The following is a 51,882-nucleotide window of genomic DNA, read 5'->3' as shown; positions in this document are numbered from 1 at the left end:
AGAGTTTAACATGCTTATTTTCTTTCTACATGTACATCTAAAGGAACATGTATACCCCCATTTCGCTCAAACAACTTCATCTTGGGGGAAAATGTCACGGATCAATTTTTCTTCCAACGTTTTAAAGTCAATTGGTTGTTATGTTTTGAAAACTAGTAAAAAGTCTTTTTCTTTAGGAGATACCCATTTAACAAAACTAGTATTTCTATTAAAAGTGTATGAACAGTACATGTTATAACTACTGAATGCACGAACAACGATTATTTTGAAGCGTACAGTACCAATAGTACTTCTAAACTCGTTGAGAATTACATAATGATATTCTACTGATGCAATATTATTAACTCATGGTCTATATTATAATTCTGTAATTTTCCGGTAACAGAATAAATTAATGTTTTAATTAACAGTATACTGAACTATCACTGATGACTTCAATTGAGTAGGGACCTACCTTAAGTACTAAAAATACTCTAGGAAACTATGTAGACAATTTTTGGCTGTTAAAAGCCTCAAACTATAATGATACCTTTTTTAAAATTCAGAATTGCATTCGGTGTTGCATTTTTTCAAAGCACATAAGCCTTTGATATCTATAGGCTGATATCATCTCGAACACAAGGAATTTAGCTATTATATATACTGTTTTTGTATCCTTTTGTTTTAGTTCTAAAACAACTGTAATAAAAATATGTGATGCTTTATTTGACAAATGATGCTTTCAGTCGGATTTTGTGACATTTTTGTTTAAACTGATAGATACAAATCAGTTTTATATACATCTAATGCTTTTTTGTTTTGTTAGGGCGTCACAAAACAAAGATTTTAGCCCATGGTTTTACAGCATCGTTCTCCATTGAACAGTATATAAAAGACGGGAATTTCAAAATTAATACCAAACAGGTTTACAAATAAACAAAGCAGGTATGATAACCTTACGTTCTTTTTATTTCGTAAACACATTCGTAAAGCAATATGAGCTGTATTTTTTAGAGTTTTATTTTGCTTCCAAAACCTGCTAGTATGCTATAAAGTCTGCATGTAACTTAAACTTTTATGATATATAAGATTTGAAAAAAAAATCTTTAGTTTTTGTTAGTAGAAAGATTTCTCTTCTAAGGAATATATAGCAGATCAGTTTTTGTACAGGACGACAATAATTAATTTTTGCTTCCATTTAATAGGCTTCTTAACGGTTTTTACCACACAATAAGGCTAACAGAAATTCAAAAACCATGATCCATCATAGTTTTTGTCATTTTAGTAGAAAATAAAATTTTCGTTAAAAACATTTTCAGCATGAAAATTGCAGCTCATATGCTCTAAAATAGGTTTATGATAATTTGCATGAAATGGAACTTGAAATGACATTGGATGGATAAAACTGATTTTAAAACATATCAAGAACAGAATTAATTTACAGTAAAAATATATACAAGTCTTAAACTTTATTAGTAAATGTTATAAGAAATATATGGTTTTTTCTAGTCATACTAGATCTAAAAATTTAAAATAATACTCTTTTTTTACTTAATCAAACCCCCATTAAGGTGTTATGTGACACCTCCATGCTGTGACGTACTATTTATAAAAAATAATAATAAATAAATTGTAATATTTATAAATAGTTTCTTTCCTATCATTGTAACCTAAGAGCATAGCTGGTTCACTTCGAATTTGTAAATCATAATTTCAATTACCGATGGAGATTTTTAAATTTTTACCTTTCCAAAACTTTTTGAAACGAATTGTTTTGTGAAATATTGTAAAATTTAAAAATACTAACTGGTGAAAGTATTTCAATTATAATGTACTTTAATCCACCCAATCAACAGATGTCACATACCATCTTAAAAACTCGTTCTATGAAAAATATTTTATGCTTTAAATTTATTTAACTTAATTTTTAAAAAACAAAAATCAAAAACAAAGTATGTCCAAAAACTAAACAAAAAAAAAATCAAAACAAAAAAGAGACAAAACAAAATAAAATAAAAAAAAATACAACAAAAACAACAACACAAAAACACATAAGAAATATATAGCTTTTAAAGTTTGAGTTTATTGCTGATGTAAAGAAGCTGGATCATACCCTATCATCGCTATATATCTAAGAAATAATACTAGTATCAAAATTCAGTTTATAATAATGGTTTTATTTTCAATTTTGGGCTTTTCCCCTGTGGTTTCAAAATTGCCCCAAACATTGGAGTATCCAGAGCAATTTTGAAAGAAGATTCATACCCCCCCCCCCCCCGCCCCCAATTGTTATTCGTTTCTTAGCTTCATGAATTGGTAAGCTGGTGATGCGTATTTTACTTTCATAAAGTCATATTGCTTAGAAAAAATATACATGAAAAACAATTTTCTGTTAAATATTTTTTTTTTAAATATAGTCAATGATTGTGACATGAACTTCGTCACTCACTGTCTTTATACATGTTAAGCATGGACAAACTTGATTTTCAATGTTAAAAAAGGATAATTTTGTGCAACTGCTTCTACGAGACCGATGCTTTTTCCACTGAATTTATTTTTGTTTCTCAATATTTCATTACTCAGGTTTATAAAGATGCGTCCTTTAATGAAAATGTATTGGATTTTATTGAAATTTTAAATTTACATTAAGATACCAGATTTTTTTTTAATATATGCACCAATTTTGATAAGGCATATATTTTTATTTGATATATACTTTAAAAGCAGTCTAAATTGAAGTATTAAGTGTGTTTCAACTATGTAATATAATAGTTAAAAAGTTTTTATATAATTAAGTAGTTTTACAACTTCTGTGACCTTTTTGTACTAAACATGTTTCAAATTCAAATATAGACATTTTTCTGCCTAGTTAAGTATACTATAAACTTTTTCTTTCACATATATCACAATCATGTTAAAATGTAGTGTTACACAAAAATTTATTCAAATCCAAGTCAAAGCATGTGCAAAGCCCTGCCTGAACTATGCTTGAACGGCCTCTTAAAGTTTGTTTCATGTACATTTTTTCATTGATGCTGTTTCATTTTTGCATGAAGATGAATATAGTTTTCATAAACAAAAGTGCTTCATTATATACTTTTTCCATTCAAGTTCTCGAAAAGACGAAACACTTAAGAAAGTATTTCTAAGTGGACCAATTTTGCATAGTGCATATTTCCTGAATGGTATTAGACAACGTGAAAGATTTAATCATATTGTCATGATAAATATTACGTTTAACTCTATAGTTATGTGCTTTTGTAATAATTTCCTGTTTTGTATAAATGCTAATGTTTTTTTCTTATCATTTAGGTTTATAAAATTGATTGTTGTATATTGTTGTAGTTCAATTAATATTTTATTTTATATCTTTCTAATTTGTTATAAAAGACATATATCAGTAATTTGTCGATTTTTTCAAAATACGAAAATATATGAATATTATCTGTCAACTTTTTATTCAATTCGTTTTAAAAAAGCAGTCATATAAACAACATAGTTGGATAATAGTTTGAATTCCAAAGATGCAATGATTTTTCAACAATGTCTGTGGCGTCATAGAAGCCATTTAATCGAATGACCATTCTTGCAGCATAGGACGTGGAACGACAATTCTTGATTCAAAATGCGAATCAGTATAGTATACAAGAAAATGATTTCAGTCATACACATTTTACTGAAGATGTTTTAACTATTTGAATATATGAGGCTGTAGTGAAATGTACAGGTACAGTATGTGTATCAATAAGAAGAAAAACACTTTTCTAATGTGAAAAGTGTATATGTTTAACCTATTCAAGTAGCATAAACTCTAGCTGTTATATGAAAATTTAGATATGTTAACTTTGTCTCTGTATAGGGCATCCAGAATTCCGCACATTTTTTCCCAAACAAAACTACAGACTAGAGGGTCAGTTTGGAAATGTAAATGTACCTTTCTAGTTTTTTACAGAGCAACAATGATCCCTGACCATGCATTTCCTCTGTTTTAGTTTTCATTTTTATTCACGACTCCACTTACATTTGTTTATAAATTGATTGCACAATAACAAACATGTATGTTTTCATGGTTTTTACTACGTGACCTACGTGACTGGTGAACAGTTAAAAAAGGGTTACTTATATATATCGCATTTTAGTTGGGATCATGGATATGAAGGGAAACAAACTTCAAAAACTTACAATTTTACAACATGAATCTGATTTCCAGTGTCTGTTTGTGTATAAAATCGAAAACTTAAAACCGAATGCAAAACTTCGATCAATCGATACAATTAGAGAAGGAAAACGACGACCATATATATTCAAAAAACATCAAAGTAAACTGAGGATTTTATTTGTTCACGCCAGACAGACAATGCAGTATTTGGTGAACATATTCAGAGAACATATTCAGATATTCCACTCATCACAAAAAAATCAACTTATCGATGCCTTTAAAAACTAAATGTCTGTTTTCATATGAATAAGACAAACTTGATATATATGTAAAATAAATTTTAATTAGCGATTTATAAATCAAAACCAAATGTATATACATGAATTCCTCAAGGGATCATAATATAACATAATAAGTGCTAAAGGTGTACCATAGTTGCATTTGTAATTTAAAGGCTATGAAAAATAAAATGAAATGGGTTAAATTTGATGTGTTTTGGATCTCATTTCATTTTTTTATCTTTTAAAATTAAACTCAAAATCTTCGCATCACTGTACATCCAAGAATAGTCAGAAACATCAGCAGTATACTTCCCCTGGACAGCTCACAACCTGTAACAAATACAGAAAGAAACTTTATAATGTCAGAAGAAAAAAATTGTTTATGTGTTGATGCTCAGTTCACTATACATATTCAATAATTCGCAAATACTGACGGAATTTGTTGTAGATTTACTCACAGCTTTGCATGTATTTAAAAAAAAAAAGAATATTCCCTTCCCTTTCATATTGTTTATAATATGTTTTCAATATTCATTAATAATCGTCGATGTCCGATAATAATTTATATGTACAGTTAACATATATTGCATCAGATGTGTAGAATTATTGGAAAAAAGCTTTTATTTTAGATATACATAAAATGTTTATATCCGTTCTGGAATTGAATGACACGAATTCGTATTTCCTTCCTGGTTTGACACTTGTTTACAAAATGTAGAAACGATAGTAATTGGACAACAAATATTTTTAGATAGAGATTAATGCAAGGCTGTACAATGCACATTTGACAATATTTCCCCGTTTATCCTTAAAAAAAAACCTGCACTAATTAGTACTTAATAATAAAATGAGTGGACAAATTAAAAAATCGGGATTTAACTTGTCCATTTTTCAATGGTTTCTGTGATTAATTCATTTGTTAATGTGCATGACTAAAATTCACACGTTTTTATTTTAATCTCTAATATGTACAATAGTGTGCCTTCTACTTTATTACTGTCTTCTAAATAATAGTTTTAGCAAAGTTCATTATACAATATGTTCATACCATGTTTTGAGGATGTTACAACTTAAAAATAAAGCATAACATGTAACAAGAGGTCAATTGGCATTAACGGTCACCTAAGTAGCATATAACCCATGCACAAACTTGTCGAGGAGTCTCATATATTCATTTAATTGGGTTTCATTCTGGCGTAAAACATAATTATGAAGTCAGTTTTTCATACAGATTTGTGAGAATAGAGAAGAAGATTTTAAAACATTTTATGCATTAACAGTATATTGCCATATTGCCACCCCCCATGTTCTGAACCCCTGACCCAGGGGTCATGAATTTCACAATTTAGGTAGAGGAGTTAGTGGACATCATAACCATGTATGCAGTTTTTGCCCACATGTTTGGGAGTAAAGAAAAAGATTTTTAAAGATTTAATACATTTTTACTATATGGCCATATTTGCCCCACCCTAGAGCCTGAACCTCCGACACAGGGGTCATGAATTTCACAATTTTGGTAGAGGGCTTCATGGACATCATAATCATGCATTTAGTTTTTAAAAAATATATATGGGAGTAGTGAAGAAGATTTTCTAAGACTTAATACATTTTTACTATATGGCCATATTGGCCCCACCCTAGAGCCAGAACCCCTGACCCAGGGGCCATGAATTTCACAAATGTGGTGGAGGGCTTCATGGAGATCATAACCATGCAACCAGATTTTTCCTCACATCTCTGGGAGTAGAGAAGAAGATTTTTGAAAATTTGGCCTTTTTTTGCATATTTGGCCCCACTTGTGGTAGAGCCACGATTTTCTTAATTTAGATTCTTCTTACCATAGAGATGCCTCACACCAAAAATGGTAACACTTTGCCTTGTAGTTTCTAAGAAAAAGTTAAAAGTGTAAAAATTTTAACGCACGACGAACGTCGCACGACGCACGACGACGAACTGAGTTTACGCAGGTGACCTAAAAATGTTTCACAATATCCCTATTTTACCCTCTAAAAGCCAGATAAATTGTTCTACAGTGTCTATCTAACTTTTGCTGCAAATATCCTATGAAAGCATCAGAAAATAATAGTTTTGCTTGAAATAACTGATAAACAGTCACATTTCTATTAACGCATTTTTAACTTAAAACCGTATGCTTAGAAATCAAAGTTAACATTTGAATTCGTAATAGCATGTTGCATACTGATTCGACTAATGATCAACGAATACGTTTTACTTATTATGCTGTCAGTAAAAAAAGAAAACAATCCACGTATTACTACATACATGTACAAACATGTATAAAAACCGAACATCAATAACGCACCATACGCCAAACAAGATTTGCGGATTATAAATCGACTTTACTACAATCATTTGGTAGATTTTGTAGATAAATGTAATACACCGTAGTATTGCGTTATCGATTAAGTTAAATATAATCACATAGATATGATATGTTTTACTTCAAAATCAAGTTTAATTAGTTTTTTTATGCATATCGCTCTCAAAAGGCATAATATATAGATAGTTCCCATTCCGTATGAGTTATTTTCTTTGGCCGCCATCTTGTGGGTAAAAGCAGTGAATTTTCCTTTCTTTGAGCAACCACAGTTAAACAAGAATGGCAGAAATGTAAAGGGGCAAATCAGAACAGCATAATACATATAAGGTAAAGGAAGCTCTTACAAGGCTATATATATGTGTCATAAAGAATTGTGCTACATGTATCTGCGTCAAATTGCCCAGTTTGGCAAGTTGAAATTGGTCGAATAGTGAAGGAATCAAGGCAGTTTGAACCACAACATGGAAGCCAACGGGAGGTAACTTCTGCTAAAATTGCAATCATGAAAGTTATCTTTTGAGATCCAATAAATGAGTTATCTGTTCAAGGGTCCACGCTGTAATCATGACTTACTTGTGAAGTTTTTAAGAAAGCCAATTCGGCAAAGCATGGAACGTTCTTCAGTGCAGAGTAAATATAATTTAGATAGATAAACTAGATGTGTGCGGCAAGGTATTTTATAGTGTGCACTGTACGATAGGGTATTATATTGTACGCTAAACAGTATGGTATTATATAAATAAAATCATTAAGTACACTGGCAGCAAGATTACACTTTCATATGCCGTTTTACCTGAGGATGAGGACGGAGTAGATACAGGTGTTGCTGCAATTACAATAATATTGCTGCTATAACTGTTAACTAGGATATTATATTCAGTGTAAGCCAATGCATTAAATTATTCATATTCAGTGTTGGCCAATACATTAAACCTAAACTTCTCCAAGAAATTGTTTTCATTTTTTGTTTGTCAGTTTTCTTTTCAAAAAATCTTTAATTCGGGTATGATATTTTCACGTGCCGCTAGAATATGTAAAGAAAAGGGAAAGTACTCTTTTATTAAATAAACTGCGCGGAATGTTCAGACCAAATCTCTATGTTGTCACTGGTGTTATCCCCTTACCTGGATTTGTTGAGCTTGGAACTGTTATTGTCGACAAATCAGGAGCTGCAAAACAAATAAATATAATAAAATGAGAGAGAGAGAGAGAGATGTAAAACAGGAAAATGGCACATTAAAGATGTCAGAATATCTCCTACCTTTAGTGGTATCAATATATCCTACAATATATGAATAAAACTATAAACACTCAACACCAATATTTATTATACAATCCATATTATTGGTTTCGAGTGAATTTTACTAATTTTAACGAACAATACAATGGGGATTTTTTATTAGTGATAAAACACACAGTATTTTTATTGGTTCTACGTTAACTTAATTCTATGTTATACATTTTTAACATACATTGTAAAAATATTTCACACTATAAATAGAGATAGTTTTCACCAATATATAACATATTGCAAGGAAATCGAAGTCCTAAGTCAAGACTCTTACCTGTAATATTAAGAAACACTGACTCCGAATTTTCGGTAACCGGAGTATTCATCAGATCTAACCCTGACATGGTGCACTGGTAAGTACCTTCATCATCAGGGTAAACGACCGAAGAACTCGGAATGTAAAGATGAAGGTGCGCCTTGCTGACGTCACTTAAGGATCCATTGGCTGTGACGCCATTACGGTTCTGCAAGGACGTGTCTTGCCATGAAATGCCTTCGTTTGGGGATGTGGTTATGGATACAACTGAAGCATCGGACTTTTTGAGGGAGATGGCGAACACCGTACCGAGCGTTGATCCGTTCGTCACCACACAAGAAATGCTGATATCTGTTGATCCATACTCCACTGTGGTGTTCGCAATCTCGATTTGAAAAACTTGTGCAGAGGCTAAAGATAAAAAAAACCAGAAAAATGGTTGAAGCAGTTCCCTGTAATTTAGTTCCAATAACATTTTTGACTTATTCTGACATTTTCAAATATCAACAACGTAAAAATAACCTAGACTGATATCTCTGTAAGGGGGCCATTGCTATTTGTAAGTCACCTCGCAAAGCAATTTAGAAATTTTAAACTGATTAATTATTTTGACTACCGTAATTTGAGAATGTGTAAATATACACTGTATTGTTTGTTTAATAAAATATCAAACTGTTCCAGTTTGCTATTGTCATTGCGCGCGATATTTTATAATGTACATGAAACTATGAAAAGAAAATGTGAAATCATTAGAACAGTTAAATATACACAGAACCACAGATTTAATTGTTCACCCAATAAAATGTATTGATCCTATGAAATTAACACACTAGTTTGGCTTGCTGTTGAGGTGACTGATTTTCAACTAACTTTCATGTGGTTAGAAACAGAGGTCTTATGACCCCTGGTTGTGAACCAAGACCTGGACCATTGCTGGATATCACAAACACTTCTGGTTCGGTTGAGTCCCCCCACCCCCCCCCCCCTCCAAGAACTTTCGGATTCTTGTTGGTTCTCGAAGGAACTATTGATACGCTTATAGGATTGACAAATTATGCTTAAATAACTTTTTATATGTTGTACTGATTGCCAAATATTTTAAACAATATCAAGGATGAAACGAACAATAGATTTTTTTTAAAGTACCTTTAAGGCTAATGTCGTAAACATAATTCAGACACCTACATTTCAGCGGCTCTGGTTTCTTTCTAATGGTCGTTTGACAATTTTACACTAATAATTTTTTTCATGAACTAATACTATACTAATTAATGTCAATTGGAAAAAAGTAGTTATTGATAAGAAGGACGTGCTGAAAATTCTTGTTTTTAGGTTTCGTCACGGGGAATTGATTTCAATCAGTACTGCTTTAGTTCATATGTGTTATTATTGAGAAGACATATAGGCTACAAAATCTTGAAGATCTAATATCATTTTATTTATAATTTTCAAATTATTCTGTTTATCAGGGTGAACGCTTAGAAGTTTTGTTACGTGTGCACTAGGCTTTAATTTTACAGAAGTTCGGAATATTCAATCAATGGCTTTCAATGCCATATGTATAGTTACATTTCAATTTATTAATGGGTGTTGTTGCATGTAGAATAAGAAGCTAATTAAGCAAAGTGCTTGCACTTTATGTACCTTTGCAATTTTCATAAGTTCGCCCCAATATAGAATAAACGATCCTGAGCAATAGGTCAACAGAATGGCAAGAATCACCAATACTCCAAATACAACATAATTAAAGATAAAACATAACAAAATGATAATGTAGGGGATGGTGAAACAGTCTTACCTAAATTAGCCAGAAGTAGTGCTCCTAGTGCATAAAACATCTTTGTTGGATGTGTCTTCTTCCCCCAGAAAAATATAAACACCTTATCAGAGTACCCGTTTACCACGTGACTAATGATGTCAGCCAGTTCGTTGTGGATAGGGTGTTCTGTTTGTGTTTACATATTTACTATGGTGATATTTACAACTTAATGACTGAAATATCACCGAACGCCATAAACCCATCATTTAGCTCTTCTTCTCGAAACAAAGCGGGATCAATGGTATATAAATGGTCTGAGTGCTGACAATTATTAAGAGGGTCAAAGTGGACAGCAAATAAGTGAAGGAGACACCGCTGCTCCAGTCAGAGATTCTCAACGGTATAAATTTTATACTTGTTTACTAATGGAGTGGTAATTAACTATCTATGTTTGAAAATTAAAATCTCAGAATCTATCTCTGTTGATTTTAGAAGATTAATTTAAAATAAAATAAGAATTATTACAGCCAATTTTCAGTGTCCATCAAACTCGTATTTAGAATTTATTTTTCGGCCTAAAAATTACATGATATTTCAATGAGTATTTGACTAGCACAGAAGCAATTTACTTGTACCTTTTTTTATCACATATTTGCTCTTCCTCAGTAATACTTCTCAAGTGACGTTACGTATGATATACATGTACAAATGTTTGCAAATCAAGCTTATATCTATTCTTTTTTCTAAATTCCTCATTGTACTAAAGAACCTTTAAAACTGTTTTTAAAAAAATGATTTACCATCTTTTAATACAATCATTGGTTTTGCCATTGCAAGTATGCCACAAAAAGCATTTTAGATGTTTGAATTGAATATTAAAATCTATATTTGATATCTACTTTTAATAAGGATTTAAACATGTATAAAATTTAAACGATCAACGAGATTTTACTTCAAGAAAAACCTTAGGGAAATATACTTTTAATACTGTGCATGATAAAAGTGCACATCTGTTTTAATTAGCCATAAGACTTTCAGAAGCTTATTTACATACGTTATTTTTACCAACTTCAGCATCGTATCTAATTGAGTAACGTCTTCATACTAGGCAAAATCATTTGTAATTCTTTTAAATATTTTCTTCTTCTTCTCTTTGCGGGGGTGGGGGGTTAACACAATTTCCCTGGGTTTTTTTTCAACATAAATACGTTGTAAATAATAGGGCATATTATTGCAATGATTTCATTGATGTAGTGATAAGGAAAACCAACACTCTGTTGAACATCGTTTGTAAAATATGATATGTTCATGTACAATCACAGCGAGAAAACTTTAACCAATAAAAAGTTTCTAAACTAACATATACGGATATCATAAACAATACAAGAATGCGAATTTTTCAGTTAGAAATAAAGAAGATGGGTGAACAAGGTGTGTAAACTGCCTATATGGAGATAGATAAGATACTATAAAATTAAAATATGAACAAATCTCATAATTTCTTTCGAAATTATTGAAAACAGTATATATTTACCATAACATCGATTTATAACCTTTAAATATGTGAAATATTTAGAATAGGTTGATTTAAACTGGCGTATGCGTGTCAACACGTCCAAATAGTGTCATTTTTAGAACTTCAATGCCTTTTCTTTTATAGAGTGGGTCTAGGCTCCATATTTTTGTCAGAGTCTACATAAGGTTTAAAGAAAATCTAACCGTCTAGTCCGTATATATTCGTGGTTGAAGTTGCATTGTGACTAAAATGGCTCAGTGGTTAGAACACCAGACAATAGGTAACATTGTAGAGCTAGAGTTTTTAGGTTGTGTGTTCGAGACCACAAAAACTTTAGAATTTTTTTTTCTTATCGTTTGTTAAAATATTCAAAACTGAATGTAGTTAGAAATGGTGTTTTTGTAAACTTGTAATATAATATAATCTAGTATATTTGGTTGGAAAAAAAAAATTGAAATTGTTTTTTTACGACAAAACCAAATGGGCATTTGCGCTCTCTTGTTCGCCTATATTCTTTTTAAAGGAACCTGCCTAGATCTGGATTGACTACCTGAAGGTTTGTACATCCATGAGATGTTACATTTACCTCGAGAATTTTGCAACTTATGATTAATACTAAATGTTTATAGTATAGCACAGTCAAAGGAAAATCGTGAAATGTTGTTCATCCGATAATGTCCATTAGAATCCATAAATTTGTATAAAATCAAAACGAACGTTATAACAGTACCAGTACCTTTACTTTATTTATAATATAAGACAGGTACATTGTATATATTATGCCATTTAAAGACTAAAGATTGAATAGGTAAATAAATATCCAGTAATGTTGTAAAAATATAACAAAAGGGAACGTGGTTCCATATATACAAGTGAGGTTAAAGCACATTAATAAAAACACAACAAATAATATATATAGTAGTACTCTTTTAAGAGTAAATGCCAACACCTACATGGGCATGTATAGCTTTGAGCATTTTTCAGACAACTCACATGCTGTATGCATGCAATGAAAACATTGTAAACAACAGCCCTACAATGTAATTAGAAAATTAATTGGTTTTACAGTTAACATTAGCCATTACACAAACACTGAACTCAACAAAGTCAGTTAAATTACCCCTGTCTTTAAAAAATGTCTTATAAATTGATCGAATATAACGAATAATGTTAATAGTGAATAAAAAATCGCTCGTACTGAGCCTAGTGTACTAGTTAAAAATGATAAGTGGGTAAGTCATGTGTTTATGCTGAGTATATGTCGTCAACAAAAAGTGCAAATGTAAAAAGTAAGTAATGTGTTAAAAAAAATAACAAATGAAAATTAAAATAAAAACAAAAAGATAACAGAGTTCTTAAGGATTAGGTATCAACAAACAAGTATAAAATGTGATCGATTAGCGTTACTCTTCTTATGTAACGTTCATTATCCTTATCAAGGTTTGTTTTGTTACTCTTTAAGATTATTTTGTTCCTTTTTCACCATCTGTTTTACTTTTTCATTGGTTGAGGTCGTCGAGGGTATTTCAAGGTCACGTGAGACAGCTTGGTTTGTTCCCGGCGACTCTCACGCAGACTCTGTGATGCGCTAATTCCTTTCCGGTTTTCGCCATTTTGAGAGGACTGAGACTCAAGGCCATTGGTCATGTGATGGCGCAGTAGTGAGCGGATGTCGGTGAAGCAGTGCTCTGTGAAGAAATAGTGCCAATCTTGACCGTCGCCATGGCGTTCTGAGAAAACAGCGTAGTGAACCAACCTCCCCATATGGCTGTCAATGAAAGAATGATTAAGTAATTGTACATGTACTATGAAACCAAAAGGATAACATAGAAGAAAGATCATATGTAATATTGTTTTAAATAATGGGGTTGAGATGTACTTTTTATCAAATAATATATATGGCTTGGAACTACATGATTATATATCTTGGAAAAATGTCCACATACGTTTTTGGCTGTCAAATAAAAATCAAGACTTAAAAAAAATAAGGAAACATTAAAATCTTGCATTCACGTGTTTTGAGCTGACTGAAAGATTGTGTTGCTAAGATCATAAGATCCTTGGTACTAGAGAACATCGTTTATTATTATAATATCCCTTTATGTATAAAAAAAAAACCTTAGCTTCATCTTATCAGTTTTTCACTCAATTTTAAATAACAATCTCTTGCAGCATTGAAATTATCATGAGTAATAGACCTCGATACCCTGGTACATGTATTTCACGATACATGTACGCAATCCATGCAACGAACTTCATGTGGGCACACATTACGTAAAGTCATGTAATTTCATAACCAATTCCATAGTAAAGGACAGAGACAGAAAACTATGAAATAGAGTGAGTGCAACAACAGTTCTAGTTATGTTGTTTTAGAGAATGCATACCTGACTGTAACAACGACACGATGTTTACTCCTCATGAACCAAATGACGTAGTGTCCATCTTCTCTACAGAAGCGGGCCATGGACTGTTCAATCTAGTAAACGAAGTAATATCAAATAAGTTTTCCGCTTCTACAGCATACAGGCTCTGTAGCCATAAAAAGAGACGACCTCTCTTTTGATCTTAAATCCCACTTTTTTCGAAAAGGAAAATATAGTAGAAAATACGACATGGACCAAAAGTGAGCTCTTCTAAGTTGCATAGCCCTTGGGCCTTGTGTTACAATAGTAAATACAAATGTCAATTTTTATTTTCGGTTTCTTACCGTCTGTTCCGATTCATCAGGGTCCCACCCAGGGAAATTTCTCATATTTTCACAGATCTCATGGTACACTAGTTCAATTTTCCGTCTTTTGGGACGACGTTTACTTGTGGATAATGATATGTCAAATTTTTTGTCAAGGTCAGCCAATAACATTTCAGGGGGTTCAGAGACTGACCTCTGCCGCTTGACTGAATTCATTGGAATATATGGCGGATCCTCGTACTTTGTCAAACCACCTTGCCACCACTGATTGGGAATGTTTGATTGGGGAAGAAGTGTGCAAGAAATTGCCCTTGGTTTGTTGCAAAACATGGTTTCTGATGCAGAGACCCTATAGAGCTGTTTTTTTATGGTTAGCTCTGTGTCACCATGGCTTGAACGTTGAAGTGGAGTATTGAAAAGATTTCTTTCTAGCGAATCAGAGTTTTGTTCAGAAGAAACATTCAGGGAAGACCTGTCAGTATCCTGCCATGGATTTCGAAGTCTGGGATCTACAATTTGATTACAAAGAGGCTCGCTGGTTGCTAATGGAGACGAATGGAAAGGACAGTTACACGAGGGGCAATGCACACCGGTTTTGACAGCAGACGACGTTTCCGATACATGTCTCTAAATTAAAAAAAAAATGAAGAAAATAAAATAATAAACGGAAAGAAATAATTGAAAAACTATAAAAACTTTTTCTTCTGATACTTATTTTTTTTAATTAACATAAGACTGTGAAAAAATAAATAAGTATATGTTGCAATTAAAATCTTTATATGAAGATTTTTTGGAACATTATCCGAAGAAGCGAGGTTTGGATTTACCTGGCTGACGGTCCTGATTTTACCACAATACACACAGTCCTCTGTGATGTACACAGTCTTGCGGATCGTGTTGGGACAGGCATTGGGAGTGTTCACTTCCGGTTCACTATCACTTACACAACAAGCTTCAAGGTTCTCGGGTAAGTCCTTTATTTGACCGAGTTGGTCATCGGACGAATTTTCTTCCCCTGTGCTGTTTTCCGAGCTAGATATCAATATGTTATAATTTGGGGAATTTTTTGGTGAAACACAAGGACGCGTTCGATTCTTTTTTCGCAGAGTGATTTGTTTACCCTGTTGAAATAATAAAGTAACATTGAAATAACATCATATCCTGTTATTTACATTATTTTGATGTCTCTCTTTAAAGCTGCGATGTATACATTTTAAGTAATAATAATTGCCAATAACATATACATATATCTGGGATAAAGGATTTATTTACATGTACATTTGTCTCACAACTGGATCATAATGTCTAAACATGCCTGGTGCTATACTAATTAACAAATACAAAAATATTTCATTGAGAAATGTAAAGATATTTTCGTAAAAAAATTATTTACTTTGAATTGCTTTGCTTTTGACAGAAGGGGTGTGTCCACAAGTTCATATTCACTATCGTCTGAGTCTCCACAGAGGAAATTCTGAATACTTTCCCTTATTGTTGCGTCACATTTAGTGCGGACCTTCAGTAGTCGTATGGGTAATAACCGATTTTCTTCATCAATGACTCGTAAATAGAGATCCATAAACATGGTTTCTATAAGATAAGATATCACTTGACTAAAAAAACTTCATGAGTATAAAGTTCTGCTAAATGAAATATTATCATGTATAGTAAGAGCTAGAACAAGCATCTGTCAATGTATGATCATGAACTACCGTATCATTATGTAACTTAAATGTTGTTTTGGGTTTACAGCTATAAGCTTGCAGTGAGGTTCTCAGAATTCTCTCCGATTTAAATCAATTTTGAAATAATATAGTATTTATAAGACCTTTAAAGGCCACATAAAAAGAGAAAATATGTACTCTAAATAATGAAATATTGATTCAATTGAAAACTTAAAGGCATTAAAGCATTGTAGTTATGGGTCGTATCCAAGTTTTTGGAGTGCTTTATGTTGTGTACCAAAGACTGATCATGAGTTTGTATGCTTGCCTTCCACACGCCTGTCCAGGAAGCTGACACAATCATGGCGCCCACAGGTCCACAGCGTGTCCCTCAGGATGAACAACGTGCTCCTGTCCTCATGTGACCGCCACTCCATCAACATCAGGAAGCCCGGCGGTTCTCGCTGGATGGTGGACCGAACCTCAAAATGGTCAATCTGTTGTCGGGAGAAGCCTAACAGCTCTGCAAGATGGACCCAGTCGCCAGTTCTTATCCCATTATTCAGGGGTTGTAACTTATTACCAAGCTCATAAAAGACCTGAAACCAGATAATTTTCATGGTTAAGTTGAAAAATATCATACAAGTTATTACTATTTCATGGTAAATGTATTGCAAATGTAAAGAGATCTAAGATATTATATTTAGGAGTTTGTCATTTACAATCCCATTTTTAATTCCACAATATTTCATGAATGCAATAATAATCATGTATAATAGAAGCATAATTTTACAATGGATGTTTAGCTCCAGCATTTGTTCCTTGTTTTCTTCATATTTCATAGAAAATGACACTTTAAAACATGATTTTTTATTGTGTTTACCAAACATTTAAGCCCCAATACACACTATTTAACAAAGCTGATGTTATGAAGAATCATTGAAGAAATTTATATCCCACATTTGATAAACCTTTCATTAAATGGATCTTGTCAATGACATTTATAGTATAAATGCATTTGATTTATACAATACTTGTGAATGAGGTAAACTGGAGAAGAAAAAAATGAATGTTATCTAAGATCTTGCATACTATACATGCATGAATAATAATTTATTGTTGGTACAACTTTTTAAACAAACTTTGACCCAGTTTTTTTTTAATTCCTTTGTTATGAACCAACACATTATATTGAAAATGCACATTGTCAAATATGATCATGAAATTCATCGAAAAGATTTTTAAACACCTAGGCATTTTTTCTTTGATTTCTTGGCAAGTGCATTATTTAAAATTCTGTAAAGCCTTTAAAAAACCCCTTTTCTTCATTACATTATTATGGCATTGCTTTGACTCTGTAAATCTACCCTAATTAAACTACCATATTTATCAAATTGCATTAATCAGACAAATGAAATTCACTCCAGAATGTCTATGATGCACAAACTGATATTCAAAAAATCAAACCACTAAATCTACATGTACTACTGTGGAATCATCATTGATTGTGGAGGACCATTATTTGTGGTTTTCGTTGGTAACCCTTGCCCACAAATTTACATCCCCATGAAGGTATATATACAATCATTTGTTTCATATTTCTTAAAAATATCCTGATTACACTACCAACGAAATTACGTCTCCAGGAAAATTTTGACTACCCACAAACATTGCCCCCCCCCCACAAAAAAAAAATGATTCTACAGTATACAAGTATATGACATGCTTTTCATATAAATACTACAACTGCAAATTGTTGCTGGTGGGGGTGGGGGGGAGGGGGGGGGCATGATTAACCAGGCCAATGCATTTTAAAACCTATATGTAGTCTGACCCCCAACCTGGTTCCTATTTAGTCAGGTGCTCTTCCAAATAGCACAAATGGTCAGACTATTAATTATTAATATAACTGAACATCACCCTGGACCCTACTCTCTGTTTATATTTCTTTGTAAAAAAAAAAAAAAGCAGTAAAAGAGAAAAAGAGTCAAATTCCTTTCACCCCTTTTTTCCATCAAATTGCCGCCCTTAATGTGAAATACCATCTGACACCCCTATTAAAATGTAAACTCCAATGCAAGTAGTTAAATGCAGTTCATCAATGCTTTGCTGTGTACTTACTTGGACAGGTAATTCCTTGGCAGGCTTTGCTAGAAGGCTCTGCAGTTCCTGACTGCTGATTCCTATAGGTTGTGGTAGGAAGTTCTGAGCTAAAGGCGTAGGGGACAGCGTAGGGGACACCATAACTGGAGGGTGCAGGGGGATGTTATGTCCTTCCATTCTCCCCTATGAAATAAATATAATTACACATGTTCATGTTCTGTTTTTTGGGTTTTTGTTTTAGCTTTTATTACCGGTAATTAAAACTTAGTTTTGTGCTTTTCAAGTTGTCTTGTTTTATTTTTAACTTAACGTAGGTCTACATAACAATATATTTGTTTATCTATGAACTGACAATAGTTCGTGCATTAATCGGGCATGGTCATAATTTTTGTCAAAAAATATTATTTCGATTTTAATGTTTACAATACTTTATTGAGTATTTTTAATAGGCAACCAAAATTTGAGTGTTATTCATTGAGTTATAAGCGAGTTACAAAGCTTTAAATCCTTTGCTCTGTAAACAAAGCTTTTGTTTAATTTTGAATGTAGAAGTGAAAATTCCAGTTTTAGACCAATTAAAATGAATGTGTTAAAATTTAGTAACAGTTTATTTATGCTTAAAATGAATAAATTGGTAGACAAACAGCTTAAAAAAGAGTTTTTACTGCTATATTGAACCTATGTAAACAAAAACAGGGCACGAGCCTTGTCTACATGACAAAGAATTGTGAGCCCTGTATCTTGCTTATAACTCGATGACCGACTCTCATATTTGATATTATCATTAGATATGCGTTCCAAAAACTTTAATGATAAAAACAGAAAAATAGAATTTGACCAAAATCGTGACCATGCCCCTTAACCATGTTAATGTACACTGATTCAGATTGCATGAACATGAATATCATAGCACGTAGAACAGGTCCAGCACAATCTCTTTATCAAGCTAAATACTTTATCTAGCTTACCTGGTTTTTTCATTGAATCTGTCAAAATATATTCACAAACTCATAAACATGTTCTTGTTCAATACACACGCCTTCATCTTACAGTACTTCTTGGTAATCGTCAATACAATCCACATAAACAGAATTCCCCAACTTTCACTTTGAAATAAATCGGTGCCTGTATTTTGAACCCGATTGAAATTTCCACATCACACGAGGCTTGTGGCAGGGACGTATATATACGTCCCTGCTTGTGGCAACATTGCCCACCTGAGCAGCTTTTTTTTCAGAATTTCAGTGGCGTAGCTAGGGTCACAATATTTGTTAAAAAAAAAAAAAAAAAAAAAAAAAAAAAGTGGGGGGGGGGGGGGCAGCAGTCCACCAAACTGGCTTAAATATAACACATTTTTTTTCACAGCGGCAGCAATTTTAATCTAATGAGTATGATATCACTGTATATATAAAGTTGAAATGCCTCTGTCAGCCTTTAAATTGTAAATTAGATACAGGATCACAACCAGCATTGACTTTTTTCGGGTATTTCTCCTTTCATTATTATTTTTCATTCATCACAAGAAAATCAAGTTTCTTGAAAAAAAAAGAAAGATCGACAGACCATGCAACTTGTAGGTAGGCCTAATTGATAACAAAACACACTCCAACATGCACAGAAACCAAACTTAAGAATCATTTAATTCTTTTTATTTTACTTTATTTTATTCATTTTTTTTTTTGCCGCAGCATTTGTAGTAATTTTCTGATGAGATAAGCTGAGATAATTTTAGGCTGAATTTCCAACATTAATACCATCAGTTATTTTGTGTATCTTTAAAATATAACAGTCTTGCCCACAGCATTGTCTTAAGCTACGATCCGTGGTCTGCATAGCTCTCTCCTCCAGATAGAATCTTACATATTGACCGTGGTTTGCGACGATGTTACCAGTCAATTTATTGTTTCTGCGACAAAGTTTACCAAAATGTAAACTTGTTTCTACGATAAAGTTTACCAAAATGTATACTTGTTTCTGCGATAAAGTTTATACCATATAGTAGTATAATAATAACACGTTTGGTATCTTATATTATTTCAAATCAAATTACGTGGAGTAAACCAACGCATTTATCTCAAAATTATCTGCAAAATCACATCAACAGACTTACCCACGAATTTAAAGAAAAACCCATAAGTATATGACAAACGTTTCCATGTATATACATGTAGTCGTTAACCTTTTACAAAATATAGAATACCGGCGGCAAACGTTTTACTGTACACTGTCCAGAGTTTTTGCTTCCACCACTTTTTGCTTGATATTTCAATAATAGTAAATACCTTTGTGCTCAAACTACGTTCATCCACTAATATGAAAAATGTCCAGATTATCTGTTTTGAAACGCCCCCTCTACCGCTTCAGGTTTCAATACACATCCCAAAATTGAAACTCTACGGAGATTTTGCATTGCATCAGCCATAAATAAGCCCGGATGATAACATTAAAAAATTGCGCGAGGTATCCCAAGTACTTCCGAATGGAGAAAAGAACATTTCCCATTATAGATCTCCGTAAGAAAATTGTTTTCGTTCCTGTGAAATTTTGAGAGTGAAAAGGGATAATTGTTCAATGAAGATATCTTGGATATATTCCTTTTCATCGACTTCAATTGTATTTTTTTCACAGCTAATTATGTGTATTTTTATTAAAAATCATCAAACATTGATGGAAGCAATAACTTGTGACAGACTTTTTTATAGCGACGTATTGATTGGTTAAACGAAAATTGACGCAGACGTGACCATATATGGTGGATTTATATCTTTGTAGAACTACATATTGTTACAGCGATTCAAAGATGTGGTTTTAAATAGGTTGCAAATCAAAATTAATTATTATTAACTTTCATGACTTGCAAGATATGTGAGAGTTCAACTATATTGCAAGATGGAACGCACACATTGGTGAAACTACTTTTTGAAATAATTCTGCAAGAGCTCGGTTTTAAACGTGTTGACGTAGTTAAAGTAGTGATCTCTAATTATTTTGAGAGAATAGTGTTAAATCTCCTAATTTTAAATGGCATGATTGCATATACAGTGTAAGTGAGTTACCATTGCTACATGTACACGGGGAGATCTCCTTCGTACTATTTTGGTTCGTCAGAGAGAAGTAGCTATCTGAAGTGCTTTGAAATGTAGATGCAGAAAAACCTATAAAATCAATCCACAAGAATTATATCAATTATTGGCGTATGCATGCTAATACATGTATGATGAAACTGAAAACATAAGTGAAGCTTAAACAATTTCTCATTGGAGGTTAATAACATTTCATTAGTTATATTCAACAAGTATTATTATGATATACAAAAATATTTTTTTTTTCACTATATAATTTTGATTATATATATATATATATATATATATATATATATATATATATATATATATATATATATATATATATATATATATATAAAACATTCTACATCCACGTTTTGATAAGTTTGATTATTAATATTGTCAAAATTATTCAAATCTATCAAATAAATTAAAACTAATAATTAAATCTATCAAAGTACAAATAGATAAAAAAGAATAAATTTTAAGTATTACATGCAACTCATTCCTACATGTATTTATGAAATCAACAAGAATCAAGTTGAGAGTATTTCCAGAGTTTAGAGATCTAACTTAGCCCGGAACTATAATACGATAAAGCTAGTCCAAATTGAATGAACGCATATGGACTTTCATTTTTACGAATCTGATTACAACGTCGCTATATAAACCTACACATTTCAAAATTACAATATGGTACTGTTACATAAAAAAATCACATAATGATTTCTTATGTTTTAATATGCTATGAATTCCCTATTTCTTTATACATGCATGTGTGTGTACTGACCTGTTATATTCACAATCAGAGAGTGATCTATTACCAATCCACCGAGTGAGTCTACAGCGGCCAGAAAGCACTGATACGACCCCATGTCCTCTGGATATCTGACCACTGTCTTTGGAATCTCCAAATGTAGATACGATGACATGACATTGCTAACTGACGCATTGACTGTGACCCCGGTTTTATTTTCCAACGCTGCATCCCAGACGACGCTGTTTTGCCGTACAGTCACAACTCTTTTGCTAGATCTCTTCAGTTGAATACTGATAACCTTAGATAGGTAGGTACCATCAACGATACACCTGATGTCTATATCTGATTTATCAATCTTCACAACAGGAGATTCAACCTTTATAGATATGAAACTAAATGCTGCAGAAAAAAAAATCACTTTAAAAAAAAAAATTAAATAATGATAAATGCAATCAATGAGATAAACTGTTTGCTTCACGATCCTCCGATTTGCTTAATCTATTTGAAGAACACAAATTTCAATTAAATATTAACACACCTTCTCCAACAAGCAATATCCACACATAGAGTAAAATCATTGTTGTTTCAATTGATGAGAAATAAATTATCTAATTTGTGTATTATGGTAATCAGCATCTAAAAAAAGATTTATATTCAAGCAATAAGTGATTTAATATCATTTTCATTGTAGATTCATTGTTTATTGCGAGTTCAGAAAAAGGTTTACTTCATGTATTTAACATATTAATTATTATGTCATAAATGAAGTCAACATCAAGACTAAATAACATTTAAAAATATAGACTTACTTAAGCAAAACCAAAAACAAAACCTCTGTATTTCAATTATATTTGAAGACCTGCTTAACTTATTATAGGTCTTGAGTATAACAATTTAACAGTCTTTAAATATATACTATTCTGTAATCATTTTTTGGTTCAATATTAAGCTTAATATATAAAATCAAATGGTCATCTCACCAAATATTAGGCAAGTTGAACTAATAGTTAATCATATTTTAGACGTTTGTTTCTATGAAGCACATCATTGTTAACTTACGCCATTTTGATATATCGCGAATACTTTTGTCATAGCGCTGTGTATCAGAGAAAGAATTTTCGTTACAATAGTAACGCCAATGACATGCTCATGTAATACCAATGACAAAAATATTATAAAATGAATATTTGTTTTGTAAAGAAATGAAATGCTTTTTTTAAAGCTTGTTAATAGACAGGAATAACATACATGTCAATTAAGATAATCAAAGTTTATCCATCTTTGCTATTTATCTCATAAAAGAAATTTAAAAGTACATGGTAACGCCAATGACATATGCATGTAATATATGACTTGCATGTACCAATTATATTAGCATCAATTTGATACAAACACTTTTGCTTGCATCTATGATATATTGATCATTTTATAAAGCTGGTATACATTGTAAAAGGATAGATTATACTTCATACCTATGACGTATGTCGGTTGAAATAATCACTAATAATGAATAACAATAATATAATGACGTATGATTTTAAAGAACCAATTAGGGTTGGATCTAAGTACGTTGAAAGTGAAAAATAGGCAAAATGTTTGGAAATGTATGCCGAGTTAAGATTTGGGTTAGTAGGTAGAGATACCAAATGGAATGATTTTTCCAATGTCTCCATGCACTTAAATGTGTTGCAATAAAAGTTGTATTATCAACCACGGCTATAATGTTTAATGTAATAGACAAGCGGATAAACGACTCAACATTCTTGGGACCATTCCTGGTTTGTTTGTTTGGTTTTGTGTAATTTTTTAATGTAAGAGATTTTTCATGTAAGAGATTTCCATCATAGCTTAATGTAGACCATTCCGTACGGTATTTAATATGTTAGATATAGTACAGTTTTGCTTATAATATGCGTGCGAAACGCTAACAGAACGTGTTTCCTGAGGCTAGTCATTGTTCAAAAGATAAAATACCGAATGAGAAAGAGGACAATAAAATGTGGGGCTAAAATATTTGAAAATATTAATAATCCGTTTAAATTATATAACAATATATCTTTTAAGATGTTATGACCTGAACGATTCGTGAAACATCTGTGAAAATTCCTATAAATAATTCTCAATTTTACTTGTATCTTACAATTTATTTTTGAATGAGCCCTGATCATCAACATTTACCCATTGGAAAAGCTGTAATATCAAGGACGGAAATAAAATATAAACTAACGATTGTAAAGTTATTTATCAACACAATACGTTCATGTCTAAGCATTTTCATGTAAGAAAGATTCTAGATGATATACTGAAACATGCTTCAAAATCCATCAAACGAATGTTTAGTTTTTCTACAAGCCCCCAAATTACAATTTACCCATGTTATGTTTTCCATGCATATATAATTACTGAGACTTTGATCTATGACTCGGATTTATTTATCGATGTTGTAATGTTTGACGTGTTTACTAAAATGCACATCATATATAATTCCAAGATATTATAAGAATATTATATTTTTCAACTGTCTGTCAATTGCTTATCTAAATTGATTTTCCTCTTAAACGATTATTTTAGAAATTATAAAAGCTTACTTACAAAATTGGCATCATCACATTTCAACGCTTCCTGTAATGTCTGAATTTATCGTAATATTAATTGCTATTGATATTTGATACGATAGTAAAGCCAGCACTTTTTTAATTGCGTAGGCAATTATACAACACATATATATTTTACATCAAGAGAATTCATAACAGTTTTTTTTTACTTTCTTATGATATGTTGCCATAGTTTAAAACAAAGACAAGAATTAGCTAGAGATATTCGAAAGAAATTCCTAATGAACTTTTTTAATGTGATTCTTACAGCCTATTGTACGGAAGCTCATTGAGGCCAGCTTAGCAGTAAGAATATATTATTTTGCGTTTAAACGCAATAATTATTGCGTTTAATCGCAATCTTTTGCGTTAAATCGCAATATATTTTGCAAAAGATTGCGATTAAACGCAAAAGCTATTGTGTTTAAACGCAAAGAACATTGCGTTTTAACGCAAAGATTTGCGTTTAAACGCAATAATGTTTTGCGTTTAAACGCAAAAGTATTGCGTTTTAACGCAAAACATTATTGCGTTTAAACGCAAAAGTAATATTGCGTTTAAACACAATAATTTTTTGCGAATAAACGCAAACGTTTTTGCGATTAAACGCTATGATTTAGCGATTAAACGCAATAATCGTTGCGTTTAATCGCAAAAGGTAATGGGTTTTAACGCAACGATTATTGCGTTTTATTGCAAAACTGTTTTTCAATTTAAACATGACTTTTTCTATTCATACCAAAAAAAGAGGTTTATGACATACTTATGTTATGCCACAACCATCCGTCAATCTGTTCATTAAACGTAATGTTAGACATTTCTAGCTTCTCTCGTCCTACTCTCTCCTCTATTTCTAATTTGTTTTTCAGATTGTTTCTCATAAATCGAATATTACTAATTCAATAAATTCAAATAGTCCGCACATACACATAATTGCCATCCATAATACTTCATTATATCATTGTCAAATTAAAGTGATAATGTTTATTCAATATGACGGACTGATTTGACATTTATTGTAATTGTCATATCACTGATTTGAATTAGTGATATCACCTATTCAAAAAGTGATAGCATTTATTAGAATAGGTATTACTGAGTATCACCTATCAATCACCTTTTTTTTCTTGTGATTTGAACAAGGGATGTCACATATTTGAAAAGAAAAATGATGTATATATCACTCTTTGAGTTCAAATTGATGAAATCACCTATTCAAATAGATGATTTTACTTTTTGAAAAGGTGATATCACCTATTCAATTTGGTAATATCTATGACAATAAATTTTCATAGTATAGCCATCAATGCAACTGTTTGTGCAAGTTCCATTCAAGTTTGCTTAGAAGTGTATGATGCTTTCAAGTTATGACAGCTTACTATTTCATTATAAGTTAGTCCAAATGAAAACCAGAAATTGAGTCTTTGTGATGTGTTAAGTGTTGTCATCAAATCAAGGTACATAAACTAAGTGTATATATAAGCAAATGAATTAATTGCGATTAAACGCAAAAATCATTGCGTTTAATAGCAAAAGCATTGCATTTAATCGCAAAATTATTGCGTTTAATCACAAAATTTATTGCGTTTAATCGCAAAAAATTTTGCATTTATTCGCAAAACATATTGCGTTTAAACGCAATAATAGCTTTGCGTTTAAACGCAATATTTTTTTGCGTTAAAACACAATAATAATGCGATTAAACGCAATACTTTGCGTTTAAACGCAAAACTTTGCGTTTAAACGCAATCCACTTTGCGTTTGATCGCAAAAGTTATTGCGTTTTATCGCAATCTTTTGCGTTTAAACCCAAAACACATTGCGAATAAACGCAAAACATTGCATTAAAACGCAATAACTATTGCGATTTACCGCAATATTAATTAATTGATTTAATGAACTGGCCCCAATGGGCCCCAATGGCTTGCGTACTATTGCGCTTGCTCCCTAATTTTCTTTAAAAAAAAGATAAGCTTGCGAATACTACACCCTTTGCATTAATCCTATAAAAATGGGGAAAAAAAACCGCCGTAACTAAAAAAAACATCTTTTTCATATCATGTAATTATGGTGTAATTTTTGTTATATTTCTTTTATACTTTTTGCTAACAGATATATTATAAACATATTATTGGCCTGTCAAAACTATAAATGAAATTTAGAAACAAAATGAATGTTCATGTATGAGTTGTTTCTTCTGGAGAGAGAGAGAGAGAGAGAGAGAGAGAGAGAGAGAGAGAGAGAGAGAGAGAGAGAGAGACGTGAAACTCACGTTTCTTATTTATAAAATATCGTATAGTATGACATTCTTTTAATTTTAAGGGCAATTTAGTTTGGTTATTCATATCATTCTTTATCAAATGCAAGAACATGCAGAGCAAATGTATAAGGAAGGTCCACGGAACATCCGCATTGAGTTCTTAGAAATTAACACTTGAGGTAATACAACCGTTTAGACTGGCAATAAGAGGTGAAATCGACATGATTTTAAAACAATTCACATTCTGTTACTTTGTTTGAGGTATAAAACGGTAATCTTTTACAGCTTCCGAAACATATGGCTAATATTTGCAAATCTGTTGTATTCATCAGATAGTAAGATGTCAAAAGGTACCTGCTCCTAAAACTTTAAGTTAGCTGCTCCAAAGACCTTAACCTCCTCCAGCATCCAAACCGTTGGTTAATTTTTAACATCCAATCATGTCCAGTGCATATTGAGTATCAAAACATGCATAACCATCTATGCAAGTTTGGTGAAAATAGGACCAGTATAAACTTAGATATGGGACCCGCTCCAAAAGCTTTTACTGTATGCAGACGTTGAGGGTTAAGCATAAAATCCACCTGACTTCGTCTAGGTTGGGTACAAATCAGTAAGTTTTAAGACAATAACGAGAATGATTTACGACACAAAAATGTCAATCAAAAAAATTTTGTTCGAGTACTAGTAGCACACAATCGTGTGTCATTTTAATTAATTATCTATCACAGACACTAATTAAATCTCCTGATTAAGACACTTATTTAAAGAGTATTTAACAGTAAAAATTTGTCACTTTTTACAAGTATATGAATCACAGAATATAATATATCAAATTTTTAAGACATTAAGTAGAACTACATTGTACATGTAAATCCAAAAATCCACATCAAAATGAAAGAACTGTTTTTGTGTAGAAAATAACTTGACCAAAAACACAATAATAAAGATTTCAAATGAATTGGTGCATATAACAATAAGACAGTAAGCATCAATAACATTTTGTAATTATACGTAAATAATATATACTTTTTCTGAACACCATTAATTCATTCTGAAAAATAATATATCTTATGCACCATATTAAAACAATTTGTCCAAACAATTATTAGTATATTCTTATCTCTAAAATGTAGAATGATCCATGATATAGGAAAATAGAAGAAATGTTCGTGTTCTTGATAACTCTTAATTCTTAATATAAACGATGTTCATACATTTCAACCTCACACAATTGAATTTAGAAAACTTCAAAATTGGAGTTATGGAGAAAGCTAATATATAGGCCAGGCTTGAGACAAATTACATTTTAAAGTAATGCATTGCATTACCATTACTTCATGAATTTGGGCTTTAAATTACTATTACAAATACTTGATTTTCTTGAAGTAATGCATTACATTACCAATACATGAGTAAATAAATGCACCACCATTACTTTGTGACAGGTTTTTAAAAAAGTAACTTAAAAGCTGAATAAAAGTTTTTGCATACGTGTCATATATAAAACACGATTTAACATATTTACAGATTCATGTTCACTATCACATTCAAATTTAATGACTTATACATGTACAAGATTGCTGTTGCACTTTATGATTATCAAAGTTTTAAAAAATTTCATCTTTTAACTGCATCATGTCGGGTTTGAAAATCTAAGATACAAGAATACATGAATTTTGTATTTTTTATCAGTCCAAACTATTGCACTTAATATACAACATAGATATTGAGAGAGAGAGAGAGAGATTTCCGCGTAAAATGTCGATAAGCAACCCTCACGGATTTTAAAAACTCGCTTTCATTTTTCAGACAGTTTTGGGCTAAAGAAAATTATAACAAAAAATTGCTGATCACGATTTTATATTCACGCAATTTGATACAAAACACCGGAATCGCGGAAATAAGTACCCGCGTAAAATAGGGAATTTACAGTAACTGTTGCCTAATCCAATTATATTTATTGACATGTTAAATATGCTCGAACCAAATTATAGTCGATCATCAAATGCTTTCAAAACAAATATGTTCATGGGACATATCTGTCATCGAAGTATTTTAAGCATGCAGTAAGAGTTCTCGAGTAGCAACCCTCGAGGATTTTAAAATCTCGCTTTTATTTTTCAGAGAGTTTTGAACTAAAGAAAATTATAACAAAAAATTGCTGATCGCGATTTTATATTCACGCAATTTGATACAAAACACCGGAATCGCGGAAATAAGTACCCGCGTAAAATAGGGAATTTACAGTAACTGTTTCCTAATCCAATTATATTTATTGACATGTTAAATATGCTCGAACCAAATTATAGTCGATCATCAAATGCTTTCGAAACAAATATGTTCATGGGACATATCAGTCACCGAAGTATTTTAAGCAGGCAGTAAGAGTATAATAATTACATTGAATGAAATCGTAGAGATTTATTTCTAGTCTACGCCCACTGATTCACGAACGGCATGTACTCAAGACAGTATGTCATTTTCTTGGAGCGGAGTGCTAGGCTAAGTGTTGCCTGTACACTCGTTCCCCCATCATAGGAAATCTCTCCGCCAGCAGCTGTTCCTCCAGGGGGAGGGTAACGGCAAAGCCGTCTTCTGTTTCTGTTTACTTACTAGAATATATCGCCTTTAAAGGTAAACAAATGAGATTGATTTGATTGATTTTTTGTGTTGCAGGTTTTATTTCGTTGTTTGAGTTAGGTTAATTTTAAAGAACAAATATGACTTATTGCATAACGAAGTTGACACTTATCCAAACATATTGACACAACAAAGTAAACACGTACATTTCTCAAAGAAAATATCGTTTTTAAACGAAATGTTCAAGATACCGGTATAATGTGTTCAATACCACTCAAAAAATTTAATTCATTTGAAATTGAATATCTTTAAAAAAAACACACACATCATCGTCTTAAGCTACGATCTGTAGTCTGCATGGCTTTCTCCTCCAGACAGAATTGTACATATCGACCGTGATTTGCGACGATGTACATTACACCCACAGTCACTTTATTGTTTCTGCGACAAAATTACCAAAATATATACTTGTGTATGCCATAAAGTTTATACCATATAGTACTAGTTTAATTATAACACACTTGGAATCTTATTTAATCTCAAATTACGTGGAGTAAATCATTCCGTGAACTGCAAATATGTTAGCTTTAAAGGGAGAAAAAGCGGACAAGTGTTTTGTACCATTCTGTTCTACAATTAATTATCTGCAAAATCATACAAACAGACTTACCCACGATGTAAAAAAATGACCCATAAGTATATGACAGACGTTTCCATGTATATGTACATGTAGTCGTTAACCTATTTAAGTGGTACTCTAGAATACCATGTTTAATCGCAATTTTTTTTTCTTTGGAAGTGACCATTTGTAACTGTTTAAAGTATTGGTTAATATATACATGTATATATGGAAAACTTTTTACTAGCGACGCATGGATTTGTTAAACCAAATTTGACGCAGACGTGACCATATACGGTGTATTCAGATCTTTGTACAACTACATATTATTGTTGAAGCGATTCCAAGATCGGGTTTTTATCAGATTGTAAATCAAAATTTAAATATTAATTTTCAAGACTTCAAGATATTTGAGGGTTCAACTATATTGCAAGATGGAACTTCGTGAATCTGCTTTTTAAAACTGTTCGGCACGAGTTCGGTGTTTTAGCGTGTTGACATAGTGAAAGTGGTAATCTCTTTTTATTTTAAAGACTAGTGTTATCTCTCTTAATTTTAAATAGAAAAAAAATATCAATTGCAATTATATGTAAAAAAAAAAAAAAAAATATGCTTTATGGTACGGTAATTTCTTGCGTCAAATAGCATTAACTAGAGCAAGAGTAAAACGAACAGATCTTTTAATGTCGTAATATACAGTCTTTCTGTTGGTATGATTGCATGTACTGTGTAAGTGTTTTACCATTGCTACATGTACATGGCAAAATTTCCTTTGTATTCTTTTGGTTCGTCTGAGAGAAGTACTTCTTTGAAGTACTTTGAAATGTAGATGCAGAAAAACCTATAAAATCAATCCACACGAAGATCAATATTTGGCCTATATATGCTAAGACATGTATGATGAAACTGATAATATAATTAATGCTTAAACAATTTTCATGGGAGGTTATGAAATTTCATCAATTTTCATCAAATAAGTATGATAATAATTATGATATGTACAAATATGTTTTTACTTATGTAGTTTGAATATTTATGGCATTCTACATGCACCTTTTATTTTTTTTTATTTGTTTAACTATTATAATTGTCAAAATTGTCTTAATCTATGAAATTATTTACAACTAATAATTAAATATATCAACGTACATTTAGACAATAAGAATTAACTTAAGGTATCAACTTACTAGTATTACTATTTAAGCATTAATACAAGAATCCAGTTGAGAGTATAACCAGAGTTTATCTAATTTAGCCCGAAGTTCTATTTACGATCCAGTCCGAATTAATGAACACCCACAGTGAATTTCATTTGGCGAGACTGATTACATCGTCGCAATATAAACTTACAAATTTCTTAATACAGTAAAGAACTTTTACATAAAACGGCACATTTATTTCTTATGTTTTATAAGGAATAAGGAATCAATCTTTGATTATTATAAGGTGATAATTTTGGTCGGGCGTGATCAAATCCAATAAAGCCCGAAGGGCTTGATGATAGATTTGATCACGCCCCAACCGAAATTATCTCCTCATAATATTCAAAGAATGATTTCTTATTACTTATATTTATATAATTTTAAACCATCTTACGATTTAATATTTAAATATGGATAGACAAACCCCGCTGGTGCCTCAATTTGGCTTTATGAGTTATATAGTACAAAATCGATACGTAGTGTTATCACAGGCAAAGTCACAGGAAAATGTTAATATAATCTGATATTCCCGATGTTTCGTACATACATGGGAGTAAAGTTTGTACTGACCTGTTATATTCACAATCAGAGAGTGATCTCTTACCAATCCGCCGAGTGAGTCTATAGCGACCAGAGAGCAATGATACGACCCAAAGTCCTCTGGATATCTGACTACTGTCTTTGAAATCTTCAAATGTAGATACGATGACATGACATTGCTAACTGACGCATTGACTGTTACCCCAGTTTTTCTTTCCAACGCTGCATCTCTCCAGACGACTCCCTTTTCCCATACAGTCACAACTGTTATATTTGATCTAATCAGTTGAATACTGATAATGCTAGATAGGGTGGTGCCATCAACGATACACCTGATGTCTATATCTGAATTATCAATCTTCACAACAAGGGGTTCAACATCTATAGATATGGAACCAAGTCCTGAAAAAAAAGATTTTAATTCCAGACTCATGAATGAATGTACATATACAACATGTATCATTATCAGCGTATTTATAACTACTTCGCTTTGAGTAATAGTATATATGTAACTCTAACTTCAATTGTAACTGATGACTGTGACAATCCATATTCTTGTATGTTACGTTTGCTTTTACTTAAATTAAAAAAGATAAAAGGTAACTAAACAATCATGATTTGCATTAAAACACCATCAAATATTTACTTACCGTTTTTAATTAGCAAGGCCCACATTAAGATCCGAGTAGTTGCATTAATCATTGGTAACCCGTCCATAAGGATATTCAGTTGGATGATAATATGATGGACCGGCGACTGAAAAATCACCCACAAAATTCAGCAACAAACATTAGTTATGATATACACATAGTTTTAAACTATTTCAGATTTATCCTAACAGTTTCGTTTTTCTTGGATTTCATTTTTTTTAGGAGAAATAACATTGAAATTGATTGAGATAAAATATTGCAGCCATGTTGCAACATGATTTTCCCAATGTCCATATGCAGTTTTAAAATGTATTGCAATAAAAGGAGTATCATCAATCACGGATAGAATGTTCAATGTAATAGACATGCGGATAACAGATTCAACAATACATTTAAATATCACAGAAAGTGAAACGTATGTGATGTGCTACTACACACGCATAGAAATAAGTACTTATATGAAAGACAGAATCGACATACATTTTTGGTGTAATCGTTTCTCAGGATGAATCAAAAACCAACAAAAATAAATAGGACAGTGGATGAGGTCATTTAAAACTGGATTGAAAAAGGAAGCATTAATTCTCTAAATGCGAAAAGGGACTGGGGAGTTAATGTCTTATTCTTTAATTGGACCGTTCCTGGTTTGTTTGTTTGGTTTTGTGTTATTTTTTTTAGATGTAAGAGATTTCGACCCTAGGTTATTATAATATAGACTATTCTGTACGGTATTTCATATGATAGATATGGTCCAGTTTTGCTTTTGTGTGCGAAACGCTAACAGAAAGTGTTTTGTGGGGCTAGTCATTGTTCAAAAGATGAAATACCGAATTGAGAAAGAGAATAATCAAATATAGGACTAAAATAGGACTTAAATATTTAAAAATATTAATCATCCGTTTAAAATATATAACAATATATCTTTTAAGATGTTATGACCTGAACGATTCGTGAAACAGCTTTGAAAATTCCTATCTTACCTTTACTTGTATCTTACAATTAATTTTTGAATGAGCCCTGATCATAAATATTTACCCATTGGAAAAGCTGTAATAACAAGGACGCACAGGGCGAAAAACCATCTTTAAGCAAGTCCTTAAAGGTGGCTTAAAGGTGACTTAAAGGAGCTTAAAGGCTATACAACCTTTAAGCCACCTTTAAGTCACCTTTAAGCAAGTGCTTATAGGTCCTTAATGTCCAAACTTCTTTAAGCTACCTTTAAGCCACCTTTAAGCATCTTTAAGTGGCATTTACGCTCTCTTTACGCTGCCTTTACACTGTCTTTAAGTGGCCTTTAAGTCAATATTGATCAAGCTGAACAATAAAAACATATATTAAATGCAAAAGCTCTTTTATAGAGATGGGAGGGGGTCATCCGAGTGATAATATAATTTCCAAGGAAGGGGGGGTGTTCCAGGCGGTTTTAATCGTCGCTCCATTAAACACAGATCGCTATCATCAGCACCGCTCTGATGGACACAGATTGCCGTTATAAAATTCTTTATAATTTTTGGGGGGTTTCAAAATTATTGTAGGTATGAGCGCAGTCTCTGTATCTTAATATGTGCATAAAACTAATTAAAGTATGTTTGTTTCCTATTATAAATTAATCGGTGAAAAAAATATCTCTCTCTCTCTCTCTCTCTCTCTCTCTCTCTCTCTCAGTTCATCCGGTTATTAAACAAAATAAAGATAATGAACCAAAAATGCATGATTTAATTTGTTAATCGGTTTAAGGTTTGTATTTTATTTTTCAATTTTCATTATTTCTAACTCTAGATCTGCTAGATACATGTTAAAGATGAAAAGACTCTCAACTGCCTTTGTTATATCGGGCAGGATATTACTGCTTTGTTTGTCTAGACATAGTTTTGTTCGTTTGTGTATATCTAATTAGAGTCTATTGTTTGTCCAACTTAAGAAAACCCCTGGAACTAACACAGAATATACAAGATATACACAGCAGTTGTGTCGTGTGCCCAGGTGCATGTTTGTGTATATCTAATTAAAGTCTATTGTTTGTCCAACTTAAGAAAACCCCTGGAACTAACACAGAATATACAAGATATACACAACAGGTGTGTCGTGTGCCTAGGTGCACGTCAGGGTTTCTAAAGGCGTTGAATCTTAGTATGTACGAGTATACGATAAGTCTAGTGAATAAAAGTTAATCTACATTTGTTATTCATTTTCAAAGTATTATATCCTAGCTCTGGGTTTCAAAGATGTTACGTCTACAAATTAACGATACATGTATGTAAGAATAAAATCTTGAGGCTAATTAATTAATGTACCGGTGATCATAAATAGGGGTTGATTATTTAAATATATGTATAAGGGTAAATATGTCAAATATACCCGGCCTGGCACATCATACAATTGTATGTACAAGTCATTTGCAATTGCCACATGCAGTTAATACGTCACCGGTAATTGGTAATTTTGTTTGTTATAGAATTGATAGTTTAAAAATCATGTACATGTACATACAATTACATGTAAATATTTAAACATATTGGAACGGCGCCGCGATCATGAAAACCGGGAAATTGCGGGATATTGAACAAATACACTAATAGTATCAATGCATTTAATAAAAGAAATGATTTCATTTTCTTTCTTACATTTTTATAGCTATAAATTAGATGAACGTATATCTACTCGGTTTAAATTTATTAACTAAGAAAGCCTACTATAGTGAACCTAACAGTTTCCATTTAGGTATAATATATTTTTGTTCACTGAAGACCAAGTTCCGTATTTCATTCTAAATACATGCATGCATGTAATTTATAAATTAGATATAATTGATTGTTACAAACTGAATGGTTTGTCAAAATCTTTTCAAGTAAACACATTCAATACAGTGATTCAATATCCACTGATATATAGGATTTAAAAACGGTCATATATGTGAAAGTTGCCGTGGCGCAGAGGATGTGTGGTGATGCTAGTAAACTAAGGGTCCCGGGTTCAATTCTCGCCGTGGCCGGTTTTTTTTGTGTTTTTTTTTCATTTTTCTTTCTAGAACAAAAACCGTTTTAATACCTTTTCTTTCATAAAGCTAATACATTTTGTTGGAAATTAAGCACAATATTGAATTAAATTTTCTTTAATGGCTTAAAGGTGGCTTAAAGGTAGCTTAAAGGTGGCTTAAAGGTGGCTTAAAGAAGTTTGGACATTAAGGACCTATAAGTTGTCCTTAAAGGTGGCTTAAAGGTGGCTTAAAGATGGTCTTTAAGCTGCCTTTAAGCCATCTTTACGCTTTCTTTAAGCCACCTTTAAGCAATACTTATAGCTTAAAGGTAGCTTAAAGGTTGCTTAAAGATCGTCTTTAAGCTACCTTTAAACACCTTTAAGCTATCTTTAAGGAGGACTTAAAGATGGTCATTCATCCTGTGACGGAAATCAGATATAAACTAACAATATTATATGTATTTATATACATAATATGTTCATATCGAAGCGTTTTTATTTCCGAAAATTTTAGATGATAAAGAAACATGCTTTAAAATTGATTAATCAAATGAATAGTTTCTCAGAAGCCCCCCCCCCCCCCTAATCACAATTTACCCATGTTATGTATTCCATGCATATATAATTACTGAGACTTTGAACCACATGACTCAGATTTATTCATCGCAATGGTGTCAAAAGCAAATTGAAAGTGGGGGGGGGGGGGCTAGAATAATCCTCAGAAATCTTGACAAAACCTAATCCCTAAAATCATGAAAATCCTTATCCGTAGGGGGGGGGGGGGGCGTGAGTATACCTATAACTCCAACTTCTCAATATTTTAATCTTTACAAGGTAAATTTCAGATCAATTATGTTTGCTGCAAGAAAAAGATGAGGGTGGGGGCTGAACCCTCTATTATGCTATGTGCCTAGCTAAGCCCCCCCCCCCCCACCCCCACCGGTTCCGACGCCTATGTAACGTAAAATTTTAATACGTATATATCTCATCATGTTCTGCTTATTAAATGTATATTTTAAAGACTTGTCTCCGCCCTTATTAGTTGAAAAAATAGTTGAAATTCTATGATAGGACAACTCGTACACAAAATACAAGATTTTCAATTAAATATCAGAATATGTGTTTACTTACTTATATGGACATCATACATTGTATAATATTTTACAATATAGGAAAACTTTTGAAAAAATATATATTGTTCAATTATCTATCAATTGATAATCAAGATTGATTTGAGAAATTATGAAAGCTTACTTACAAAAATAAGTCATCACATTTCAAATTTCCTGTTATGTCTGTGTTCATCATTATGTTACTATATATGTTTATTTTTCGATAGTTAAGCCAACATTTTTGAATTGACTTTGCAAATATACAACACATTTGTATTACACCAAGATAACTTATAATAGCTAATTGAGGAAGATAATTTTTGAAACACCTGTTTAAGGTTCTTGATACCATTAATAGGCCAGTAACTAGTATTTAATGATTTTCCCACTATATTAGGTGATATTAAGGTACTACGACTCAGACTTCAATCAATTTACCAAAGGGAAATAATTAAGAGTGCTTTTGTAGGCAACCGTTCAGTCTAAGATTTCTCAGTATTTTAAAACATGATTTCGGTAGAACATATACTTTTCATTCAACATGTACTTTTTCATGAAATGAAAACAAAAATTAGTCAGAGACATATTTAAAAGAAAAATCTTATTCAACTTCTCCTCTGTGATTATTTATAACAAACTGCCTCTTAATCTTTATTAGAAGATAGTTTGTGCTGTACTACACGCTTTCCCTCCAAAATGGAAAAGACGATAAAAGTTCGTAAAAGGTGAAAACGTCCTTTTAAAATCAGGTAATAATGGTGTGATGGTCTGAAGAGAGAAGACATGTGAAAAACACATCTCTAATTTATAAAATATCGTATAATATAATATTCTTTTTAATTTCAAAGGTAAATAAATTTGGTTATTAATATCATACCTCATTTATTAAATGTAAGACCATGCGGAGCAAATGTATTACGAAAGCCCCTAGAACATCCTCGAAATTAACATTTATGGCAAAATACACAATTTTAAGTTAATACGAGGTTAAGTAGAACAACATTCTCAAACTTTTTAGGGTTTAAAAACGTTAATCTTCCCCAACCTCCGAAACCTATGGCCAATATTTACATAATATGCAAATGTTTCGATCTTGCAAGTTAGGTGAAGAGTTTGGACCAGTTAATTATAAATACACGTTACTTAGATAAGGTTATCAAAGGGCATCTGCTCCTAAAACGTTATACGTAGCTGGTCCACAAGCCTTAATCTCCTCCAGCATCCCAGAATATGGCTCATTCTGTCGAGTACGTAATAAATATCATAACATGCAAGTTTGGTGAAGATATGATCAGTAATAATTTGGATATGGGACCTGCTCCAAAAGCTTTGACTAGTTTAAACTTTTAACCAATTATAATTAAAAAAGTTTGGGTAAGTTTAAAACAACACAAACAATCATAAAAAAGTGCATCATTTTAATTCATTATGTATCACAGACACTAACTAAATCTCATGATTTAGAAATTCTTTTTTAAAAGAGTATTTTGACAGTAAAAAAATTGTCCCTATTTACAGGTATATGAATCACAGAATAGAATACATCAAATTTTTAAGACATTAAGTAGAACTACATTGTTCATGTAAATCCAAAAATCCACATCAAAATAACGGAACTATCTTTGCGTAGAAAATCATTTGACAAAACAATTTAAACAAAATTTTTAATTAATTGGTACATATACACAATAAGACATTATTAACGTGTTGTAAATATATGTAAATAAATTACTTTTCTGATTACCATAAATTCATTTTGAAATTGTTATATTTTATGCACCTTATTTCCACGACTTTTCAAAAACAAAAATCAGTATAGCCTACTTTTATGTTTGAAATATAAAAAGGCTTATTCATATGGGAGACTATAATCGATTTCTAGTTCACTATTATAAACAATGTTCATAAATTTCAACCTCACACAAATGAATTTAGAAAATTTAAAAAGAAGAATTATGGAGAAGGCTTACATATAGACAATGCCTGTTGCCTAATCCAATTATGTTTTTTGAAACGTTAAAATATGCTCGAATTAAAATATAGTCGATCATCAAATGCTTTCAAAACAAATATGTTCATGGGACATATAAGCTATCGAAACATTTGAAGCATGCAGTACTAACATATTAATTTGATTGAATGAAATCGTAAATTTCAATTCTGGTCTACGCCCACTGATTCACGAACGGCGTGTACTCCAGACAGTAGGTCATTTTCTTGGAGCGGAGCGCTAGGTCCGAATGCTGTCTGTACACTCGTTCCCCCATCATAGGAAATCTCTCCGCCAGCAGCTGTTCCTCCAGGGGGGTGGGTAACGGCAAAGCCGTCCTCTGTTTCTGTTTACCTACGAGAATGTATCGCCTTTAAAGGTAAACAAATGAGATTGATTTGATTGATTTTTTGTGTTGCACCTGTTTTATTTCGTTGTTTGAGTAAGGTTAATTTTAAAGAACAAATATGACTTATTGCATAAGGAAGTTGACATTTATTCAAACATATTGACACAACAAAGTAAACACGTACTTTTCTCAAAGAAAATATCGTTTTTAAACGAAATGTTCAAGATACCGGTATAATGTGTTCAATACCACTCAAACACTTTAATTCATTTGAAATTAAATATCTTTAAAATAAACACATACACACACCATCGTCTTAAGCTACGATCTGTAGTCTGCATGGCTTTCTCTTCCAGACAGAATTGTACATATCGACCGTGATTTGCGACGATGTACATTGCACCCTAGGTCACTTTATTGTTTCTGCGACAAAGTTTACCAAAAATATACTTGTTTATGCCATAAAGTTTATACCATAGAGTACTAGTTTAATAATAACACGCTTGGGATCTTATTTAATCTCAAATTGCGTGGATCAAAACAACGCATTCCGTGAACTGCAAATATGTTAGCTTTAAAGGGAGAAGTAGCGGACAAGTGTTTTGTACCATTCTGTTCTACAATATATTATCTTCAAAATCACATTAACAGACTTACCCAGGATTTAAAAAAATGACCCATAAGTATATGACAGACGTTTCCATGTATATATACGTGTAGTCGTTAACCTTTTTAAGTAGTACTCAAAATACCATGTTTAATTGCAATTTTTTTTCTTTGAAAGTGACCATTTGTAACTTTTTATATTATTGGTTAATATATATATACGGAAAACTTTTTACTATTGACACATGGATTGGTTAAACCAAAATTGACGCAGACGTGACCATATACGGTGTATTCAGATCTTTGTACAACTACATTTTGTTGTTGAAGCGATTCAAAGATGGGGTTTTTATCAGACTGTAAATCAAAATTTAAATATTAACTTTCAAGACTTCAAGATATTTGAGGGTTCAACTATATTGCAGAATGGAAATTCGTGAAACTGCTTTATAAAACTGTTCGGCACGAGTTCGGTGTTTTAGCGTGTTGACATAGTTAATGTGGTGATCTCTTTTTATCTTAAAGACTAGTGTTATCTCTCTTAATTCTAAATAGAAAAAAAAAATATCAATTGCAATTATATGTAAAAAAAAAAAAAATATGCTTGATGGTACAGTAATTTCTTGCGTCAAATAGCATTAACTAGAGCAAGAGTAAAACGATCAGATCTTTTAATGTCGTAATATACAGTCTTTCTTTTGGTATGATTGCATGTACAGTGTAAGTGTGTTACCACTGCTACATGTGCATGGCAAAATTTCCTTTGTATTCTTTTGGTTCGTCTGAGAGAAGTACCTCTCTGAAGTACTTTGAAATGTAGATGCAGAAAAACCTATAAAATCAATCCACACGAATATTAATAATTGGCGTATGTATGCTAAGACATGTATGATGAAACTGATAATATAATTAAAGCTTAAACAATTTTCATGGGAGGTTATGAAATTTCATCAATTTCATTAAATAGGTAAGGTAATAATTATGATATGTACAATTATATTTTTACCTATGTAGTTTGAATATTTATGGCATTCTACATGCACCTTTTATTTATTTTTATTTGTTTAACTATTATAATTGTCAAAATATTCTTAATCTATGACATTATTTACATTAAATAATTAAATATATCAACATACATGTAGATAATAAGAATTAACTTAAGGTATTAACTTACTAGTATTACTATTTATGCAATAATACAATAATCCAGTTGAGAGTTTAACCAGAGTTTATCTAATTTAGCCCGAGGTTCTATTTACGATCCAGTCCGAATTAATGAACACCCACAGTGAATTTCATTTGGCGAGACTGATTACATCGCCGCTTTATAAACAAATTTCTTAATACAGTAAAAAACTTTTACATAAAACGTCACATTAATTTCTTATTTTTTAATCTGATATTCCTGATTTCTTCATACAAAGTACATGCATGCGTTTATACTGACCTGTTATATTCACAATCAGAGAGTGATATTTTACCAATCCACCGAGTGAGTCTAAAGCCAACAGAGAGCACTGATACGACCCCATGTCCTCTGGATATCTGACCACCGTCTTTGAAATCTTCAAATGTAGATATGATGACATGACTTTACTAACTGACGCGTTGACTATTACCCCGGGTTTATTTTCCAACGCTACATCTTCCAAGGCTACTCCGTTTTGCGTTACAGTCACAACTGGTGTGTTTGAGCCTGTTGTGTTTAATCTAAGCAGTTGAACTCTGAGAAGGCGTTTTAGGATGGTGCCATCAACGATACACCTGATGTCTATATCTGATTTACCAATCTCCACCAGTAAGGGTTCAACGGCTATAGATATGGAACCAAGCCCTAAAAATTAATTCAAGACTCATAAATGGATGTACACATACAACATGTATCATTATTAGCGCATTTATAACGACTTCGCTTTGAGTAATAATATATATCACGTAACTTTAACTTTCTATTGTAACTGATGACTGAGATAAACCATATTCTTGTATGTTACTTTTGCTTTTACTTAAATTAAACAGATAATAAGGAACTAAACAATCATGATTTACATTAAAACACCATCAAATATTTACATACCGTTTTTAATTAGCAAGGCCCACATTAAGATCCGAGTAGTTTGGTTAATCATTGGTAATCCGTTCATAGGAATATTCAGTTTGATGATAATATAATGGACCAGCGACTGAAAATTCACCCCCAAAATTCAGCAACAAACATTAGTTATAATATACACATAGTTTTAAACTATTTCAGATTGATCCTTATCATTTTGTTTTTCTTGGATTTTATTTTTGTTAGAAGAAATAACATTGAAATTAATTTAGATAAAATATTCCAGCATGATATGACTTTTCCAATGTCCCCATGCACTAAAATGTGTTGCAATAAAAGTTGTATTATAAACCAAGGCTAGAATGTTCAATGTAATAGACAAGCGGATAAACGACTCAACATTCTTTGGACCATTCCTGGTTGGTTTGTTTTGTTTTGTGTTATTTTTTTAATGTACGAGATTTTTAATGTAAGAAATTTCCATCATAGCTTAATGTAGACCATTCCGTACGGTATTTAATATGTTAGATATTGTACAGTTTTTGCTTATAATATGTGTGCGAAACGCTACCAGAACGTGTTTCCTGAGGCTAGTCATTGTTCAAAAGATAAAATACCGAATGAGAAAGAGGATAATGAAATGTGGGGCTAAAATATTTGAAAATATTAATAATCCGTTTAAATTATATAACAATATTTCTTTGAAGATGTTATGACCTGAACGATTCGTGAAACATCTGTGAAAATTCCTATAGATAATTCTCAATTTTACTTGTACCAAAAGAATCTTACTTTTACTAGTATCTTACAATTTATTTTTGAATGAGCCCTGATCATCAACATTTACGCATTGGAAAAGCTGTAATAAGAAGGACGGAAATAAAATATAAACTAACGATTGTAAAGTTATTTATCAACACAATACGTTCATGTCTAAGCATTTTCATGTAAGAAAGATTCTAGATGATATACAGAAACATGCTTTAAAATCCATCAAACGAATGTTTAATTTTTCTACAAGCCCCCAAATTACAATTTACCCATGTTATGTTTTCCATGCATATATAATTACTGAGACTTTGATCTATGACTCGGATTTATTTATCGATGTTGTAATGTTTGACGTGTTTACTAAAATGCACATCATATATAATTCTAAGATATCATAATAATATTATATTTTTCAACTGTCTGTAAATTGCTTATCTAAATTGATTTTCCTCTTAAACGATTATTTTAGAAATTATAAAAGCTTACTTACAAAATTGGGGTCATCATCACATTTCAACGCTTCCTGTTATGTCTGAATTTATCGTAATATTAATTGCTATTGATGCTTGATACGATAGTTAAGCCAGCATTTTTTTAATTGCGTAGGCAATTATACAACACATATATATATCATCACATTAAGAGAATTCATAACAGGTTTTTTTACTTTCTTATGATATGTTGCCATAGTTTAAAACAAAGACAAGAATTAGCTAGAGATATTCAAAAGAAATTCCTAATGAACTTTTTTAATGTGATTCTTACAGCCTATTGCGCTTGCTTCCTAATTTTCTTTAATAAAGATAAGCTTGTGCAGTACTACACTCTTCGCATTAATCCTATAAAAATGGGAAAAAAACGCCGTAACTAAAACAACATCTTTTTCATATCATGTAATTATGGTGTGATTTTTGTTAGATTTCTTTTATACTTTTTGCTAACATATCTTATATTACACACATATTATGTGCCTGTCAAAACTATAAATCAAATTTAGAAACAAAATGAATGTTCATGTATGAGTTGTTTCTTCTGGAGAGAGAGAGAGAGAGAGAGAGAGAGAGAGAGAGAGAGAGAGAGAGAGAGAGAGAGAGAGAGAGAGAGAGAGAGACGTGAAACACACGTCTCTTATTTATAAAATATCGTATAGTATGACATTCTTCTTAATTTCAAGGGCAATTCAGTTTCGTTATTCATATCATTCTTTATCAAATGCAAGAACATGCAGAGCAAATGTATAAGGAAGGTCCACGGAACATCTGCATTGAGTTCTTAGAAATTAACACTTGAGGTAATACAACCGTTTAGACTAGGGATGGGACGATCCACCGATGCACCGGTGCATCGCGGTATTTATTTTGACGATATTTGGATCGATACATTTACCATTAATACAACGATACCTTACCGAACTTTTTTTATTTTTCAAAAATATCCGAGCTTCATATATCGGCTATTTTTAGTCCGCGCGCCTAATATGAAAGTACAAAGATGGCGGAAAACCTCGTAAAGTTGTCAAAACTGTTAGGAAGCTAAATATGGAGTGTGGAAAACTTTTGGAGTACTTGTTTATGCAAAACTAGTGTACACGAGACTAAAGTAATTTGTAAATTGTGTAACGCTCATTATGAATATAACAAAATAACTTTGGACATGCGGTAATACATCGGCAGGTTGAATAAATTTTAAACTTTTATTCATGTTTTCATTTAATTGCAATGTATCGTGATATGTATCGTATCGCATCTCATGTATCGTGATATGTACCGAATCGGCTCAGTACAGTATCGTCCCAGCCCTAGTTTAGACTGGCAATAAGAGGTGAAATCGACATTTCAAAACAATTCACATTCTGTAACTTTGTTTGGGGTATAAAACGGTAATGTTTTACAGCTTCCGAAACCTATGGCTAATATTTGCAAACCTGTTGTATTCATCAGTATTGTAAGATGACAAAAGGTACCTGCTCCTAAAACTTCAAGTTAGCTGCTCCAAAGACCTTAACCTCCTCCAGCATCCGAAGCTTTGGTTCATTTTTAACATCCAATCCTGTCCAGTGCATATTAAGTATCAAAACATGCACCACCATCTATGCAAGTTTGGTGAAAATAGGACCAGTATAAACTTAGATAAGGGACCCGCTCCAAAAGCTTTTACTGGATGCAGACGTTGAGGGTTAAGCATAAAATCCACCTGACTTCGTCTAGGTTGGGTATAAATATAAAAGTTTTAAGACAATAACGAGAATGATTTACGACACACAAATGTCAATCCAAAAAGTTTGGTTCGAGTAGCACACAATTGTGCGTCATTTTGATTAATTATCTATCACAGACACTAATTAAATCTCTTGATTAAGACACTTTTCTAAAGAGTATTTTAACAGTAAAAAAGTTTTCCCCTCATACAGGTATATGAATCACAGAATATAATCTATCAAAATTTTAAGACATTAAGTAGAACTACATTGTACATGTAAATCCAAAAATCCACATCAAAATGAAAGAACTGTTTTATGTGTAGAAAATAACTTGACCAAAAAAATAATAATAAAGATTTCAAATGAATTGGTACATATAACAATAAGACAGTAAGCATCAATAACATTTTGTAATTATACGTAAATAATATCTACTTTTTCTGAACACCATTAATTCATTCTGAAAAATAATATATCTTATGCACCATATTAAAACAATTTGTCCAAACAATTATTAGTATATTCTTATCTCTAAAATGTAGAATGATCCATGATAGAGGAAAATAGAAGAAATTTTCGTGTTCTTGATAATTCTTAATTCTTAATATAAACGATGTTCATACATTTCAACTTCACACAATTGAATTTAGAAAACTTCAAAATTGGAGCTATGGAGAAAGCTAATATATAGGCCAGGCTTGAGACAAATTACATTTTAAAGTAATGCATTGCATTACCATTACTTCATGAATTTGGGCTTTAAACTACTATTACAAATACTTGATTTTCTTGAAGTAATGCATTACATTACCAATACATGAGTAAATAAATGCACCACCATTACTTTGTGACAGGTTTTTAAAAAAGTAACTTAAAAGCTGAATAAAAGTTTTTGCAAACGTGTCATATATAAAACACGATTTAACATATTTACAGGTTCATGTTCACTATCACATTCAAATCTAATGACTTATACATGTACAAGATTGCTGTTGCACTTTATGATTATCAAAGTTTTAAAAAATTTCATCTTTTAACTGCATCATGTCGGGTTTGAAAATCTAAGATACAAGAATACATGAATTTTGTATTTTTTATCAGTCCAAACTATTGTACTTAATATACAACATAGATATTGATTGAGAGAGAGAGAGAGAGAGAGAGAGAGAGAGAGAGAGAGAGATTATTTTCAAATGGGTTATAATACTAGAAATAAGTTTTAAGCTTCCAGAGATCATGTTTGGACAGTGCATTCTTTTCTGCTTTTAAGAGGGTATGTCTGTTCTCTATTCTAATTGAACACACCCAAGAGAAAATTGGGGATGGTGGGGGAGGGGGAGGGAGGGGGAGAGGGTGTTTAGCAATAGATTGTTTTGATACTTAGATTATCCTTGGGACACTGTGTGTTGTTGATACATTATTCACAGTAAAGAATTCATTAAATGCACAAGTTATGCTAAATTTATGGACTTACACAACATTACTTTGAAAACATGTAATGCATTGCTATTTATTTCCATTACATTTAGCATTACCCCAAGCCTGATATAAGCAATGCTGTAGATCCCTCATTAAATGCTATGAATTAATTTCCGCGTAAAATGTCGAGAAGCAACCCTCACGGATTTTAAAATCTCGCTTTTATTTTTCAGACAGTTTTGGGCTAAAGAAAATTATAACAAAAAATTGCTGATCGCGATTTTATATTCACGCAATTTGATACAAAACACCGGAATCGCGGAAATAAGTCCCCGCGTAAAATAGGGAATTTACAGTAACTGTTGCCTAATCCAATTATATTTATTGACATGTTAAATATGCTCGAACCAAATTATAGTCGATCATCAAATGCTTTCGAAACAAATATGTTCATGGGGCATATCTGTCATCGAAGTATTTTAAGCATGCAGTAAGAGTTCTCGAGAAGCAACCCTCGAGGATTTTAAAATCTCGCTTTTATTTTTCAGACAGTTTTGAACTAAAGAAAATTATATCAAAAAATTGCTGATCGCGATTTTATATTCACGCCATTTGATACAAAACACCGGAATCGCCGAAATAAGTCCCCGCGTAAAATAGGGAATTTACAGTAACTGTTGCCTAATCCAATTATATTTATTGACATGTTAAATATGCTCGAACCAAATTATAGTCGATCATCAAATGCTTTCGAAACAAATATGTTCATGGGACATATCAGTCATCGAAGTATTTTAAGCATGCAGTAAGAGTATAATAACTAGAGCAGAGCTCGTGGCAAAGCCACGAGTAGGTCTTCCGTTGTGGCTGCGGGTTGAAAATATGTGTGATATGTGTCAAACGATTATAATGACTAAACTTTCAGTTCTGCTTTTGTTATAAAAATGTGTTGTGATTGAAAGCCTGTATATAAGACGTGTTTTGAAAAAGAAAGGAAGAAAATGTTTTAGGAAAACTATTTGTCGAACACAGTTTGTGTAATCGTTTCAAAAGTTCTTTAAAAAATGAGATGTTTAATGGCGAGTTAAATTGTCAAAGGGTAGCAAGCATTGTTATAAACAGTATGTACTCATGATTCATATCAGGAATTGTATTTTTTTAAACCGAACCTGCCTACAAAACACGTAACCTTTTCTATTGCATAACTTCTTTATTGAAATCTTTCTAAATTTTTGAAGACAATGTGCAAGTTTTAGAATTATTACGTGCTGACAAAATTTAGTAATTAGTCAAGATTGATGGCTTCCCTGAACTTTTCTACAGGGAAATGTGTGTCGTCCGATATTATTTAATGATACGAGTAGACTTGGACATTCAAAATAATATATAATCAGCTAAAGAAAAAGATCAGCGGGAGAATTTATGCAAAAGCGAGCATCTAAATTTTACACCAGATGGTGCTGTTTCATAGAGACACCGCTATGTAACGTGAATTAAATAACCTTATTAACAGAAATGAATATTATTTTTCTCGACAATGTAATAATATGCAAAATCTTTATTTTTATGTCAGTGGGTTGACTAAATAAATTGAAAAAAAAACTTCAATTGCGCTTGCGTAAATTGGAATTCTGGGAAGGAATTAGACAGTCCGTGTAAGAGAAATTCGAAGAAGTTATGAAAATGGTCAGTTTCTAGATCAAACTGCGCATTGATGTATTAAAGGACTATCATGGGTATCGTCTGTACCCGCGGTCCGGAATCTGTATATGCAGTCATACATTGTATGTACATCGATACACCTTAACCTCCCCACCTACAGCCATACAAATTAGGGTGAAACTTTCATATACACATGCATAGTATTATAGTTCTGGAAACTATTTATCTTGTATTTTAATATATTGGGTATTCATTGTTCAGCTAAAATTAGTATTCCACTGGCTGTAGCTAACCTTGTAAGTAAGTTGAGTTGCATTACAACCTCATAATACACAACTTCAATTAAAAGTTGTTTTTTTTTAAATCAATTTTCATACAATTAGCAATAAATAAAATCCTCAATAACTCACATCTATCTCACTTAAGTTTAACTTTGAGAAGCGCATATATATCTGGGAGGCAGATATGTCGCTATATTATAGTCTGCAATTCAAGTGAATTATCATGGTCTTTAAAAGAAATAAGAAATCTGTCGACACTTGCAGTACTTTGATGATTTCTATGGCGATCGACTGCATTGCATAATGTAGTCGTACTTCCCAAGAACAAAATTTCCTTTGACTTCAAACTTTTGATTATAATACATGATGAATTATTCTGTTCATAACTATAAAAGTTTAGCGTGTTTAACAGGTTAATTTATTAGCCACATTCTCAGGTTACGATTTTACATCTTCAATGTGAAGATGATTGACTTCGAATAATAGTCTTTTTGTTTATAAAAGCACCCTTCCAACTGTTACTCAATTACATATGTTCTGAGAATCTTCGGTCGCACGTGGCGATTGATTTAACACAGACCGACCGAATTAACAAACGGGTGGGAAAATGACACACGTTGAGGAGAAAATGTTACACATAAGAAAAAGTCACCAAAAATGATTTTCGACAGTTCTGGGGATCTTTTCGGCAATTTAAAAAAAAATCCAGCGCGAGCACTTGTCAGCGGGGCGGGAGGAGGGGGGACGCAGCAATGAGTTCGCTTCCACACTGAAACGAACAACCATGTAGAAAAGACTACAGAGCGATTAATATGTGACCAATAGAACCTAATCTTAAGTTGTTTAAAACTCATGTGAATATTCTTTAAAATAATCATCAAATGCCTCAATTCTGGACAATTCAGGACATTATTTTATCGTGCTAGCACCTACCGCAAACATGTAACATGGAACTTTGATTATAATTTGATTTGATTTTTAAACTACCTTGTACGCTATCGTATAATTAAATCAATGCTTAATCAACTGTACAAGTAAAATAAATTTATCTTTTCATCTTAAACCTATATAATAGTTGAAAACACTATACAATTATTTAATGCTTTAGCAGTCAATAGACCAGAATATTTTTCCCGAGGTGCAGGGAACAGCTCAGTATGATCTATTGCCCGAGGCCAACGGCCGAGGGCAATAGATCATACTGAGCTGTTCCCTGCACCAAGGGAAAAATATTCTGGTCTATTGACTGCTAAAGCATTAAATAATTGTATAGTGTTAAATAATTGTTTTATTACCTAATTCCTTTTTTATTTTTCGGGACTTACAATTTGCATATTGCAGATGATTTTCGTGCCATTATGCAATATACTAAGATTTTTTTTTTCATCTTTTACATGCACAAAACCTGTTGCATGCATTACAACATCTCAATTTAATAGTTTACACAAAGAAGGGGGAATCTTCAACCTATTAGATTTTAAATACATGTAGTCTTTTACCTTATATCAGGCTTTAAAACTATTGCTTATTTGATACTCCATTTTGATAACATTGAATTTGGTTTCACCAAGTACTAAAAACAGTGTCTATGTAAAGGAATATACATTCCATGAGAACTATCGAAAGGATGTAACATTAACATACCAGCGTTCTGAAATACGTTGCCGGTCCAATAGATCGCAGTCTATTGACCGGCGGTCAATAGATCGCAGTCTATTGACCGGCGCTCCAATAGATCGAAGACTATTGACCGGCGGTCTAATAGATCAAATAGTTCAAAATAGACGCAAATATTTAATATGTAATAAAACATCAAAATCCCTTTGATTAGGTAATAAAATAAAATATAGTTCTGTCCGTGCAAAATATGAAACATGAACGCGTGATAAGGTACGTATAGAAGAACACGAGCCGACCGCGGATCACTTGTGCACTCGCGCTGGATCTCCTCGGCCATGTGCGAGGGATGATCATCATTTAATATTTGTGGGGGGGGGGGGGGTTAAATTTTTTTAGATATACAAACCAACCATTAATTTATGTCTGACGATGTTTCCGATTTGGAGTAATATCGTTCATTAATATTCACTTACACTCAAATTTTTAAAAAAATAAATACTGGATGAACAAACTTTTATAACATAAATTTAAAACAGTTCTTGTATTTACGGCTATATAAACTCAAACACGTTCATATTCATCTAAGTGTGCGTCGCGGTGTGCGAAACTTGTGTATTAGATAACCGCTAACCGCTAGGTAGTGCAGCCGTGGCTGATCTCCTTGACCGTGGATGAAGAATAGTTTACGTAAAGTTACAACGCACAGACACGCACAGCTCAGAACCCAGGAAGATTTGAAAATTTGCAGTATAATGACCATATTCTATCAAATAGAAGTTCTTTATTTTAAACTTGAAACCCACAATTGATCTATGTCTGATATTGCTTTAGATTGAAAATGACATAGCTTTTATCAATTAACTGAACGATTTCTGAAATGACACCTAATCGTTTAGTCCATAAGCTTTTATGTGTAATCAAAACTAAAACAATTCTTGAGTTTGCGGCTAAATAAACTCATATTTGAGAGACGCAACTCTCGTGTATTAAATAACCGCTGACCGCTAGCTAGGTAGCCCAGCCGCGACCATGGTTACCGATTTTCTCGGCCGCGGGCGAGGGAGAGTTTCGTTAACTTGGCCAAATTGCCGCGGGTACTGGTCAACACGTATTACTTTTTACCCTCATATTATGCAATATCCGAACACAGAAACAGTTTTATGAGATCAATAAAGTCACAAACAACATTTTTTGCAGCGACGCCCATATCGAAAAATTTACCGTTTTAGAGTTATGAGGCAAATACTTTTAAGGGATCTAGACCCCTCATTTTAGGGGCTAGCCCCTTTTTTATGGTATCAAATGAAAGCTCTTAATATTCTGCACAACTTTTGTTCTATATGTGACTAGAAAAAAATTACAACTAAAAAGTTATTGAGCAAAGATATAAGCAAAATTTAACATTTTTTGAAACCTAAATTTCGATCTAATTTTTTAAGAAGTAAACGTGGGTTAATCAAACATGTAAAACTAGGAGGACAACGTTCAAGATGTCTACATTAAAGATTTGTAAATTAAAACTACTTGCTACGGATCAACTCGGAGCCTTTGCAGGTACACGAGACCCACTAAAAAAATATTCAAAGGGGAGTAACTCAAAACCGGAAGTAGCGATTTCACAATCTTTTGTGCTATAGTAAGCTATTGTCATTTCCAATAAACCCTGAAAATTTGAATAAAATCTAACGACAAACAAGCGAGATATTACAGTTTAGGGAAACGTCTAGAAGAAAAAGAAGAAGAAAAATAATAATGAAGAATTTCCAACAGAATCAGTACAAGGTCTTCCGTTGGAAACGGAAGACCTTAATTACATTGAATGAAATCGTAGAGATTTATTTGTAGTCTACGCCCACTGATTCACGAACGGCATGTACTCAAGACAGTATGTCATTTTCTTGGAGCGGAGTGCTAGGCTAAGTGTTGCCTGTACACTCGTTCCCCCATCATAGGAAATCTCTCCGCCAGCAGCTGTTCCTCCGGGGGGTGGGTAACGGCAAAGCCGTCTTCTGTTTCTGTTTACTTACTACAATGTATCGCCTTTAAAGGTAAACAAATGATATTGATTTGATTGATTTTTTGTGTTCCATGTTTTATTTCGTTGTTTGAGTTAGGTTAATTTTGAAGAACAAATATGACTTATTGCATAACGAAGTTGACATTTATCCAAACATATCGACACAACAAAGTAAACACGTACATTTCTCAAAGAAAATATCGTTTTTAAACGAAATGTTCAAGATACCGGTATAATGTGTTGAATACCACTCAAAAACTTTAATTCATTTGAAATTGAATATCTTAAAAAAAACACACACACCATCGTCTTAAGCTACGATCTGTAGTCTGCATGGCTTTCTCCTCCAGACAGAATTGTACATATCGACCGTGATTTGCGACGATGTACATTACACCCACGGTCACTTTATTGTTTCTGCGACAAAATTACCAAAATATATACTTTTTTATGCCATAAAGTTTATACCATATAGTACTAGTTTAATTATAACACACTTGGAATCTTAT

General features: G+C 32.1%; 3 protein-coding genes across 3 annotated transcripts; all 3 read right to left on the bottom strand.

The window, feature by feature from the left end:
• Window positions 1–4,039: 4,039 nt before the first annotated feature.
• LOC128159409 (uncharacterized) lies at window positions 4,040–10,262 on the bottom strand. The gene is made up of 5 exons (XM_052822490.1): window positions 10,106–10,262; window positions 8,326–8,718; window positions 8,022–8,042; window positions 7,885–7,929; window positions 4,040–4,749 (listed from the first exon to the last, which is right to left on the bottom strand). Exons 1-5 carry the CDS (start codon window positions 10,143–10,145, stop codon window positions 4,673–4,675), a joined length of 576 nt encoding a protein of 191 aa, XP_052678450.1. The 5' UTR covers window positions 10,146–10,262; the 3' UTR covers window positions 4,040–4,672.
• A 2,045-nt stretch (window positions 10,263–12,307) lies between these two features.
• Window positions 12,308–18,218, bottom strand: LOC128161376 (uncharacterized). Its single transcript, XM_052824657.1, has 7 exons — window positions 18,060–18,218; window positions 16,267–16,537; window positions 15,668–15,864; window positions 15,102–15,395; window positions 14,293–14,901; window positions 13,970–14,061; window positions 12,308–13,350 (listed from the first exon to the last, which is right to left on the bottom strand). Exons 1-7 carry the CDS (start codon window positions 18,216–18,218, stop codon window positions 13,074–13,076), a joined length of 1,899 nt encoding a protein of 632 aa, XP_052680617.1. The 3' UTR covers window positions 12,308–13,073.
• A 3,652-nt stretch (window positions 18,219–21,870) lies between these two features.
• On the bottom strand, window positions 21,871–22,512 carry LOC128160707 (uncharacterized). Its single transcript, XM_052824061.1, has 2 exons — window positions 22,405–22,512; window positions 21,871–22,265 (listed from the first exon to the last, which is right to left on the bottom strand). The coding sequence occupies exons 1-2, from the start codon at window positions 22,442–22,444 to the stop codon at window positions 21,871–21,873; spliced, it is 435 nt and encodes a 144-aa protein (XP_052680021.1). The 5' UTR covers window positions 22,445–22,512.
• Between the last annotated feature and the right edge of the window lie 29,370 nt (window positions 22,513–51,882).

This window comes from Crassostrea angulata, chromosome 8, assembly GCF_025612915.1.
Source record: "Crassostrea angulata isolate pt1a10 chromosome 8, ASM2561291v2, whole genome shotgun sequence".
Lineage (NCBI taxonomy): Eukaryota > Metazoa > Mollusca > Bivalvia > Ostreida > Ostreidae > Magallana > Magallana angulata.
This window is presented reverse-complemented; position numbering and strand designations above follow the sequence as displayed.

Coding starts and splice junctions, on each gene's coding strand:
- LOC128159409 (XM_052822490.1), bottom strand. CDS start 10,145: ATGTTTTATGCACTAGGAGCACTACTTCTGGCTAATTTAG. Junction 8,719..10,105: donor ACTACTTCTGGCTAATTTAG/GTAAGACTGTTT, acceptor TTTTATCTTTAG/CCTCTGCACAAGTTTTTCAA. Junction 7,930..8,021: donor ATATATTGATACCACTAAAG/GTAGGAGATATT, acceptor TTTGTTTTGCAG/CTCCTGATTTGTCGACAATA.
- LOC128161376 (XM_052824657.1), bottom strand. CDS start 18,218: ATGGAAGGACATAACATCCCCCTGCACCCTCCAGTTATGGTGTCCCCT. Junction 14,062..14,292: donor CTGATGAATCGGAACAGACG/GTAAGAAACCGA, acceptor TTCGTTTACTAG/ATTGAACAGTCCATGGCCCG. Junction 13,351..13,969: donor CGTGTCGTTGTTACAGTCAG/GTATGCATTCTC, acceptor TTTCATTGACAG/CCATATGGGGAGGTTGGTTC.
- LOC128160707 (XM_052824061.1), bottom strand. CDS start 22,444: ATGATTTTACTCTATGTGTGGATATTGCTTGTTGGAGAAG. Junction 22,266..22,404: donor GATATTGCTTGTTGGAGAAG/GTGTGTTAATAT, acceptor TTTTTTCTGCAG/CATTTAGTTTCATATCTATA.